Here is a 70,929-nt window from a genome sequence, read left to right as displayed (position 1 = left end):
CTACTACCAATTTTAAAAATAAAACCTAATGCTTTTTTCCCATTCACACCTTCACTAATCTTCACCGGAACAGCCCGTTGTCAAATCTTTTGTCCACTCAATTCCACATACCTCTTCTTAGATTTCTATATGTCACTGAGACAGACAGAGGCAACCGTTTATCAAGGGGTAACTTACCACAGTAACGGTGCAATCCTAGGCGTGTTTAGACAGAAAAAAGTCCTACAGCTCCCAGCATTCCCCAGCCATTTTTTTTTCTGTCTAAACATCCATAGGATAGCATGCTAAATACTTGCTTAACCTGGTCATCTGTACTGTCCTCCCAAAAGCTGAGGAGAATTAAAAGCATGCAATGAGACTGTTGTGCATTTAGTTCAGGGAAAGTACCGTTCAATGAGCTAGCTTTTGAATAATGCAGAATGCTTCCTCAAGGTAGAAGTTAAAAGAAATAAGGATAGGGAGCTGGGGGTGGGGAGAAAAGGATGTTGCTGGTGAATGTCACAGTGGTACATTTCCTAATAACTGTGTGCTCTACGGTGGCCACTTATGCATTGCCAAAAAATAGGAAACGCATAATCCAAAAAGAGGAGACAAGAGGAAACTGATTTGCATACAATTTGCATATGCAAATATATACATATTCATGCAAATTTGGAAATAATAACTATAATTTAAATAGAAATATAAGACATCTCACCATAGTGGAGAAGACTGACCAGGTGACCTGTGTGCCTACTCAGTCTGCTATCTGTGTACTAACTTTTGATGGGCATCTTCAAGGCTTTTCCCTGCTCTCTGTTCTTATTGTCCTTTGACTTCAAGCCAGACGTGGACTTGGCAGCCCACCAAATAGAGGACCCCTTCAAATAGAGGACTGTCCTATGAAAAGTAGGACACCTGGTCATCCTAGTGTGCTCCTGAGGAAGAATAGGGGGCCTTGAGTTGTCTGAAGGCATTTCATCGTCCCCACAATGGTTCTGGAGTGTCCGTGGCACAAAAAGTCCCAGGTTAAACACCCACATTTTCCAGTTAGAAGATCAGTGGTCACTGGCCAGGGAGACAAGAAAGCTGCAGAGTAGTCACAGAAGCTGCAGCAGAGTAGTCAAAACTGAGCTGGCCAAGAAGCCTGACCTGGTCTAAGGCCCCGTCCAATGTCTTTAGTCAAGGCTCCACAGACTCAAGTCCCATAAAGCAGGAAGATTTTCAATCAAGGGCATTGGGAAGGGGATAAGGGAAAGCTTAGGAAAACCCAGGTTCAAATCAGGCACGCTCGAGGCTATCAGGTAAACTTGAGGGCATAGTTAGAAGGACAAAACAAAGGAAGAGAGAAGGTGGTTGGGCTGTCAGAAGGCCTCCCTCCCTCTTGACTTACCATTCAGTGCCTTGATGGAAAGTCAGTCCTACCGCTTCATGCCCCAATGCTGAATGATCTCTAGCCTCAAGAGAAGACCCCTTATGGGAAAGCAGGCATGCTATGTGGTTCACTCTGGAAGGGAGCCCAGACCAGCCCTTGGGGAGCTTATTAAAAAAAACACGTTAGTGGCTAAGTTCACAAGAGCTGGCACCATTGCCTTGGGGATGAAAGCTGGGAGAATGGATCAAGATTCCAATTAGATTGATCATAGAATCATAGAATCATAAAATAGTAGGGTTGGAAGGGGGCTACAAGGCCACTGAGTCCAACCCCCTGCTCAATGCAGGAATCCTCAGTGCTCAATTATCTTTCCTCCTGCTAAGTAGCTTGGCTTGTTTGCTTGAATCATCTGTGATGGGACTAGTCCCCAGAGGCCATCCAGCATGTTCCTGAGCAAGGTGGGATTGGAATACTAGTTTTGACTCCAAAGAGCAGAAACATGCTTCCTTGAGCAGATCCTGAACATATGTGAGACAAGAGAGGAAAAACAACTGTATCAGTCATGCATCCAATGGACGACACTGGCTGTCAATCATAGAATCATAGGGTTGGAAGGGGCCTACAAGGCCATTGAGTCCAGCCCCCTGCTCAGTGCAGGAAGCCTGATTCCCAGGCAGTCTCCCATCCAAGTACTAACCAGGGCTGACCCTGCTTAGCTTCCGAGATCCTATAGCAATGGTTCTGTTGGGGGCTTTATTCCCCCTGAAATAATGCAGATGTTTGCAATAGGGATGATGCAGAGTTTTGCCCTAGGTGGAATGGGAGGGAGACGACAGGGGGCCACTCCACCAGCCCTGCTAAAAGGCCTTCCCCACCCTTGAAGGCTCCCCTACCCTCAGCTGTCACCACTAGCAGGCATTCCAACAGGCTGTATGGGGGAAGATGAGAGGGAGAGCGGAGCCATTCCACCAGCCCAGCAAAAAGAATGAATCTTTTGCCTCTTCCCTCCTCTTTCCCTTTTCCTTGCATGTTGTTCCTGTTTACATTGTACACCTGCTGTGGGCAGGGGCTGTCTTGTTTTACGGAGCCACTCTGGGAGCCATTTTAGCGAGGAGTGGGATAAAAACACATCTCTTTCCAGATTGGCCCTCATATCTGCTCAGTTCTTGTGGGTTTAAGCTCTCTTCTGGAAAGGACACTTCGTTCTGCCAGGCTCTGCTTCCAGGTTGCTCTAAACATCACCTGTATATTCTTGGAAGCCATCCCAGGCTGGCTTGTGGAATCAATTCCAAATCTGCCCATTCCTCACGGAGCTCATTGTTTGATAGGTATCTGACTGCAGTTCACCACTTCTCTGTTGTTTATCTACTATGGTCTGGGGGAATTGGATGTGTTGCTGAGCTCTGAATGTGGATGACCATGGCTTACAGTGAGGCAACCTTTGGGGATCATTGAGCACATTTGGAATATTGAGAGAGCACCATGGGCACTCTCACAAAATGCCTGCCATTGGAGGGGTTGCTCATTCATAAAATGTTTGCCTGGATGGGCATCGCCAGTCACAGAACACCCATTTCCCAGAAGCAAGCGTATCTCTTTGCCAGCCGCCCGGTGCTAAAGCCAGCCTCCCACAACTTGGTGCCCTCCCAGCACAATTCCCAGCATTCCTGACCATTGGTCATGTTGGCCAGGATTGATGGAAACTGAAGTCCAAAACTCTGAGTCCTGCCAGTTTCAATGCGAAAAAGTAAAACAAACACTTAATTCTTTTTCTGCAGCCAATGAGACTCAAAAGTGTTGGATTTTGGCTAGAGGGTTATGCCCTTTGTAAGTGTTGACTGCTTCCACACAGAGAGGCACTGTATATGTGTAAAGGAAGGCAGGACCCCTGGGCTCTACTGGCCCCCCTTGGCCCACTGCCACCACCTCTCTGACCCAGACCTGCCAGACCCAGGAGCACTCCCCCACCTCTTCCCCACCTGGTGATGGAGACAGTAGCCACTGCATTTAGCATTGACCCAGGAAAGAAATAGCAGCAATAGTTTGAGGTAGATATTTATTTACAGATAAGGGGTAAGGGAATGGGAAGAGAAACAAGACAAAATACAATTCAGAATTCCCACAAGTACCAATTCCCTGTTTGGAAACCCAACATAGAATGAAACAATAAAAGACTACCTAACCTCTAGTCTACTCACACCTGAGGTAGGACCCTAGGCCAGCACTCCAACACCTTCCACCCGGACCGAATGAAAACCAAAGGACAAAGAAGGATGGCTGCTTGTCTCTTTTTATCTACTTCCCTACCCAGCTTCTAGTTCTTTCGTCCCCCCCCCTTCCCTCAAGGAGGATGACCTGGGTTTTTCACACCTCTCCAGCTGTGCTGGCCCCTTGGCAGGCCGAGCTGGTTTACGACCTTGAGCTCTGATAAGGCCTCCAGCCTGGCACCTTCAGCCCTGGCATGGCACACATCTCTTCCTCCTTCCAGGTGGCCTGAATGTAAATCTTCTTTCAGGATACTACTCCTTCCTACCATAAAACACTAAAAGCACAACCTAAAATTATATGAAACAAAGTTAACTCTTTCCCACCATATTCTTGGCCCCATAAGGCCGCCTTTTCCTTGACAATATGGGACACTGAAATGCCAGCCCTTGCCCACAGGAAATCCTGCTTAGCCCCCATACACATCCTAGTGTGTTCAATATTTATTAAATAAAGTATTAAATACAGATTTAGATGTTTTACCTGCTCCATGCCACAAACTCGGGATATGGAGAGGACTGCTGTCCTTTTATTATTAATTATCCATTATTAACTTATTAATTATTAATTTCATTTCTATACTGCCCAATAGCCAAAGCTCTCTAGGTGGTTTGCAAGAATTGCAAACCCCAAATACAAGATAATAAAACATACTATACAGTTTTTAACATACAAAATTTAAAACCGTTTCAATAAGATGCTAGACCTGATGAAGACAGCTGGCATAAATGTCTCATATGTCCCATTTATTTCCCTGTGCCGGCTCTTTTCAAGATCAAAATGAAAACTAGGAACCTGCCCTCTTTCTCACACAGCAAAATATGAGGCAGAAGCTAGGTTTGTTACCAGCAGTCATAAATAGCAGTACTGATACTGATATTTATTGCTCCATGCTATCCTGTGTGGTAGGTCAGTATTCCCCATACTGCAGAGAAGTGGCTGAGGCTGAGAGGTGGTGCCTTGCCAAAGGCTACCTGCTGAATTCATAGCAGGAACTATAGAAACTAGTCACTCTGTCTTTAAGAGTTCCTGGCCTTTGAGATTTGATGCTTTTCTACACAAGGCATTTATCATGTGCTTGTCATTATCTCGTTGTTGTTGTTCGGTCGTGTCCGACTCTTCGTGACCCCATGGACCACAGCGCGCCAGGCCTTCCTGTCCTCCGCTCTCTCCTGGAGTGTGCTCAAGTTCATATTCATTGCATTGGTGATGCTATCCAGCCATCTCATCCTCTGCCATCCCCTTCTCCTTTTGCCTTCGATCTTTCCCAGCATCAGGGTCTTTTCCAGGGAGTTTTCTCTTCGCATTAGGTGGCCAAAATATTTGAGCTTCAGCTTCAGTATCTGACCTTCCAATGAGCACTCAGGGTTGATTTCCTTTAGGATGGACTGATTTGACCTCCTTGCAGTCCAGGGGACTTGTAAGAGACTTCTCCAGCACCATGTCATTACTACTCATGGTTATAAACAGGTTCTCTAGACGATGTCATGACCCCCCCCCCCCAAGTTTTGTTCTGTGTCTAACTGGCACATTTGGTGAGGGTTTTTTTAGAACAGCAAAGTGCAGCATTCAAATGTGAAAGCGAAAGAAAGCGCAATTTCCTCGTGTATTTGCACTTTTCTGCTACACCACAGTGCCATCTAGAGTTTTTGTAGTGGAAAAGCAGGAAAGGAAACGCTCCTTGTGCAGTGCTTGGATCTCAATCCTGCATTGAAACTGGAAGTAGATACAGTAGATTAACAGCTGATTAACAGCTTGGTGCAGAAAAGCTCTTGGCTTGCTACCAAAGTGCAGGTGTGGGGATGGGTCAGTGCAGACTAGTGTGCTGCCTCTGCCAGCTACCCCTTATAAAGGGGGTTCGAGGTCCATGTTGGGAGACTGGGGTGGGGTGGGTCTATCAGAAAATGAAAGCTATGTTTCTCTGGACCAGAAGCTGACCAGAAGTGAAGGAGTACAAAGTGTAGAAGATCTTCCTAGGAATTCCAGGCTGTATGTAAGTGACAGACGCACAGGTTAGCTAAGCAGACAGCTTGTAGGTTTTGTTTGTCATTTTAATGTATCCTCTATTTGCTCCCTTATCTTATTTCTTTTGTTGATGTGCTAATACATTTGTCTAGTTAATAATTTGGCTTGGGCCATGTGTTTTGAGGTGTCTGGCCAAGACCTAAAGGAGGGGATTTCTCCCCACATGACCTAACCACTTGGGGATGCTACCCAGAGTTAAGATCTGACCCTAGAAAAGGGGTGTGTGTGTGAAGGTGAATAAAACCCCAGTGGGGTGCAGAAGTGCTACATGGTGACCAGCAGCAGGATTCTGATGGGTCTGTGGTCAGAGAGCTCAAATTCATGGTGAAAAAGGACTAATTGCAAAGGGAAAAGGGAACTCAAATGGCTTCCACAACATTTTCAGGCTGAATACGAAGTGCTGTTTCTGACCTGTCAGTCCCTAAATGGTTTCGGGCCAGGTTACCTGAAGGATCACTTCCTCCCACATGTATCTACCCAGACCCTGAGATCATCCTCAGAGGCCTCTTTCTGTGTGTTCCTGCCACATGTGGTGCAACCAGCAGTTAATCTTTAACTGCTTAGGGATTTTATTATATTTAACAGCATATAAAGATCAGAAATAAACAAACAAAGGGGAAGGGCCTTCTCGGTGGTGGCACCCCAGCTTTTAAAAATTTCCCAGGCCTTTAAAACTTTTAATTTGAAATCCAAAATCTGTCTCATTTATTTCTTACAGTAATACAGCAGTGGCCATACAAGAACCGAGTTTCGATGAGTGTGCTATAAAATTATCATGGGCCTTAGAAGAACTGGAGTGGTATTATGATAATAATCACTTAAAACCAAATCCACGTAAAATGCAAGTATGTGCCTTTCATCTTTGTAATTGAGATGCAGGAGTTGAACTGGATATTATGTGGAGAGGGAATAGATTACAACATTGCCCAACATCTAAATACTTGGGTGTTACGTTGGATAGAATGCTTTCTTTTAAGCAACATTGCCTGAATACTAAGGCTAAAGTATGTGCTAGGATAACATTATCTGACGATTGGCAAACTATACATGGGGACCCCAGCCATCTACGTTACGAGCATCAGCTATGGCTTCGAGTGTCTCTACTGCTGAATATGTGGCACCAGTATGGAATGCATCCGCACATGCGAAGCAAATAGATATTGCTGTGAATGAGGCAATGTGCATAGTGACGGGATGCCTCAAACCGACACCCATTAATAAACTACATTCTCTTGTTGGCATTGCTCCACCTAAGATTAGAAGGGAAGTAGAAGCAGATGCTGAAAGAACTAAACAAGAGACTGACTCTCGTCACCCTTTGAGTGGATATATTCCCCCAATTCCTCGACTTAGATCTAGAAAGAGCTTTATGTCAAGAACTAATATCCTACAGGGGACCAAAGAACAGAATCGGGTAAGTAAATGGAGGAATGAGTTTACCGACTGGAGTATTTTAACGAAGGAAGAAATGGCCGCTGGCGGCTGCTGGCCTGCCAAACAGATGAGCACATTCTCAAGCCCCCAGCCCCCAGCTCCAACTGCCCTGCCCTTCCTCCCAGCGCATGCGCATTGCTCTCCCCCCCCCCGAGCTATGCTCATTGCTTTTTTCCCTCTGAGCTATGCTCATTGCTTTTCTCTCATCCACTGAATTTAGCCGAAGCATCGGCCCCCCTGCCAAGTTCCTGGTCAGCACACAAAATCAGATGGGAAAAGCTAGGTTAACCCCTAAGGTATACAACCTTCTGCGCCCCAAGAAGGGCACACCGGGTATCTCCTGTGGCGGCAGGGTCCACATGTGCACATCCACACACATCGACATCCACCTCTCACTCTCACCCTGACTCTCACTCTCATACACACTTCACTCACTTTCGCTCTCAGACACACACACCACGCACTCACTGGCACGGGTACAGATACATACAGGTTTTTACACACACCCCCGCCACATGCACAATAAACAGGCCCTAGAAGAAACATCAATTTCCAGCATTCCACCCCCACCTCCACTCTGGGACCCGGCAGTACTACAAGTTCCAAGCACAGAATGAAGCGTTACACCCTGAGCATGTGCAGAGTGCATTTTTCCCTCCATGGAGGGGCTTTGTAGCCTCCCCCAAGCCTTTGGCCAGCACACAAATAGATCACATTGAGAAGGCTGAGAAACAATCCATCCATCACTTCTTCCATCACGCCCCCCCCCGCTGCATCCTAGGTTGAAATGGTATGCTGCCATTTTGGGGAAGCAGTAAGACTCTTCAGCTCAGTTCAGTGGAGATTTCAGGCTAAAGTCTGGGAGCGGAAGACATTTCTCCATCACACACACCTGCACACATGTTTAAATAGTCGGTGACTTGGCACTGCTTATGAAGCTCTTGTTGTTCCTTGATGCCTGGCAGGAATGAAAAGATATAGATATGTCTGTCTGTGACTTCTTCTGGATGTTGCTTCGGATGGAAGTTGACATCAGGATCAGAGGAACTGCCATTTCCCCTCTCAAGGTGGCCAGGTTCACACAACGTGACAACCCAGAGTATGGTTTGAGTGTGGGTTGTTGTTAAATCATGGGTTGTTGTGTTGTGTAAACTCAGCCATGCTAACAAACCATGGTTTGTTAACCACAAACAACCCATGAAGAGAACGTGTGGTTTGTTGTTGGGTTGTGAACTGTGGGTTGTTTGTGGTTAACAAACCATGCTTTGTTAGTGCAGCTCAGTTCATACCACACAAAACCCCATGATTCAGCAACAACCCGCACTCAACCTGTACTCTGGCTTGTCATATTGTGTGAACCAGGTCAGTGTCTCCCTTCCAATGACTTGCTTTTCTTCTTTCCCTGTATCTTCCTTGCCCCTCTCCCCAACTAGAGAGGAAAAGCAGCTAGAAGGAGAGTGATTTTGAGCAGCCCCTTCTCTTCCCACCCCGTCCTGTTCCTCTGCTGAAAGTGCCAACCTCCTCAGTTGAAGAAGAACCATTGTGAGGCTGCTGTAACATTCCTCTCTTCTTTAACCTCAAAGTAGACCAACTTCCCTTCCTCAACCAGGTTCCCTTCAGCTGGGTGGGACTACAAGTCCCATAAACTCCAGCCTGCTGGCTGGAGGATTATGGGAATTGTAGTCCAACCCAGCTGGAGAGCTCCATGTTGGGGAAGGCTGAATTAGGCCCATGATTTCTGCCCAGCCACACCATGTAAGCAAGGAAATAAAAAAGATGACCAGCTTCTTCCAAACTCCCGCCTCCTTCCCCACAAAGAAGTAAGGAAGGCTGGGAAAAAGGTAAAGGGTTCTTATCCGCCCCACTCCACACACACATGCACAACTCCATCCTTAAAATAAACTGCTTTCAAATACTTTGAGAATGACGGCTGCATCCTTGTAGGTGATTCTAAGGGCTCCTTCACATGGAACTTTTATCCTGCTGTTGAGATTGCTCACTCATGGAAGTTTGCTGGTCCTTTTCATGACGTCGCTAACCTCCAGGGCACATCCAGAGGTATCTCCTGGTTATTTTGCTCCCCAAAGATCCAAAACTAATGAACCATTTTTTAAAGTTGGAATGCAATGCAATTGAAACAGCCACTAGATGGCGCTGTCTCATTGTGTTCTATGGAACCTTGAAAATTAAAAGTTCCCCCTCTCAGCAATCATGTGATTGCTGTCTGGCAGCCCACAATAAATGCGGAAAAGCTCCAGAATGAGAGGACTGTGGAGGTTTTCTTTAGTGTAAAGGCAGCCTAAGACGATTTAAAGCTAAAAGGTGGAGGATGGCCAGTGGAGGTAGAGATGGCTGCTTATGGATGGAGGAGGGAAACAATTCACCTGGCTGGCTTCTGAGCATGTGCAGTGAGCTCTTCTTGCCACTGGAATTAGGGAGAGGAGGGCTATATTAAGGCCAGATGTTCTGAACACTGGGACTCGTCCCTGACAGCAAAAGCCACCTTCTTTTCAGAGGCAGTGCCCATTCAGTTTTGTCACCCCAGGTATTAATGGAGAAAGTGGTCTCTTAAAGCATCCCATGTTGGGTCACACCAGTGGTGACATATGGGTGTTGTTGTCAGCCAGGGTAGCAAAGATGAGAGTTATCTTCTGGACTGGCTGCCTGACAATAGTTAGGGCCAGTGTTTTTCCAGCATGAAGCACTCTTGAAGGATTGACATAGGTCCAGAATGGGAGGGATCAATGGGATCATCTTGCCAGGTGATCGAGACAGTGCCGTGCAGCCTGGCCAGTGGAGTCAATTTGCCACTGATCTTGTGTGATTTGCTGATCTGATAAGATGCCACGATTCCCAGTGGCAGAAGGGATGGATGCTTTATGAACTTCCTATAATGTAGTGGGTAAAATCCAACATAAATCAACTTAGAGAAGACCCACTGAAATGATTGAGACTTCAGTTAGTCATGACTAATATAAGTCCTACTCATTTCAATGGGTCTACTCTAAATAGGACTTATGTTGGATTTTGCCCATTGTCTTGCTTTCTTAGCCCATCCTTGCTAAATAAATTTCTTTTTGCCTTCATCCATTGGTGTGCTTATTGTATCGGAATATCCTAAAAAGGACCATTGCCTATTGGCAAAAAATTGATCTGTTGACCAAGAAATGGCACAAGTATAAAAATCTTGGAGAATTTATACTGATCCTGGCCAGTATTTACCCAACAACCTTCTCATGGCATGCTTGATCTCCTTGTTCCTCAGTGTGTAGATCATGGGGTTCATCAAGGGGAAGACAGTGCTGTGGAAAATAGCGACCAGCTTGTCAAGGGGCGACTCCTGGAATGGGCGGCAGTACATGAAGATGGCAGGACCAAACATGATGACGACAATGATGATGTGGGTGATGCAGGTGGAGGTGGCTTTGCCCTTCCCCTCGGTGGAGCCTGTCCTCACCTTGACCAGCAGGATCACATAGGAGATGATGAGGAGGGTGAAACTGATGAGAGAGGAGAGGCCACTGTTGATGAACATGAAGAATTCTAAGTCATATGTGTTGGTGCAAGCCAACTTGACGATCTGAGTGATGTCACAGAAGAAGTTGTCCAGTTTGTTGGGGCCACAAAAAGGGAGCGGGACAATGAGGACAACCTGGATGATGGAATGAACAAATCCTAAGCACCAGAATAGTATGACCATGACACTGCAGACTGGCCTGCTCACAATGATAGTGTAATGCAACGGGTGGCAAATGGCCACATAGCGATCGATGGCCATGCCAAGAAGAAGGAAGATTTCTTCCTGAGAAGAAGCCTGAGAGAGACCCAGAAGGATGAATTCTTTCACCATGGTCTGGTTCCCATGTTTCATCTTGTTGTTGCCACCTCCTGCAATATAAAGTTGGGTTATATAAAGCTGGAATCAAGTTTGATGGAGATTTGATGTCATGGGATAATGGGTATTGTCTAAAGACAAAGGGACTTCAGATTAAAAATATCACTGGCTGGGTTCACATGATACTACAACCCATACCAAAGGCTAAGTATGGGTTGAGTGTAGTTTGCCATTGAGCCATGGGTTGTTGGTGAGCCATGGCTTGTTGTGTAGTGTGAACCCAGTGACACTAACAAACCATGGTTTGTTAGCTACCAACAACCCACAAAGAGAACCCATGGTTTGTTGTTAGATTGTGAACCGTGGGTTGTTTGTTGTTAACAAATCATGGTTTGTTAGTGTGGCTAGGTTCACATAACATGAGAACTCACAGTTCAGTGACAACCCATGGTTCAATGACAACCCACACCCAATCTTGAGTATGTGTTTTCATGTTGTGTGAATCCAGCTGAGATGAGTAACTTTTTCTTGCTGTATTTGACTAGCTTGTTTCTCAAACTTGAACAGGTATATTTGAGATTTACTAGATCAAGAGAGAATACAACAGCTTCAGGGACTGACCTTACTCAATGATAGATTTGCAAATCTCTACTAAGTGTTTATTAATTTAAGAATTAAGGTATGAGTAGTGGTCCTTGAAATCTTTCTCAAGCTAGACGAGCCCAAGTTGGTATTAAAGAATATCTATTCATTGCTCAGTCTAAGAGAATAACAAGCTTTAGCTAAGATTAGGCAGATCACAATCATCTCTAAATACACTCAAGTTACAATTACTAGGAGTATAATGAAAGGAATAGCGAGCATATTTTCAACATAGTAAAACTTAGGTTCTTCCTAATCTAACAGTTAATATTAAAGTTTCATATTAACTTAAATGGAAAGTATGTTGGGGGAAACCGGCCTAAGCATGTTCTGGTGGGCTTCTTGCCCTCTCAGGATTTTTCTATACAGCCACTGGGATGGGTAGCTACCTGTGTTGCGGTCTCCTCTTCTAGGGATAAATTGCTCACAGCTTGAGGCTGCTGGTACTTTGCCACCACACCTGTCTTCCTCTAACTCTGGACTGGGAGAACATCAGAGGTATGAGTAATTAATTGTCTGGACTGGGGATGAGGAGGAGCCCCTAGCTATGCTCATCTACACGAGCCCACAACCAGCACCTTGCTTCACCCCCATAGGCCCAACTCCAGAGACTCTGCCAGTGTTGCTAAGTGGTCAGGCTGGGATGGGTCACTGTTCCCACTCCATCCAGCTTGCTTGTTTCTCTTACCTGAGCAGGTGTGTCTGTGACTCACCTGACTCAGAGAGAAAACAGCACTTTTATGGACAGATGCCAGATGTACAAATCCCAGCTGAGTATTCTGGGCTTCAAGAAGTAATTTATATGGATTGTGGTCCTTGAAGCACTGCTCAAGCCAAATGACACAAAGTGGTACTACAAAATACACATTTATTGCTCAAATTAAAGAATAGCAAAACTTTGCACTGATCCAACAAGCAAAACACATTGCTACATACAATACAATTAGGATGATTAGAAGCACAATAGAATCAGTGGCTAACATATTTCTTAGCAAAATTAAACTTCTGCTCCTCTCAACCAGCAACGCAGTCATCATTAAGATCTGATAGTTACCTATTTGGCAGGCATGGTTGGCAGAGTTTAGGTAATCACGTTTGGTAGGACTCTCATTCTCCCTGGAACTCTCTGGTCAACCATGTCAAAATCTTATTACCTATAATATTCTACCTAGCAATACCCCTACTTTCTTTACCTTAAACATACATCTCTGCACCTTGACTGTTTGGACGTAGTCATAGCTTCTACTCATGACCTCAGGACAGCCTCTCTGTAACACAGCGAGACTTACAGCTGACTTCAGAAGCGCCCTTGCAAAGGTCCATCTCCTCATGAAGTAATGCAGTGAAGGCTGGTGGCTCTGGTGTCAGTGGGGCAGTGAATCTGCTTCGAGTTTCAGTCAGAACCAGTCAGAACTCCAAAGGAGCTTCTAGCACCTTGGATAGCTCCTTCACAGTTCGGATTGGTTCTGACTGAAACCAAGAGTGAATTCACTGGCCCCCTGACATTGGAGACACCAGCCTCCACTGAGGTAATGAGCTTTTTCCTTACTTCCAAGAATTAAGCAACCCACCTGTGACAAGCTTCTTTGCCCAGTTCCAAGAGCACATTTTTGCACTTAAAGCTAGTTTATAGCATACATAGCTAAACACTCTATACTTACAGGTGGCACACACAGATTATTATGAATAGCACCCCTTTGAAATACAACAAATTCTTATCAACAATACATATTCCATTCACACTTAGTGACAAGGCAATGTGAGGGGAGAAAACTGTCTCCCTTGGTTCTTCTTCGCCAGTAAAAAACCCACCTTCCAAACTGCCAGTCCAAATGAAGAGAGAATGCTTATTAAAGAGAATATCGAAAGAGGCAAGAAGGGAAGCAGAGAGAGTTAAAAACACCATGAAACCATAAAATGAAATAAAACCATGAAATGAATCTAGCTAACCTATGCCCAATGGTGGCTGGCGACTCCAGTTCTGGAGAGGTTCTGATTCCATTCTGGTTTTTAGTTACAACCAACTAAAGCTCTAAAGGTGCTATTCAAGGTGCTGAACCTATTTTGGGGATAAGATTCAGCACCTTGGACAGTGCCTCGAGAGCTTTGGCTGGTGGTAAGTAAAACCCAGAATGGAATCACAGCCCCTCCAGTCACCAGCCGCCACTGCCTATGCCAAACTCTTGGAAGTAACTTACTCACATGCAGAGGATACTGGGCTTGGAAGAGGTGCCTGGGTTTCTGAGTATCAGCATTTCCAGGAGACACTGGATCCCAGTGACCAAAAAAACAAAGAACCGTTGCCCATTTTGGCTAGATGTGGTTTTGATTGACAGCCACTATTGAATTAGCCAACAGGCATCCAGTCACACAGGCAGGTAGATACTGAAGAAATGAAGCTAGGAAGGTGTGTGTGTGTATGTGTAAGGATAGTTTGCCCAGCTCTGCCAGAAGGGTTATTTCCAAAATGCTTTTCCATTTGTGGCTTTGAGAGCTCGGGGTAGATGTGACAAGATAGTTTGCACCAAAATAGATGCTGTGCTGCCTTAGCCAGTACAGGAAAAGCTAAAAAAAGAGATTTGCCATGTTGCATGGCATCGTAACCATCACTGAAAACCCGAGAGAACTTGGATGTTCACAAGGTTCTGATGGATAAAGGACACCAAGAGAGGAATTAAGAAAAAGGAGGAAGGGATTGGAGAATGAAAATTTCTGGAAAGCAACTTACCATTCACATCCTTCGATGGGATAGGGGAGACCCCCCCCCTGTTCACAGGTATCTCTCATTGCTCACATCTTTATCTTCTCTGGGCCCAGGAGGTGTGCAGGTGATGGAAGAGTAGGTCCTGGTTTCACGATGTCCCTTGAAGTCTGCTTAGTTGGCTTGCACCTGGGGACCTAGTTAAAAAAAAAAATAAAATGGAGAAATTTGCTGGTCAAATTGCAGATGTTCTTTTGTGCCCTCTTCTCTTGGCCCTAGGGAGGGTGGATTCAGGAGGGAATGAATGAGACTAGAGGTTTCCAAGGTTGCCAGAGGACTGCTCTAAATTAAGACATGTTTAGCTGAGGCCACGAGTGGGCTGACCTCTGTTTTATTTAGGTAGGCACAGATTATTCTTCAGGGCATTCATTTGTTATGACACACACTGTTTCCTGTGTTCAAAATTTATATTCGCCCCATGTCCAGGTGAAATGTTTAAAAAGACTGCTACAGCCATGAAAGTAAGTGCGTTTTTATACCGGTGAATTTTCTTGGTGAGTAGTCACTCATCCACAGGAACATATTTTGTGAAAACCCAGGGCACTTTATTAAAAGGAAAGTGACTATTCTGTTGCTTGATTGATCTTATTTACAATTTGAATATACCGCTTCACATCAAAGATTTCAGAGCAGTGAACAGCAAGATGAAAGAATTTGTTGTTGTTGTTCAGTCGTTCAGTCGTGTCCGACTCTTCGTGACCCCATGGACCATAGCACGCCAGGCCTTCCTGTCCTGCGCTCTCTCCCGGAGCGTGCTCAAGTTCATATTCATTGCATCCGTGATGCTATCTAGCCATCTCATCCTCTGCCGTCCCCTTCTCCTTTTGCCTTCAGTCTTTCCCAGCATCAGGGTCTTTTCCAGGGAGTTTTCTCTTCTCATTAGGTGGCCAAAATATTGGAGCTTCAGCTTCATTATCTGTCCTTCCAATGAGCACTCAGGGTTGATTTCCTTTAGGATGGACTGATTTGACCTCCTTGCAGTCCAGGGCACTCGTAAGAGTCTTCTCCAGCACCACAGTTCGAAAGCATCAATTCTTCGGCGCTCAGCCTTCCTTATAGTCCAGCTCTCACAGCCATACATTACTACTGGGAAAACCATAGCTTTGATTAGATGGACCTTTGTCGGCAAGGTGATGTCTCTGCTTCTTACTATGCTGTCTAGGTTTGCCATAGCTTTCCTCCCAAGGAGCAAGCGTCTTTTAATTTCATGGCTACAGTCACCGTCTGCGGTGATCTTGGAGCCCAAGAAAGTAAAATCTGTCACTGCTTCCATTTCTTCCCCTTCTATATGCCAGGAAGTGATAGGGCCAGATGCCATGATCTTAGTTTTTGTAATGTTGAGTTTCAAACCAGCTTTTGCACTCTCCACTTTCACCCTCAACAAGAGGCTCTTGAGATCCTCTTTGCTTTCTGCCATTAGGGTGGTATCGTCTGCATATCGGAGGTTGTTGATAATTCTCCCGGCAATCTTCATAATTAAAACAATTAAAACATTTTAAAATAACAGATTCTGAAATTAATGAATTGCAGCTGGACACTCAGGGAAGGCCTCTCGAAATAACAACATCTTCAGGAGGCACTGAAAGGAACACAATGTTGGTGCCTGCCTGACATCCAAAGGCAGGGAATTCTACAGGAAGGGGGCCACCACACTGAAGGCTCTTTTCCTGGGGGACTTCAACCAGGCCATAGGTCCATGTGGAACCACCAGGAACAAGCCCTCTGATGACCTCAGTGTCCAGGCAGGTTGGTAAACAAGAAGGTGCTCTCTCAGGTATCCTGGTCCCAAGTTGATTAGGGCTTTGTGCACTAGTACTAATACCTTAAAACTGGCCCAGTAGTGAATAGGCAGTCAGTGCAGTTCCCTCAGCAAAAGAGTTACATGCTGAAATAGGACAGCTCTTGACAACAGCCAAGCTGCTGCATTCTGCACTAGTTCTAGCTTCTGGACCAGCCTTAAGGGCAGCCCCACATACAGCATGTTGCAGTAATACAGTCTTGAGGTTACTAATGCCTGTACCACTGTGGCCAAGCTATCCCTGTCCAGGGGAGGCTGTAGCTGGCAAGCCAGTCGAAGCTGGTAAAAGGCATTCCAAGCTGCAGTGCCCACTTGGGCTTCCAGTGGCAGTGATGGATATAGGAGTACCCCCAAACTACAGACCTGATCTTTCAGAGGGAGTGTAACCCCATCCAGAACAGCCAATGAGCCTATCTCCCAGACTCAGGAACTGTTCACCCACAGGGCTTCCGTCTTGCCAGGATTCCACTTCAGTTTATTGGCCCTCATCCAGCCCATTACTAAGTTCAGACACTGGTCCAGGACTTGCACAGCCTCTCCTGATTCAGATGTCACAGGGAGATAGAGCTGTGTCATCAGCATACTGATGGCACTTGGCTCCAAATCCCACCAATGACTGCTCCCAGTGTTTTCCTATAGATGTTAAACAACATTGGGGACAAGATGGTGCCCTATGGGACCCCATAGCTCAATTGCCATGGGGCCGAAGAATAGTCATCCAATGTTACTCTCTGAAATTGGCCCTGTAGGTAGGACTGGAGCCACTGTAACACAGTGCATCCAATACCCATCCCATGGAGTTGATCCAGGAGGATACCATGGTTGATGGTATCAAAAGCTGCTGAGAGGTTGAGCAGAATTAACAGGGTTGCACTCCCCTTGTCCTTCTCTTGATAAAGTTTATCTATCGGGGTGACCAAGGCAGATTTAGTCCCGTAACCAGATCGAAACCCAGACTGGAATGGGCCTAGATAATCAGTATCCTCCAAGAGTGTGTGCAGTTGCTCCGCCACAACGCCCTCAAGTACCTTCCCTAAGAAAGGGGTCTTTGCGATTGGGCAGTAGTTGTCTAATACCATTGCGTCCAGAGTGGGCTTCTTCAGGAGTGGCCACATTATGGCCTCCTTAAGGACAGCAGGGACCACCCCTTCCTGATGGGAAGCATTCATCACTCCCTGAACCCACCCAGTCATATGTCCTTGGCTAGCTTTTATTAGCCAAGAGGGGCAGTGATTGATAGGGCATGTGGTTGGTTGCATCACTGCAAGCACCTTGTCTACATCATCAGACTGCAGGAACTGGGACTGATCCCACAAAATAGGGCAGATAGTGGCATCAGACACCTCAGCTGGAACTGTGATAGCAACAGTGTCACGTTTGCAGCAGAGACACGTGATTTTGTCCCCAAAGTGCGATGTGAAAAAGCCACAGAAGGTCCTCAATGGGGCCAGGGCCCCATTTTCTGGGGAGGGTATTAACAATGCCTGGACCACTCAGATGAATTCCATGGGATGGGTCCTCAAGGATGCAGTGGAGGCAGCAAAGTAAGCCTTCTTTGCTGCCTGCACAACCATGCAATAGGCACGATTATGTGCTCTAGAGTGTGCTCAGTCATCTTCACTTCAAGTTTTATGCCATTTGTGCTCTAGCCATTGTCCAGCCTGTTTCATTTACCACAGCTCCCCAGTATACCAAGGAGTGGAGCAGGCTCTAGAGCGCTGGAGAGGGCACTCAGGTGCAACCAAGTTGATGGCCCTTGACATCTTACTGTTCCACACTGAGGCTAGGGCCTTGTCTGGATCACTAGCTCTCTCCACTGGAAAATCCCCAAGAGCATTCAGAAATCCATTGGATTCTATCAATCTCCTGGGGTGGACCATCCAAATCGGTCCCCCACCCCTGCAGGAGGGAAGTAACCCTGTGAGTTCAAATCTCACCAGAAAATGGTCTGACCATGACAATGGGGTTACTTGGACCCCCATCCCCCAATCTTCAGACCACCCAACTCACAACTTGGAGCAAAAACCAAATCAAGGGTATGCCCTGCTTCATGGGTCGGGCTGATGACAAACTGAGAGAGCCCCATGGTTGTCATGGAGGCCATGAAGTCTCCAGCTGGAACTCCAGAGACAGGATCAGCATGGAAGTTGAAGTCACCCAGAACTACTGTTCCTCCGACACCACACTTGTGACTGCGTCCGCCAGCTCAGTCAGGGAGGATGCTGGGCAGCAGGGTGGGTGGTACACCTGCAGCATCCCCAATCTGTCTCTATGGCCAACATCATGTCCAGCCCCTCAAGGCCTGCTCCAAGGTGGAGTGGTTTCCTGGTGATGGAGATGGAGGTTCTATGAACCACAGTGACTCCCCCCTCCCCCCGGCCCTCCAACCTATAATGGTGCTACACTGAGTACCCAGGTGGGCAGAGCTGAGTCAGGTCAACCCACCCCCCCCCAGCCCACCCACCTCAAGTCTCAGCAATACATGCCAGGTTGGCCTTCTCATCCATGATTAAATCATGAATGAGTGCGGTCTTATTGCAGACCGACATGTTGTTAAATAGCAGCATCGCAAGACAGAAGGATTCATAGAATAGTAGGGTTGGAAGGGGCCTACAAGGCCATCGAGTCCAACCCCCTGCTCAGTGTAGGAATCCAAGTCAGAGCATCAGTGGATGAGCTACCAGGCACATGAGAGCTAGAGGAATGGGGTGGAAGGGGAACAAGTATAAACATCAGCAGCCCAGTCTACTCTGATGTGATGTGGTATTCTGTTGTGGCAATATGTAATGTCCCCATCTCCAATTTTCTCAGAGCTGAAATGTTCAGCTGAGCAATGACACAGACTGGGTTCACACAACACGCTAACCCACACTCAGTGGTTGAATGTGGGTTGTTGTGGAACCATGGGCTGTTGTTGTACTGTAGGTTATTGTGTTGTCTGAATGCAGTGTGTTTTCCACAGAGTGGCTTGTTAACCATGCAGTGTGGCTTATTATTCTCAAACAAGCCACCATGAGAATCCATGGTTTGTTGTTGGGTTGTTCCAGGTGGTTAACAACCCACACTGCATAGTTAAACAAGCCACTCTGCAGAAAACGTGCTGTGTTCAGGCAACATGCTAACCTGCGGTTCAACAACCCCTTATTCAACAGCCACCCTCATTCTACCACTGAGTGTGGTTTAGCATGTTGTGTGAACCCAGCCATAGGTATCAAATTGCTGATTTCAAAACTGATGATGTTGCTTAATATTTGGAAGATCTATCTGTGTGTGTGAGGGGGGTGTGAATATGTAAAGGTACATTGTAAACTCCAGCAACACTCTCAATACACTCTGTTACACTGCTATTTCTGCTCCTCGAACCTGTATCTTTGTCAGCTTTCCTCATTTTGTGTACTGTTTTCCATAACATATCTGATTTCTTCCCTGTTCTGCTCTGGTTGTCAGTGTGTGTGTGTGTGTGTGTGTGTGTGAGTGTGTGTGTGTGTGCACATGAGCATGGCTGTTGAGCCTCAAGCCCATGGGATAAATCCAGCCTCCCTGAAAGGGGTTGAACACCTGTGGTCTACAGCAGAATACCTTGGGCATTCTCTCGTCCTTGCTTCTGCCATTTCCCCGCCTTTTAAAATATATAGTTCTGCTTTCTGGATGGTAGGAACCTTAACTCCCTCACAGTCTATTTGATGAAGTTTCTATATGGTTATCCACCCTTCCTGTCTATATAACAAAACAATTTCATAATCTTCTTCAGGCTCTTTTAGAAACATTCACTTTCCACCCTCAATCCCCCCCCCCATATTTTTATATCAAAGGTGGGCAGATGTCAGGCTTGTGGGATTTATATAGATTTCATCTTGTGTTTTCCCACTCCCTCCACTAGCATTCATGTGTGCATTTATGCAGAAATATTTTTTAGACATGGTAAGTGGCATATATTATATATATATAATAAATGAATAAAATGTCCACACATGTACCACATTAAAAAATAAAAATAAAAAGCGGTTGGGAAAAAGTGCAGGGGAAGGGAAATGGGGTTTTGACTCCTGTTGTCCCATTCTCACCAACACAAGAACCGTTAGACTTGGTCATGGACTTGAGAATGAGATAGAGCAGCTATTCCATTTGGAAGGAAGACTAGCTAGCAGTGGGATTAGGTACTAGGGGTAAAATCCGACATAAGTCCTACCTAGAGTAGACCTATTGAAATGAATGTAGTTTATGTTAGTCCTGACTTGGGACACCATTGTGGAATCAGCAAGAGAATCGCCCACATGATAACTGTTGTTGTTGTTGTTGTTCAGTCGTTCAGCCGTGTCCGACTCTTCGTGACCCCATGGACCATAGCATAGTGATATTTTGTTGTCTTAACAAAGGTAGTGCTCTAATAGAAGTTTATTATACACAATAATTCAGAATGGTAATAAAGCACAGATTTAGCAGCATAACTGAAAAGTCTCTCTCTCTCCAGTCGCCACCTGCCCCATTCCAATAGTAGGGGTACTCAGAGGACAGCCTCTGTAGACAACTCCAGGCTTGTAGGACCCACTTTGGTTTTTTTTTTTTAATTAGAACCCCAAATTTCACCAACTGGTTGTTGTTCAGTCATTCAGTTGTGTCCGACTCTTCATGACCCCATGGACCATAGCACGCCAGGCCTTCCTGTCCTGCGCTCTCTCCCGGAGTGTGCTCAAGTTCATATTCATTGCATCCGTGATGCTATCTAGCCATCTCATCCTCTGCCGTCCCCTTCTCCTTTTGCCTTCAGTCTTTCCCAGCATCAGGGTCTTTTCCAGAGAGTTTTCTCTTCGCATTAGGTGGCCAAAATATTTGATCTTCAGCTTTAGTATCTGTCCTTCCAATGAGCACTCAGAGTTGATTTCCTTTAGGATGGACTGATTTGACCTCCTTGCAGTCCAGGGCACTCGTAAGAGTCTTCTCCAGCACCACAGTTCGAAAGCATCAATTCTTCGGCGCTCAGCCTTCCTTATAGTCCAGCTCTCACAGCCATACATTACTACTGGGAAAACCATAGCTTTGATTAGACGGACCTTTGTCGGCAAGGTGATGTCTCTGCTTCTTACTACGCTGTCTAGGTTTGCCATAGCTTTCCTCCCAAGGAGCAAGCGTCTTTTAATTTCATGGCTACAGTCACCGTCTGCGGGGATCTTGGAGCCCAAGAAAGTAAAATCTGTCACTGCTTCCATTTCTTCCCCTTCTATATGCCAGAAAGTGATGGGGCCAGATGCCATGATCTTAGTTTTTGTAATGTTGAGTTTCAAACCAGCTTTTGCACTCTCCACTTTCACCCTCAACAAGAGGCTCTTGAGATCCTCTTCGCTTTCTGCCATTAGGGTGGTATCGTCTGCATATCGGAGGTTGTTCATAATTCTCCCAGCAATCTTAATTCCGACCTCTGATTCATCCAACCCGGCATTTCTCATGATGTACTCTGCATGGAAGTTAAATAAGCAGGGTGACAATATGCAGCCTTGTCGTACTCCTTTCCCAATTTTGAACCAATCGGTTGTTCCATGTCTGGTTCTTACTGTTGCTTCTTGACCCTCGTACAGGTTTCTCAGGAGACAGGTAAGGTGGTCTGGTACTCCTATCACTTTAAGAATTTGCCACAGTTTGTTGTGATCCACACAATCAAAGGCTTTAGTGTAGTCAATGAAGCAGAAATAGACGTTTTTCTGGAATTCTCTTGCTTTCTCCATGATGCAGCGAATGTTGGCGATTTGATCTCTAGTTCCTCTGCCTCTTCGAAACCCAGCTTGTACTTCCGGTAGTTCTCGGTTCGCATACTGCTGAAGCCTAGCTTGTAGGATTTTGAGCATCACCTTGCTGGCATGTGAAATGAGTGCAATTGTGCGGTAGTTTGAACACTCTTTGGTGTTGCCCTTCTTTGGAATTGGAATGTAAACTGACCTTTTCCAGTCTTGTGGCCGCTGTTGAGTGTTCCAGATTTGTTGGCATATTGAATGCAGCACTTTAACAGCATCATCTTTTAGGATTTTAAATAGCTCGGCTGGAATACTGTCATCTCCGCTAGCTTTGTTGTTACTAATGCTTCCTAAGGCCCACTTGACTTCACTCTCGAGGATGTCCGGCTCAAGTTTAGTGACCGCACTATCATGGCTATCAGGGACATTCAGATCTTTCCTGTATAGTTCTTCTGTGTATTCTTGCCACCTCTTCTTAATCTCATCTGCTTCTGTTAGGTCCCTGCCTTCTTTGTCCTTTATCATGCCCGTCTTTGCACAAAACGTTCCCTTGAGATCTCCAATTTTCTTGAAGAGATCTCTAGTCTTTCCCATTCTGTTGTTTTCCTCGATTTCTTTGCATTGTTCATTTAAGAAGGCCTTCTTGTCTCTCCTTGCTATTCTCTGGAACTCTGCATTCAGTTGGGTATATCTTCCCCTTTCTCCCTTGCTTTTCGCTTCCTTTCTTTCGTGAGCTACTTGTAAAGCCTCATCAGACAGCCACTTTGCTTTCTTGCATTTCTTTTTCTTTGGGATGGATTGAGTTGCTGCCTCCTGAACAATGTTACAGACCTCCGTCCATAGTTCCTCAGGCACTCTGTCTATCAGGTCTAATCCCTGAAATCTATTCCTCACCTCCACTGTATATTCATCAGGGATATGATTTAGGTCATACCTGAACGGTTTAGTGGTTTTCCCGACGTTCTTCAATTTCAGCCGAAATTTTGCAAGAAGCAGCTCATGATCTGAGCCACAGTCAGCTCCAGGTCTTGTTTTTACTGACTGTATGGAGCTTCTCCATCTTTGACTGCAAAGGACATAATCAATCTGATTTCGATATTGACCATCTGGTGATGTCCATGTGTAGAGTCGCCTCTTGTGCAGTTGGAAAAGAGTGTTTGCTATGATCAGCATGTTCTCTTGGCAAAACTCTATTAGCTTTTGTCCTGCTTCATTTTGTACACCAAGGCCATGCCTGCCTGTTATCCCGGTGATTTCTTGACTTCCTACTTTAGCATTCCAATCCCCTATGATGAAGAGGACATCTTTTTTTGGTGTTAGTTCTAGAAGGTGTTGTAGGTCTTCATAGAAACGATCAACCTCAGCTTCTTCGGCCTCAGTGGTTGGGGCATAGACTTGAATTACTGTGATGTTGAATGGTTTGCCTTGGATTCGTACTGAGATCATTCTATCATTTTTAAGATTGTACCCCAGTACTGCTTTTCCCACCCTTTTGTTGACTATGAGTGCTACTCCATTTCTTCTAAGGGATTCTTGCCCACAGTAGTAGATATGATAGTCACCTGAATTAAATTCGCCCATGCCTGTCCATTTTAGTTCGCTGATTCCCAAGATGTCGATGTTCAATCTTGCCATCTCATGTTTGACCACCTCCAGCTTACCTTGATTCATTGATCTGACATTCCAGGTTCCTAAACAATATTGTTCTTTACAGCATCGGATTTTCTTTTCACCACCAGACACATCCACAGCTGAGTGTCCTTTCGGGTTTGGCCCAGCCGCTTCACTCTTTCTGGCGCTACTTGGAAATACCCTCTGCTCTTCCCCAGTAGCATATTGGACACCTTCCGACCTGAGGGCTCATCTTCCGGCGTCATATCTTTTAGCCTTGTGATACATTCCATGGGGTTTTCTTGGCAAGAATCCTGGAGTGGGTTGCCATTTCCTTCTCCAGTGGACCACATTTTGTCAGAACTCTCTGCCATGACCTGTCCGTCTTGGGTGGCCCTGCACGGCATAGCTTATGGCTTCACTGAGTTACGCAAGCCCCTTCGCCACAACAAGGCAGTGATCCATGAAGGGGCATGATAACTGTACATTTTATTTAATTTAAAAACGTTGTTACCATGCTTTGAATGTAACATTCCAAATGTTGTTTACACATTAAAATTGTGATATTTTGTTGTCTTAACAAAGGTAGTGCTCTAATAGAAGTTTATTATACACAATAATTCAGAATGGTAATAAAGCACAGATTTAGCAGCATAACTGAAAAGTCTCTCTCTCTCCAGTCGCCACCTGCCCCATTCCAATAGTAGGGGTACTCAGAGGACAGCCTCTGTAGACAACTCCAGGCTTGTAGGACCCACTTTGGTTTTTTTTTTTAATTAGAACCCCAAATTTCACCAACTGGTTGTTGTTCAGTCGTTCAGTTGTGTCCGACTCTTCATGACCCCATGGACCATAGCACGCCAGGCCTTCCTGTCCTGCGCTCTCTCCCGGAGTGTGCTCAAGTTCATATTCATTGCATCCGTGATGCTATCTAGCCATCTCATCCTCTGCCGTCCCCTTCTCCTTTTGCCTTCAGTCTTTCCCACCATCAGGGTCTTTTCCAGAGAGTTTTCTCTTCGCATTAGGTGGCCAAAATATTTGATCTTCAGCTTTAGTATCTGTCCTTCCAATGAGCACTCAGAGTTGATTTCCTTTAGGATGGACTGATTTGACCTCCTTGCAGTCCAGGGCACTCGTAAGAGTCTTCTCCAGCACCACAGTTCGAAGGCATCAATTCTTTGGTGCTCAGCCTTCCGTATAGTCCAGCTCTCACAGTCATACATTACTACTGGGAAAACCATAGCTTTGATTAGACGGACCTTTGTTGGCAAGGTGATGTCTCTGCTTCTTACTATGCTGTCTAGGTTTGCCATAGCTTTCCTCCCAAGGAGCAAGCGTCTTTTAATTTCAGGGCTACAGTCACCGTCTGCGGTGATCTTGGATCCCAAGAAAGTAAAATCTGTCACTGCTTCCATTTCTTCCCCTTCTATATGCCAGGAAGTGATGGGGCCAGATGCCATGATCTTCGTTTTTGTAATGTTGAGTTTCAAACCAGCTTTTGCACTCTCCTCTTTCACCCTCAACAAGAGGCTCTTGAGATCCTCTTCGCTTTCTGCCATTAGGGTGGTATCGTCTGCGTATCTGAGGTTGTGGATAATTCTCCCAGCAATCTTAATTCCGACCTGTGATTCATCCAACCCAGCGTTTCTCATGATGTACTCTGCATATAAGTTAAATAAGCAGGGTGACAATATGCAGCCTTGTCGTACTCCCTTCCCAATTTTGAACCACTCGGTTGTTACATGTCTGGTTCTTACTGTTGCTTCTTGACCCTCGTACAGGTTTCTCAGGAGACAGATAAAGTGGTCTGGTACTCCCATCACTTTAAGAATTTGCCACATTTTGTTGTGATCCACACAATCAAAGGCTGTAGCGTAGTGAATGAAGCAGAAATAGACGTTTTTCTGGAATTCTCTTGCTTTCTCCATGATGCAGCGAATGTTGGCGATTTGATCTCTAGTTCCTCTGCCTCTTCGGAACCCAGCTTGTACTTCCGGTAGTTCTCGGTTCGCATACTGCTGAAGCCTAGCTTGTAGGATTTTGAGCATCACCTTGCTGGCATGTGAAATGAGCGCAATTGTGCGGTAGTTTGAACACTCTTTGGCATTGCCCTTCTTTGGAATTGGAATGTAAACTGACCTTTTCCAGTCTTGCGGCCATTGTTGAGTGTTCCAAATTTGTTGGCATATTGAATGCAGCACTTTAACAGCATCATCTTTTAGGATTTTAAATAGCTCGGCTGGAATACTGTCATCTCCGCTAGCTTTGTTGTTACTAATGCTTCCTAAGGCCCACTTGACTTCACTCTCGAGGATGTCCGGCTCAAGTTCAGTGACCGCACTATCATGGCTATCAGGGACATTCAGATCTTTCCTGTATAGTTCTTCTGTGTATTCTTGCCACCTCTTCTTAATCTCATCTGCTTCTGTTAGGTCCCTGCCTTCTTTGTCCTTTATCATGCCCGTCTTTGCACAAAACGTTCCCTTGAGATCTCCGATTTTCTTGAAGAGATCTCTAGTCTTTCCCATTCTGTTGTTTTCCTTGATTTCTTTGCATTGTTCATTTAAGAAGGCCTTCTCTCTCCTTGCTATTCTCTGGAACTCTGCATTCAGTTGGATATATCTTCCCCTTTCTGCCTTGCTTTTCACTTCCCTTCTTTCCTCAGCTACTTGTAAAGCCTCATCAGACAGCCACTTTGCTTTCTTGCATTTCTTTTTCTTTGGGATGGATTTTGTTGCTGCCTCCTGAACAATGTTATGGACCCCCGTCCATAGTTCCTCAGGCACTCTGCCTATCAGGTCTAATCCCTGAAATCTATTCCTCACCTCCACTGTATATTCATCAGGGATATGATTTAGGTCATACATGAATGGTTTAGTGGTTTTCCCTACGTTCTTTAATTTAAGCTGAAATTTTGCAACAAGAAGCTCACTATCTGAGCCACAGTCAGCTCCAGGTATTGTTTTTACTGACTGTATAGAGCTTCTCCATCTTTGACTGCAAAGGACATAATCAATCTGATTTCGATATTGACCATCTGGTGATGTCCATGTGTAGAGTCGCCTCTTGTGCAGTTGGAAAAGAGTGTTTGCTATGATCAGCGTGTTCTCTTGGCAAAACTCTATTAGCTTTTGTCCTGCTTCATTTTGTACACCAAGGCCATGCCTGCCTGTTATCCCGGTGATTTCTTGACTTCCTACTTTAGCATTCCAATCCCCTATGATGAAGAGGACATCTTTTTTTGGTGTTAGTTCTAGAAGGTGTTGTAGGTCTTCATAGAACCGATCAACCTCAGCTTCTTCGGCCTCAGTGGTTGGGGCATAGATTTGAATTACTGTGATGTTGAATGGTTTGCCTTGGATTCATACTGAGATCATTCTATCGTTTTTAAGATTGTACCCCAGTACTGCTTTTCCCACCCTTTTGTTGACTATGAGTGCTACTCCATTTCTTCTAAGGGATTCTTGCCCACAGTAGTAGATATGATAGTCACCTGAATTAAATTCGCCCATTCCTGTCCATTTTAGTTCGCTGATTCCCAAAAGACATACACTTAGAATCAAAGAGTTCTCAGCCCAGGGATTTGTACCGGGAATGAACAGAGCTCATAGTCCTTCAACATAAAAATCCACTCCTGGTTACCCCAAGCTTTCTTCATTTCAGTGGTATACTGTATTCATTCATTTTGTTGCTGCTGTTGTGAAATAGCTTGGAGTCAGAAATGTACAAATCACGCTGAGATCTATCAATAGATCCAGATCAGACTTCTGCCCACTACTGTTTGGACTGTTATGAATGCCTGGTCTTAATTTGAAGTGAACCTACAGTTGCTTTTTCCGCACCTGAAGTCTTCCTTTGTTCTACGTTCCCACCTTAAAAAAAAGAAGTATATGTATTTATAATGATAAAAGAGGATGTGTTTCTGTCTGCCTGTACCGTAGCTCCAGGACCTTAAAGTCCAGACACCTGAAACTTGGTATGCATACTAAGGGGCCCCTAGAGGTGACAACTCAGGGTTATTTAGTTTTTAAAGGTTATAAATTAATTTTAATTAATTTTAATATGTCCACACTTTTGAAACCCGCACTATGGTCTTCAGTCAGTAAGTAGCAGACTTCCCATACCAACTCATAGCTTTGCAGTCCATGCAGTCTGAAGCCAGGTGGGATTGCCAGGCTGAGGGACAGAGTTATTTGGCTGTCCTTCCCCCTGCTTTGGGGTAGACCCTGCAGGGGAATGGAGTGGGCAGACCGTTCCCTCAGGGGGCTATAACGGGGCACTGTGGCAGGGGCCATGCCTAGGGGTGCCAGCAGGCAGGCATGGCTTCACTCAGATGGGTCCGGCACAATGCGTCCAACTTTGTCGGCTGGCCCACATTGCTTGAAGGCTTGGCTGTACCAAATCAGGGGCTCTGCCAACCAACGTGAAGCCAGGTTTGTTCACTAATATTGTAAGAAAAGCAACTCTGCTAATTCTTGACCAGACTACTTATAGATCTCTCCCGACTATTTTGTCTGATACATTTATATGCTGCTTCACTTCACTATACCATGTGATTCTATTTTGTCAAACCTACGTCCCAGTGAGATTTCAATGGGTCCACTCTATGTATGCCTAGGTCTGGACCCCAAAAGTGCATTTTTAAGATAAGAGTCCAAAGAATCATTTGTGAACCTGAAATGTGGTATCTCAGCAGTTCACGAGACCTTTTGTAGAGACCTCTGATTTTTTGTTTGTTTTACTAATTCAGGGCAGAAAGTTAAGTCTACTGTACTAAAATAAGGCTAAAAATTAGGACTACTATAATTGCTATTAATAGAAGGAATTGCTTCTCTCTCTCTCTCTCTCTCACACACACACACACACGTTACTTTATATAAAATTCTTTATATAAAATAGCATTTATATTTTTGAAACTTCACACCTTAATCTGGAAACAGGAGGAGTCATGCCTGGCACAAAGGAGGAGGGGGGAACCAAAGGTGCATCAAATAGCAAGGACTTCATTTCACAGCACATCAACAGGAGAGTTAGATTTCGGAAAGTGGAGGAGGTCGTCATTATCCTGAACCTGAAATCCATACTGTGATGGCTGTTTATTTCCCATCAATCCTTCAGCACTACAATTAGAGTGGCCAGGTGTCCTTCACTACAGGAGACAGTCCTTTATTTTGGAGCAGTGGTAGAGGGCAGTCCTCTATTTGAGGGTGTCCTCTGTTTGATGAGCTGCCCAGTCTGAGTCGGGTTTAAAGTCAAAGAACCATAAGAATGGGAGAGCAGAGGCCTTGAAGTTGCCCATCAAGATTTAGCACCTGGAGAGCAGACTGAGCTGGCACAGAGGTCACCTGGCCAGTCTTCTCCACTATGGTGAGCTGTCTTGTACTTTTAGTTAAATAACTGTTATTTCCAAATTTGCACCTATACATATACATTTTCATCTGTAAATTTATGTAAATCTGTCCCTTTTTGTCCTCTTTTTTGGCAATGCATTTCCTCTTTTTGGTGATGGTCACCTTATCTACAATCTCCAAATTATACAACATGTAACAGTGACACAGACTTAAGACCAAGTCTGCATGGAAGGATGTTCCTCTTGTGTCTCCAATTGGCCAGCCTTCCTGCTGTAATGGCAGGGATCTGAGTGGAGAACTGTCCAGAATGTCTTGCCAACAACCTCCCTATGGCAGCCTGAATCTCCCTGTTCTTCAGAGCATAGACAGTTGGATTCAGAAAGGGGGTGACAGTTGTACAGAAGACAGAGAGCTTTTTATCCTCAGAGAAATGAGCATATGGGCACAGGTAAATAAACATACAGGGTCCAAAGTACAGGGTGATCACAATGAAGTGAGAGCTACATGTGGAGAGCGCCTTGGAGCTCTGCTCAGCATTGGCCTGGGAACAGATTGTAGACAGAATGAGTCTGTAGGAGAAAAGCAAGGCAATGAAAGAAACCAGTGACAAGATGCCACTGTTGGTCAACATCATGACCTCCAGGGGGTAAGTGTCCATGCAGGCCAACGTGATGACCAAGGGGATGTCACAGAAGAAGTTGTCCACATGATTGGGACCACAGAAGGGTGCGCTAATGGTAAAACTCAATTGCACACTGGTGTGGAGGAGCCCACCAGCCCATGAGGCTAGCACAAACCCCAAGCAATGATGCCTGCTCATGAGGGAGGCATAGTGGAGAGGATGGCAGATGGTCACGTACCGGTCATAAGCCATAACCATCAGCAGGAGCATCTCGCTACCTCCAAAGAGGTGGAGGAAGAAAATTTGTGTCATGCAGCTCTGGAAAGAGATGGTTTGGTGTTGGGCAAGGCAATCAAAGAGAGCCCTGGGAGTGGCAAAGGAAGACAAGCAGAGGTCCAGGAAAGCCAGGTTGCCCAGCAGAAAGAACATGGGAGAATCAAAAAGGCGTCATTCCCAGGAAATGGCCAAGAGGATGAGAATGTTGCTGAAGAGGGTAGCCATGTAGAGGAGGAGGAAGAAGACAAATCAAAGGAGTTGGACATCCCAGGATTGGGAGAAGCCCAGCAGGACAAACTCAGTCAGCATTGTCTTGTTTCCCCATGCCATTAACTTCTTTCCTATCCATGAGAAAATCGGGAAAGGACAAAGGAGATAGGAATAAGTGACTTCCATCATAGCATCAGATTAATTTAGCAAAGTATATCTCTGTGTCTGCTGCCTTTGCTCCTGTCTGAGTATTGGCAGTGGCAAATGGTGCTCTAGGCCTACTGGTGCATACATACATGCGTGCGTTGTAGCCATGTGGGGAACTGGCTTTAGAAGGGGAAAGAGAAGACTGGCAGATAGAGTGTTAGATCCAGGATCTGGCTTCCGTGGATGGAAGGGCTTTTGGCTCAAAGAAAGTGCCTCTGCCTGATTTGGAGGGATCCCCTTGTCCCCACATCACAGATCACCCCATTCTGCAGGGTCCCCTAACCATCTGTAGAGCATTTTCAAGGGGCTTGGGCTGATGTGAGGAGGAGAGGAAGGAGAAGTCTACTTCTGCCAGTCTATTTCTTCCCATGCTTAAATCTGGATCCAACCCAGAAATTGCTGCTTTGAGGCATCTTCAGTAATACAGAGTGGTGTGTGTGTGTGTGTGTGTGTGTGTGTGTGTGTTGGGGGATGAACCAAATTCAGGCAAACCCTGAACCCTCAGCAGAAGTGGACTGAACTTCTGAACTGTAATCCAGTTCTGTTGGGTTCCAAGTTGAAGCAGGCTGTCCTCCAAATTCAACAGAATTAAGGTCACTGGAGAACAAGCCTTCATTACTGAATCATGTTTCAGATATGGTACATGCCTTGCCCTCCCCCAAGGCACAGTGATTGAAAAGCCCCTGGTAAAATGTGTCCCAAAGATTAGGAGGCCACTCAATAGCCTTCCTCCTCCCTCCCCTCTTCATCAGCTTTTTGGGAAAGAAAGCAAAACATACTACTTTTGGACACACACTCTCTTTCTGAGGCAGAATCACTAATGAAACCTCATGCAAGCTTCATCTTCAGTTTGGTTCTCTTTGGAGGGAAGCCTGCTTTTCCTCTCTAAACACCACAAATAGTCCAAAGGTGCCTTGTTTAGCTTGGGCTGAATCTAGCACACATCCTTAATATATACAAGCTGTCTTGGGGTATGAGACATAAATAGTCTTACATCTGCCTATTGGAAAAAATGCACAGACACTCTCAACTGGTTTAAAGTTCTCACTCACCTGCAAACTCCACTTCCTTGAGGTTTTCTGGAGCAACTTCTTCTGAAGTTGAGCTTAGCATCAGCATGGAACTGTTCAAATCCAGCTACCTCTTCTGCCTGCAAATGGTGTGCAATGATGTAACTGCTCAGAGGACAAGATGAACTAAGGAGCAACAAAACAAGAAGGAATGGAGTTGGGTGATAATTGCTCATTCTTTTGGAGGGGGACTTCATTTGTTGGTGCCTTACCTGCTCCTAGGGAGTTAGTGAGCGGCAGCGGGGCAGTGATACTTTGCTACTACAGCAAGCATTACACAGCTATCTTTAAAGATGCATGGTTGTTGGTTTGCCATGTTGGGTAAATGGCAGGGGATCAAAAAAGATGGAGGAAAACAGTCCCCCCCCCCTCTAATTATGTGTTTCCACATCCTCCACCAATTGAATAACCTGCAACTGTACTAATTTGGATGGGAGGAATAGTGCATGTTAAGTCAATAACAATAAGGGGCCCTTCTCCGTGAGCCTCTGCCAAAGGAAGTGAGGCGGGTGGCTACTAGGAGGAGGGCTTTTTCTCCTGTGGCACCCCGGCTCTGGAATGAGCTCCCTAGTGAGGTTCGCCTGGCATCTACATTGTATTCCTTTTGGCGCCAGGTGAAGACCTTTTTATTTTCCCAGGCATTTTAGCATTTTAGCTTTCTAAATTTTTAGCTTTGCTGTTTTAAATCTGTATTTTAAACTCCTGCATGCTGCTAGGTTTTATTGTGGTTGTATTGTTATATTGTGGTTTTAATGTTGTATATATTTTAAATTGTTTTATTGTGTGCCATTTGGTTTTAATTTTTGTGAACCACCCAGAGAGCTTTGGCTATTGGGCGGTATAGAAATAAATAAATAAATAAATAAATAAAAATAACAAGATTAGTTAGAAGATTTCTGTGCTATGCAATAGGTACAAGGACAGAAGATGGATGGGAAACTAGAGGATGGATGGTGTCATGCTACATCAGGAATTCTGCCGACTGCTCTGGGCGACATCTCAGGCATAGAGGCAGGAGATAGGAGAGGGGGCTTGGTCATGTCTGAGACTAGAGTTAGATCAGGACCTTGGACAGCAGTCTTGGAGCAAGAGAAATAACAAGTTACTCCAGCACTGAGGGCTGATTTATATCGTGCCTGCCATAGCAACGAATTCAGTGTCCTGTCAGTTTAAATGCTCTCGCATTAAAACGTGATTATCCACACTCAGCCATTTTCCCCGCTGCGGTCTTTCATCAAATGCGTGAGCTCAGTTCACACTCGAGTGCTGTGCTATTTTGCTGCTCTTAAAGATGGCGGCTCTCATTGGAGGATCAGAAACTCTTCCTGTTTCTACTGATTCCACACCCACTGTGCAGCAGTGGCATGGGAGAGGCTTGTCGTTTTCCGCATGTTTTCCTGGCCTTGGGGAAAATGATCAGCTTGTCCCTTGCTGCCGCTGCTGCAGCAGGTGTGGGTGGAGGGAAGAAGGAGGCACCCCCACCTGCTGGAGGCCAGGGCAAGTGGCTGGGGTGTGTCTGCCAATGCTCTTTCCCCCGAGCTAGCCCTTGTCAGCCGGTGTGAGGAAGAGGGGCAGTGGCAGCAGCACCCAGTGCTTGCGTTTGGGGAGGGGGCTGCTGGCATCTTTGAAGATCTGAAGCTTCACATCGTCCCCGTCAGTAGTTGGATGGGTGACTGCCTGGGAATCAGGCTTCCTGCATTGAGCAGGGGGTTGTTCTATCCCTTCAAATGAGACTAAGTTTTACCCCCTTCTATCCGCCGCTTCGGCTGTTGTTGTTTTTTAAATTGAGGTGTTATCTTTGAAGAATCATGGCTTCTCCACAATGTTTTTTCTTCTTCTCCTAATTCAGGCATGATCTTTGAAGATTTGAAAATTTGAAGATGTGAAGAAACCAGGAATTGGTTTCTGCTGGGGAGTGAAGGGTGAAGGAGGAAGGAGCTGGTTGGGGCAGTTCTTCAGGGTCTCCCTGGTCACTAGAGGAATGTGAAGTCCACTCCTCAAAGTCAGAGGGCAGTGGCACTTCCTGGGATTACACAAATAGGTCATGGGGTCCAAGGCAGTGGGCCCCAGTTCAGAAGGACTAGGGACTGGGACTGGTGCCTCCTAAGAGTCACTGTGGCTGGAGGCTTCAGTATCTGGGCCCCTAGTGCTGAACCATGGCAGCTGGATGGATGAATGAATGAATGAATGAATGGGTGGATAGGTAGGTAGGTAGATTCACTTGAGCCAGGATTAATTGGAACTCCACCATGAAAGTGAACTTGAATGTCAGGGATTTAGCCCTGGAACACACAAAAAGAATAATTAACCTCTGAGCATGTGCAGGAAAAAAGAAAACAACCCATCATTTGGTCTTTATTTGGGGAAATGTCAGTGCAAGATTTAATAATCTCTTTCCTTTTGTGAAGTCACAGGGGAATCTGCCTTCCGGTACCGCCAAAGGATAAGAAATAATGCTGGGTGGGTCAAAGATTATGGGCAATTAATTTTACAGACATAGGTGGAATGGCTCATGAGCCTGATTGACTATCTACAGTGTTGCTAAAAGTTCTTTTCTTCTCAAAATGTCCTTAGGTAATGGTATCCAAGGCAGCCTCACTAGTAGCTGACTAAAGACATTATCTGGGATTAGTGTCCCCCATTTCAACTTGCGAAGGATTCCCCAATGTTGATCCTGTCCATCCACCCACACTGAGGGCTTTCAGGACTGAGGAATGGGCCCCAACCCCCCGCCCAAGCAAGGCACTGCTTTTGCACATACACAGGAAGCCTTCAAACATATCCTAAATGTCCCAAACTTGGCCACTAGATCATAAACCCATGTGCACAATTTACAACCCCCCAAGCCAAATGCTGCCCATATTGTGGCTTGCCAAGTGCTTGACACACAACACTGTTCCATTTTCATAGTGCCAGACAGGCCACCATGCATAGCTGATGGGATGCGGTCATCTTGGGGTGTCATAGGTTGTAAACAGTTATCATAGTACCAGGCATTCTCTTTTAGGGTTGTGTTGTCCAGAGGCGAGGGTTCATTTTAGGATTCAGAAACAATAAACACACCAATTGTTGAAGGCTAAAGACTTCATTAAGCAGGAGGAAATTAACAAAGCAGAAGAAAGCAAATCGCTACATAGCAAGAAACTTTAAAGGAGGATCATAAACTTAAGTGCCTATGGTTGCTCGGAATCCTACCAAAATGCCTGGAATGTAGTACCTTTCTGGATTGGACTGTGTTGAGATCTCTCCCTGGGATCTTCTCAGGGATTCATATATACTATTATGTTCATACATATTTGGGAGTCAGAAATCCTTGACAATCTACTGGAAATCACCCAGAGATCTACCAGTGGATCCAGATCAAGCCACCGTCCACTCCCGTTTGAACTGCTATGAATCCTGGGTATTCATTTGAAGTGAACCTGCAGTTGTTGCTTTTTTGCACCTGGAGACTTCCTTTGATCTATGTTCCAGAATAAAGGAATAGGAGAAGCACCTATAATAATCAAAGGGGATGTGTGAGTGTCTGTCTGGTCAGAGCCATAGCTGCAACAACACGAAACCTAGACACCTGAAACGTATAAGTCATACTAAGGAGACCATAGCAGTGTGCATCACAGGATTATTCAGTTTTTAAAACTCATTAATCAATTTTAATTAATTTAAATGTGTCAGTGTGGTTGAAACCTGCCATTCCTTCTTCAGTCACAACCTGGCAGACTTCATTAAGCATTCCTGCAGTCCCTACAGTTTGAAGCCGTGGGAGATTGGCTGGCCAACAGACAGAGTTATATGGTGACCCCCTACATAGTTGTGGGGTAGCACCACTTTGGGGAAGGGAGTGAGCATACCCTTTTCTACAGGGGTGCATCATGGCAGTGGCCATTCCTAGGGGTGCCCATGGGTGTGGCTTCTCTCCGATGAAGTGGTACAGTGTGTTCAACTTGGATAGCTGAGCAACATTTCTTGAAGGTTTTGTTGTATCAAACAAAGGCCTCTTCCAACCCGTGAGAAGCCAGGTCTGTTCACTAGCATTTTAGTAAAAGTGCTTTTGCTTATTTGGTGCTGGACTACTTATAGATAGATCCCTCCCATGTCTTTTCAATGATACATTTTTACACTGCTTCCTTCTGGCTTCCCTTCACTATATTGTATGACATTAATTAGTCAAACTTAAGTCCCACTGACTTCAGTGGGCCTACCCTAAGGGTGACAGAGTCTGGATCCAACCCAAAAGTGCACTTCTAAGACATGGTTTCAAACTATCATTTGTAAACCTTAAATGCAGTGCCCCGTTAACGAAGAGTACACAGGGCCTTCTGTGGAGACCTTGGGTTTTTGGTGAGTTCATAGCGGAAAGTTACATCTACTGTACTAATTTAAGGCTAAAAAGTAAGAGCATTATACTGGCTGTTGATGGAAGGAATGGCTACTTTTACACACACAAACACAGACATATTCATAGCATTTATATTTTAAAAACTTAATTCCCTAATTGAGAAAGCGTGAGGAGCCATACCTGGTACAGGGAGGTGGGGGCAACTGAAGGTGACCAGATATCAAGGACTTCATTTCATGTACATAAAAGGATATTTAGATGTAGGAAAATGGAGGAGGTCATCCTTGTCCTTAATGTGAATTCCATATTATTTATTGGCTCAGACTGTTGTCATAGCTGTTTATTTCCCATCAATCCCTCCACAATACAACCCCTGAATTATACAACATATAACAGTGACATTGACATTGACATTGACTTAAGGCCAAGCCTGCCTGGAAGGCTCTTCCTCTTGTGTCTCCAACAGGACATTCCTCGTACTGTAATGGCAGGAATCTCAGCAGAGATCTGTCCAGAATGTCTTGCCAACAACCTCCACATGGCAGCTTTCATTTCCCTGTTCTTCAGAGCATAGACAGTTGGATTCAGAAAGGGGGTGACAGTTGTATAGAAGACAGAGATTATTTTATCCATCCAGAAATGAGTGTATGGGCGAAGGTAAATAAATATGCAAGGTCCGAAGTACATCGTGATCACAATGAAGTGAGAGCTACATGTGGAGAGTGCCTTAGAGCTCCACTCAGCATTGACCCGGGAACAGATTGTAGACAGAATGAGTCTGTAGGAGAAAAGCAAGGCAATAAAACACACCAGTGACAAGATGCCACTGTTGGTCACCATCATCACCTCCAGGGGGTAAGTGTCTACGCAGGCCAACTTGATGATCAAGGGGATGTCACAGAAGAAGCTGTCCAAATGATTGGGACCACAGAAGGGCACACTAATGGTGAAACCCAATTGCACACTGGTGTGGAGGAACCCACCAGTCCAGGAGGCTAGTACAAGCCATATGCAATGACGCCTGCTCATGAGGGAGGCATAGCGGAGAGGATGGCAGATGGCCACATATCGGTCATAAGCCATAACCATCAGCAGGAGCATCTCGCTACCTCCAAAGAGGTGGAGGAAGAAAATTTGTGCCATGCAGCCCTGGAAAGAGATGGTTTGGTGTTGGGCAAGGAAATCAAAGAGAGCCCTGGGAGTGGCAAAGGAAGACAAGCAGAGGTCCAGGAAAGCCAGGTTGCCCAGCAGAAAGAACATGGGAGAATCAAAAAGGCGTCGTTCCTGGGAAATGGCCAAGAGGATGAGAATGTTGCTGAAGAGGGTGGCTGTGTAGAGCAGGAGGAGGAAGACAAATAAGATGAGTTGGGCATCCCAGGATTGGGAGAAGCCCAGTAGGACAAACTTAGTCAGCATCGTCTTGTTTTCCCACGCCATTCACTTTTTTCCTATGCATGAGAAAATTGGGGAGAAAGGAAGAAGACAGTAATGAGCAACATCCATCAGCCTCAGATAAAGTGAAGAAAAGTGTGTCAGCTGTCTCTTCTCCTGTTTGGGTACTAGCAATGTCAGCTCGTCCCCCAAGCTTAGTGGTGCCAACATTATCCATCCTACCTGCCATAACTAAAAAAATGGGTTGGATCCAGGTTTATGCTGGGTGAAGTGCACAGATGGAGGAAGACTTCCCTGCCCCCTCTTTATCACAGCAGTCCCTCCTCCAGCCCCTTGCTGACAGTTGACGTCCCAACCACCTGGAGATCTAGTGTCTGTCCACCCCTGGGCTGCTAATGCCATCAAGGCCTGTTTTTGGAATCCTCTCAAAAGTGTCTGTCCGGTCACTCTCAGGAGACACAATGCTAAGCCAGAAGGCCACTGTCTTTTCCAGAATGGTAGTTTGTAACTCAAATCCTGGTGGTAATCTACTCTGCAAGGAATAAGAGATCTGGATGCTGATTTTGGAAACTGGAGAATAAAGATGTTTCCCAGCTATGTGCGAAGGACCTGTAAAGAGGAGGTCACCATTTCCTTTAGTTTGCATCACAGTGCTCACAGAGAGACAAAGTCACTTCCTTCCAATAAGAAGTGCCCTTCTGCACTCCCCTACAATATACTAATCACATTTCGAGATGGTGGTCAACTGGACAGGAATGTAAGAAGTGTCCTTGTTACATTATTTGTCCATTTAACCCAATATTGTCAACTTTGAGTGGCAGAAGCTCTCCTGGGTTTCCAGCACAGGTTTTTCCCATCACCTATTACCTGATCCTATTAAATGGATTGAACTTGGGATCTCCTGCATGCTATACCACTCAGCTATGATGCTCATGGGCAGTCAGGGATGGACAATTACAGAATAAGCCTGTGTAGGATGCCACACACTACCCTTGATTTTGTTCATCAGCAGTCTAGCCACTGAAAAGCAGGTGGGGTAGTCATGCAGGCAATGTATTTAGGAGGAGAAAGGGCAGATGGGCAGATGGAGCATTGAATCCAGGATCTGCTTTCTGTGGATGGAAGAGCTCTAGGTTCAAGGAAAGTGGCTCTACATGATTTTTGGGCATTCCCTTTCCCCACACCACAGTTCAGTCCATTCAGCAGGGTCCACCAACCATTTGTGTAGCATTTTCAGGGGGCTGGAGGGGGCAGGTGTGTTGGGGAGGGGTGGGGAAGTCCATTTCTGCTAGTCCAGTTGCACTTATGTAAGTCTGGATTCAACCAAGAAATTGGTACTTGGGGGAGGGGTCTGTATTATCGCAGAGAGAGGAGAAGAATGGGCATAGGTTTTATACACACCCTGAACCTCGAGCAGAATTGGGTAGCTTCAGTCCGATTCTGTTGGGTCCTTAGTTGAAGCAGGTTTTTCTCTGAAGGTGGCAGAGTCAAAGCCACTTCAGAATAAGGCTTCGTTACTAATTCATATTTTGGATATGATACACCGCTGGCTTTTCCCCAAGGCACGGAGATTGGAGAGCCTCTGATAAAATGTGCCCTATGATCAGAAGGCTGACCTGTCAGTCTTTCAACCATCCCCCTTTCATCAGCATTTAGGGAAAGAAAGCAAAATATGCGATTACTGGAGACACACTGCCTGCGTTTTTGAAGTGGAATACTGAATGAAGCCTTGTGCGTGGTCCAACTTCCCTCATCGGAGGGAAGCCTGTGTCGCCTCAGGAAGCACCCGAAATTGTCCAAATGGATCCGATTCAGTGAGGGCCAAATCCAAGGCACATCCCTAATATAGACATACATGAGCTTTTTTGGGGTATGAGACATAAATAGTCTTATACTTGCCATTTGGAAGAAAAATAATAATACACCCTCAACTGATTTCAAATTCTCACCCACCTGCAAAAGTCCAGCAGAAGTTCCTTGAGTTTTTCTGGAGCAACGTCTTTTGGCATTTAGCTTAGCATCTGCATGGAACTGTTCAGTTCAGCTATGCCTTCTGCTTGTGAATTGTGTAGGATGATATAACTGCTCAGAGGAGAACCTGAACTGAGGAGCAAGAAATCAAGAGGGAATGAAGCTGGCTGATAACTGCTCATTCTGCATTCGTTGGTGCTTTACCTGCTCCTAGGGAGTTATTGAGGGGGTGGGAAACAGGGATACTTTGCTACTACAGCAAGTATTACATAGCTATCTCCAAATTTGTACTGTAGTTTGTTTGCCTTGCTGAGTGGATGACAGGGGATAAAATGATGGGAAAACAGTGGTGTTTCTAACTCTCAGATCATATGGCTCTTTCTTCTCCATGAATCAAACAAACTGCAACTGTATTAACTTGGAAGGAAGGAATTGCATGTCTTAACTGGATAACAAGATTAGCTAGACAATTTCTAGGCTGGATATACAACAGATCCAAAGTCAGACAGAAGATGGGTGGAAAACTCAAGGCTGGATGATGTCCTGCTGCATCAGGAAATCTGCCCCCTGCTCTAGGCCATGTCTCAGGCAAGGAGACACAACATGGAAGAGGGGTCTTGGTTACATCTGAGACTAGAGTTAGATCCAGACCTTGGGCAGCAATCTGAAACTAAAGAACTAACAAGTTACTTCAGCACTGACTGAGAGCACCTGGCAGGATTTTATAGGCAGGCTGGGAGAGTCTTTAAGAAAGCTCCATCCCCTCAGGTGCTGCATCTGACTGTTCAAGGGCCAGCAACCTTTTCTCTGAAGTCCTTAGTTTCTCCTGGGGACAGATGGCTGGAGGAGAAAGGAGCTGGTTGGGGACAGCTCCTCAGGGTCTCTCTAGTCATTAGAGGGGTCTGAAGTCCTCTCCTCAGAGTCAGGGGCATTGGCACCTCCTGGGGTCACAGAGATAGGACATGGGGTACAAGGCAGTGGGTCCCAGTTTAGAAGGACCAGTGAGTGGTTCTAGTGCCTCCTCAGAGTCATTGTTGCTGGAGTTACAGTCTCTGAGGGCTCCTGTACATGGACCATGAAAGATGGATGGATGCATAATAGATCCGCAACTTTGGGTGATGAAGGTCCCAGTAGAAACACTCAGTTGATAAGATCATGCCCATCTAGAAGTAATTTTTCCTCTGTTTGTCCATGACACAAGGTGCACAACAGGATTTAGTCGTTAATTTATCATCCTGGGAAATATCCCAGGATGAAATTAGACTTTTGAATTTGGGATTGAGTTTTGTTCCCACACCTGGATATAATGCCTTTCATACTGGTGTTGATTTTTTTTTTACTTATTCGACAACTAAAATTGAGGGAGTTCTTTGGTGAAAGTGAACAGTCAAGATCTTCTCCATTCCAACGCAGTTCGAGATTTATACCAACTGTTCAAACACCCATATTCAGGTGTTTGAACAGATGGTCCTTGGTGATATAGAATGTATTGAACATAGGCCCATGAAAGGGTAGTACAATCTATCAAGGAAGGATCAGAACATTTTGAAAGAATTAGCTAAAGATCAGTCTACAGCGATTAAGGACGCAGACAAGGGTGGTGCCATTGTGGTACTTGACAAGGAAGATTACATGCAAGAAGTTCATAGACAATTACAAGATTCTTCTTGTTATAAACCTATTCCCTATGACCCTACTAAACATATTTCATCTATTTATTACCACGGTAACTGAAGCGATGCTTTTGGGCCTGATTAATGAAAAAAACTCAAAATTCCTTCAGAACCCATATCCACGAGTTCCTGTAATCTATATGCTTCCTAAAATACACAAACCTGGTTTTCCACCTCCTGGTCGCCCAATTGTCTCGGGTTCTAATTCCATTTTGGAACCTGTATCGCAGTATCTGGACTATTTTCTCCTTCCTCTAGTCATCAGGATTCCTTCATATTTGAAAGACACTAGTGACTTCATTAATAAGGTGGAGGGCATGAAAATTCCTCCAGAGGCTGTCTTGGTAACTATGGATGTTAATTCCTTATATACCAATATTCCACGCATGGAGGCACATATGATAGTTGAATCTTTCCTTGATACTAGGGATGCTCTTTCTCCCCCCACATATTTCCTTATGGAATTAGTGGATATCATTCTTTGAGAAAAATTATTTCGGATTCTCTCAACAATTTTATTTTCAAGTTAGAGGAGTAGCAATGGGGAGTCCTTTTGCCCAAGTGTAGCTAATTTATTCATGGCATCCCTAGAGGACACTGCAATATGCAACGCTAACTTCAATCCATTCTATAAGTATGTTCTTTTCTATAAACGTTATATTGATGATATCTTTCTAATATGTTTGAAACAAGACATTTTACATCAATTTTTGACCTGGGTCAATACCATGTTGTTGTTCAGTCGTTAAGTTCTTCTCATTTTGATGCACTCTGTGTTTCATTTTCAGATACAGAGGTAGACTGCAGACAAAATCATCTATCTATTAGAGGATTCAGAAAACCGACTGACAGAAATTCTCTTTTGCATTTTGAATCTTTCCACCCAGTGCATCTGCGTAGGAATATACCATATGGACAATATTTACATCTCAAGAGGAGCTCCTCACAATATCATGAGTATGTTACTCAAAAAATACTATTTAGGCAACAGATGGTAGATAGGGGCTACCCAAGGAATATAATAAGGGGCACTGAAACACGAGCAGATGCAGTGTCTAGAAATATATTATTAAATCCACCTGATAAGGGATCTAATAATAAGATTACAATCTCTCTGGGGTATTCTAATTTGTCCTTCTCTATCAGAAAAGCAATATATAAATATTGGCATATAGTAAGCCATATACCTGGATGCGGCAATGTTCCATGTATTTAGATGGAACATTTAGATTTAGATGGATTTAGATGGACAAAAAGCCTTAGAGACTATCTAGTACACTCGGATATTGATCCATCCGCACAACATGCAACTTCACATTATGGGCATTACAAATGTGGGGGCTGCTCTGTATGTGATCTTTCCTTACCAGTCAAAATCTTTGAACATCCCATGGATCATCGACGGTTTGAATTACACCATTTTTCCAATTGTGCAACCAAGTGAGTTATCTATATTATCATTTGCCCATGTAGGTTATTGTATGTAGGCAAAACCTCTCGTACCATTTGAACTAGGATTATTGTACATTGGTCCAAATTAAGAAACCACATTTTGGATGCTCCCTCGGTGCAACATTTTGTAGAACTGGCTCATACATGTGAGGACTTTAAGTTCCTAGTTACTGACAGAATTTATTCTCATAAATACAATTGGACAGATTACAATAACTTACTTCTATGTAAGGAGGCGGAGTGGATTTTCTAACTACAGTTTATGATCCCTAATGGTTTGAATGTTTCTCTGGATCTGGCACCTTATGTGTAATATATAAAGGCATTTGTATTGGGGATATTTATCTGATTGCATATGAAGCCAAACACTATACCTTTAACAGCAATGTGGAAGACTTAGCCTTTCTTCAACACTGGGTATTTAAAACCTGCTCCAAATTGGTGTGCTCACAGCTGCCGACTCAACTTATTGACTTTAGAGCAGAAGAAATTATCAGCCTGTGGTTTGAGGTTTGTTTGGTTACTTTGTGTCTCATTTCAAATAAACTTTTTGGTAGTGTACTGATACTATATGCTTTAAGTGTTGTTTTTTCTTAGCTCTGTGAAGCTCTATGAGATAAAATGCAAGCTATGCCAGCAGATTAAGCAGCCTCATTCGAAAAACTAATCAGATTACACAGCATTTTTTGTTGAGTCTAAGGATGGTGAGTTGAACCATTTCCTTGCTTATAAAGTACAGCCCTGCTTTCATGCAAATAATTTTTGGTAAGATTATGGTAATAAGAATAATAATTCTCAATAAGAATGTTTGTTTATTTGAAGTAATGTTTTTATACATGTACATGTTATGATAATAACTGACAACTAATGTAAATATAAAATAAATGTGTGTGTGCACTTGTGCATATGCATGCACACAGATGTGTATATGTGTGCATATATATGTGACTATAGATCTTAATATAATTACAGTTATTATTTATCTGAAGAAGCAACTCATATGTGAAACAGGATTACACCGGATTCTTGTAAAGGCTTTTTGGATGGACTTTAAGATCCTTTGAACAAACTATAATATTAATATGTATATACCTGTGATACAGATGCTTCTGTTATCTTCCAATATATGTACAATTGTATTCACATTGTTTTCATATGTATAATATTGTTCCAACAACAATCCTGTTTTAAATAGATCACTAACACCCACTGTGTTCATTGTGTGCTTTCATATTACTACAACATTATACTAGTATTACCTGACCCATTTACAGTTGTGTACTTGTTCACTAATTTCTTATCAATTCTGTAGTGGAATCATAAACATGAAGTGAAATCTAAAGGGTGCTTCTAGGAAGAGCAGAATACGAGCCTTACACCAGGTACAGGAATTCAAGACAACTGACACCTGCAAGCCTCATGGGGACTGGATTGATCCCCATATGGATAGTTGGTAGTCCAGACAGGTCCAGAATGGGATGGTGGCCCAATCTCCTGTGCTAGTCAAAGCTTAAAGAAATACTTCTGCCGTGAGGTAACTTCCAGTTCAATATAGCAAGCCTAAATCAGCCATGGGGGAAGCTGGCTTCCAGTATGGCCAAAGAAGAAGGAATAATGCTGGGTGGGTTAAACATTCTGGGCAATTAGGTTTTTTTTTTTTTTACAGATATAGGTGGATAGACCAACCACAGTATTGCCAGAAGTTCTCTTTCTTCAATAAGTCTTCTATATACTGGTTTCCAAACCTGTTTTAGTAGCATCTGTATAAAAGATATTATTTGGGATAAGTGGTTCCCATTTCAAGTTGCAAAGGATTCCTAGACATTGCTCCCACGCATCCACCCACCACAATGAGGGCTTTCAGGACTAAGGAATGCCCCCCCCCCGGCACTGTTTTGTACATACACAGGAAGCCTTTGACCATATCTGGGTGTCCCAAACCTGGCCACAAAATCATAGGACATTTTGGACCAGTGAAAATCCCCCAGCCAAATGCTACCCATAGTGCAGCTTGCCAAGTGCTTGACACACAATAGTGTTCCATTTTTATAGTGATGGTAGACAGCTTGTGGGCTGCAGTCAGCCTGGTGGGCCATAGGTTGTGGACAGTTGTCATAGTGCCAAGCATTCTCTTTTGGGGTTGTGTTCCCAATAGGAAATGGTTCTTTTTAGGAGTCAGAAAAACTAAACACACCAGTGGGCAAAGGCTAAAGATTTTATTGAGCATGAGCAAATTAATAAAGGAGAAGAAAGCAAAACACTACAGAGCAAGACATTTTAAAGCAAAACCATAAGCTTATATCCCTGCAGTTGCTGGGAATCCCACAAAAATATGGCAATGGATATGACTCCAATAATGTCCTGGAATGCAGCAAATTTTCCAAATTGGGCCATGTCAAGAACCCACCATGGAGTGTCTCAGGAATTCATATATCCTATTATGGTCAGAAATATTTGGGAGTCAGAAATCCTTAACAATCTACTGGAAATCACCCAGAGTTCTACAGGTAGATCCAGGCACAAGTAAAATTTGTTTTTTTCCACAAAACTCTCAAAGCAACGAGCTATAACTTTTCACTCTTTCCACAGAGGTGCTTGAAGTCTGGGCCCCTGTCAGCCTCCCTGGGGGGCATCCCACCTGACAAATCTCAGACAGTTTGGCCCAGGAGTTTTGTGCAAGGTGCAGGTAAAATGTGGTGTTCTCAGAAACTCAAACCAAAGTTCATAAAGGGATAATGAAGTTAGGTGCTGAAGTGGTGAGGAGGTCACTATCCCTAAACTCTGCTGTAGGTTTCTTTGAAGTGGAAATAGTAGTACTTTCCTATTCACTGTCAAGAACCTCAGGGCCTCTTTGGCTGAATTGCCTGGGAAAACACTGGCTGGTAGGGAGGAAGCAAACAAAGACAGCAACCCTGCCAGGTGGGCACATTGACTTGAATGAAGAGCAACAACCAACCGTTGCCTGCTGGACTGACAGAGGCAGGAAGCCACACAGCAACCCTGCCAGGAGAGCACAGCAGCACCTTGCCCACCTCTGCCAGGACCCCGAGGATGCCTCGTATTGGGCTTGCTTGCTTTGCAACATACAGTGTAGTATTACATTATTTAAATAATAGCTGTTGACGTGTGTAGTGCTTTGCCCACTGTTTTTGGAAATGTGGACTGTGTGTACTCCTTTGACACACACTGTTCGCTTGTCCGCACAGCACAAGCGCGCACGCGCACACACACACACATGAGCAAAAGAAAAGCAAACACTAAACCACAAGCAAGCAGGGCAGGGTGGACTAAATACAATCCTAACCCGAGAGGGTTTTTAATTTTGGGCTTTTGGGCTTTTGTGTTGCTTTAGGAAAAAGAGATCAAAAATGGGAAGGGAAGGAAGTGGAGGGGAGCCAAGAACAAAGTGCGCACTCTCTCCCCCCTCCCTCCTCCCCCCTCCCCCCCAAAAAAAAATCAAAGTAAGGACAAATTAATGGTTGAAAGTGAACTGAAAGGGTCTGTGTGGGGGGAAGATAAGCAACTACAGTGAAATGTTTGGGATTTTTAAATGAACAAACCCCAAGAATGGTCAGGAAACCTATCACAGAGTGGGGTGGGGAGACCCTAACATTGCTGCTACAGCATGCACTTCCTTCTCAGCTTTGTTCTCCCAAAGGAGAGTGGGAAGTGGGAAGGCTTCTAGGCCACAGCAGAGACAGGATAGGACTGGAGTGGAGAAGAGAAATGCCATGGAGCGTCTCTCTTCCTCCCGTCCCATCCTCCTGCTACCACTGCCGCCATAACCACCATCATTGCACACAATGGCTCACTGTATCATCTTGTGCCTCCCCACTTTGTAGACCCTTGCTCTAGCCAATAATGTTCAGGCCATGCTCTGCTCTCCAGGAATACCACCTCTCTCACAATAAGCAAATGGAGGCTGACTCACAGCAAAGCTCCCTCCTTCCTCCTCCTCTGCCTCCTCTCTCCTTCCCCCTCCAGTGGCTAGATCTCTCTCAGATTGATACAGTTGGTGCCTCTGTGTCCTCTTGCCTTCCCCACTCCCTCCCCCCCTGCAGCATTTGACAGTCTTCAGTCAAGCCCACATAGAGCACATTATAGTAATCTATCTCGGAAGTTACCAGAGCATAGACAACTGAAGCCAGGTTATCCCTGTCCAGATACAAGTGTAACTGGGCTAGCAGCCAAAGCCAGTAGAAAGCACTCTGTGCCACTGAGGCCACCTGAACCTCACGTGACAGAGATAGCTCCAGGAGAACCCCCGAGTGATGAACCTGCTCCTTCCGGGAGAGTGCAACCCCATCCGTGGCAGGATGAACACCCTCCATCCGGTCAGAAGAACCTCCCACTAATAGCATATCAGTTGTGTCTGGATTGAACTTCAGTGTTTTAGCCCTCATCCAGTCCATTGTTGAAGCCAAGCACTGAATTAGCAAATCCACAGCCTCACCTGGACAGGATGAAAAGGAGAAGTAGAGTTGTGTGTCATCAGTATACTGATGATAGCACACTCCCAAACTCTGGATGACCTCACTCAATGTTTTCATGTAGATGTTAAATAGCATGAGGGACAAAACCAACACCCAAGGAACCACATGCCTGGAAAAGCCACAGGGCTGAGCAAAAACCCCTGAGGAACACTGTCTGGAACCATCCATCCAAATATGAGCAGAACCACTGTAACACAGTACCCCCCCACTCCCAGCTCAGACAACTGCTCCAGAAGGATACCATGGTAAATGGTATCAAATACTTCTGGGACATCAAAGAGAATCAAAAGAGTCAAACTCCCCCTGTCTCTTTCCCAACAAAACTCATCATACAAGGTGACCAAGGCTGTGTGTCCATGCCAAACTCAGACCTGAACCCCAGCTGAAAGGTATCCAGATGACTGGTTCATCCAAGAATGTCTGGAACTGGTTGGCCATCACCCACTCCAGGGAATTGCCCAGGAAAGGAACATTTGTCCTGGCCTAAAGCTGTTAAAATCTTATAGGCCCAGAAGGGATTCCTTCTCCTTCTCCTCCTTCTCCTTCTAATTCTATTGGAGTGTTACAAATATTTTGGTTCTATACTGTGATTTATTGTGTGTTTACCTTTTATGGTTTTATATCTTGTTATGTGATCCACCTGGAGCAGTCCAGCTCATGAGCAGTACAGAAATGTAAATAAATGATGAATAACAATCATAATGTATTCAGTAAATACAAAACTTGCTGTGAATAAAAATACAGTAATATATATATTTTAATTCAGACCTGAGAGTTCATCTTGTAACTCCTAATTACTGAGAACATCATACTTACTCTGTGAGGGAATATCTCTGTATTCCAAGGAATACTTCAACACTTATGACATACATTAACTGAGCAGGCAGAACTGAAAAAGCCTACGGATCTATTACAATGTTGAGATTAATAGGCAGTGTGAGGCAAATTGCATGTAAATATACTATATTAATTTGCATTAACTAGGACATTAATTAAATCTACTGTTTCCACAAACTTTCAGCTCTAAAAACTGAATAAATTCCAAAGCAGAAAACAATTCCAATCTGTCATGATACCAAATTCCAGAAATAGTGACTGTTTTAAATACCATAGCATATAATGAGACATAGTCATGCCTTTAACTAGATCGGGGCGATATAGTTTTAAATGCATTAATTCTTTCTTCTCATTAGCTGCTTCCTGTTGTTCAGCTCAGGTCTTATCACAATGATATAGCATTTGGGAGGGAAAATGCAGCTGAGTAATCCAGCACTGGAAGCCAAGATGGAGAAGATTTCCACAGCCACCATGTATTTTCCTTTTGTGCTCTGGTAGGTTGGAACAAAGGTCAGCCAAACACTGCAGAAGACCAACATGCTGAGGGTAATAAATTTAGCTTCATTAAAACTGTCAGGTAACTTCCTGCCTAGGAAAGCTATAGTGAAGCTAATAATGGCAAGGAAACCCATAAAGCCCAGGACACAGTAGAACATCATAGCTGAACATTCATTGCATTCTAGGATAATCTCTTTAGCCATTGAATGCAAGTCAAGATCTGGAAATGGAGGAGAGGTTGCCAGCCACACAGTACAAATACTGGCTTGAATAAGGGAACTCAAAACAACTATGGAATTTGCGAGTTTTTTCCCCACCCATCTCCTTATTCTGGACCCCGGCTTGGTGGCCATGAAAGCAAGAACCACAGTGATGGTTTTGGCCAACACGCATGAAACCGCCACTGAGAAGATGATGCCAAAAGCCGTTTGTCGAAGGAGGCAAGTCACCTTTTTAGGTCGGCCAATGAATAGTAAAGCACAAAGGAAGGAGAGCAGAAGGGAAATGAGGAGAGTGAAGGTGAGGTTTCGGTTGTTGGCTTTGACTATGGCAGTGTCCTTGTGCTTAATGAAGATCCAAAGCACCCAAACTGTGATTGAAGAAAAGGAAAGAGCAACAATAGCCAAACTAATCCCCAAAGGTTCTTCATAAGTCAGAAAGCTGATATCTTTGGGAATGCATAAATTCTGGTGCTGGTTTGGATAATGATCTTCAGGACACTGATAACAGTTATCCATGTCTGAAAAAGACAAGTCATCTTACCTGACACAGCAGTGTGGCATACAGTGCAATACAGTTATCAATATTACAAAGCCTTAAGGACAGCTAGCTCCAAACCAGTATGCAACATTCCCAAGTAATTAGTTTTGCAGGAATCTCGTACAATGGAATTTTGCAGAAAAATGCAGACCTTAGTTCCCTGTGATGAGGGGAAAGTTATTCTCATCACTGAAGGTGTCCCTCTCCCTGGTGTTCAGAAACCAGGACTTATCATAACCTCCATCTCTACCTTGTCTGGATAGGCTGAAATAATTTAGTTTAGTTTAGTTTAGTTTCTGTGAAGTTGGGTGCTGTGCAGAAGAGCCCAAAGACATCATATGGGTATATTAAATTGCATCAACAAACACCACTGAATTGTGAATAATTTGTCTAATGCATGAGAGAAATGGGTGCCTACACATGATGAATTAATGGCAAAAAAAATTTGTTCTTGATGCATGACACTTCTTACCCTTCTGGCTTGAAATCTTCCCTTCTGGGCATGGAAGGCAAATGTAACAGCAAAATGGCTTCCCTTCAGTCTTTGTTCTACTGTATCCCAATTGGCAGACGTCGTTACACAGAGAAAGTGGCTGAACCTGTGTGAAAGTGGTGGATGTTTTAACATTTAGAAAATATATTCATGGAATGTATATCTCAGTGGTTGCCCTATGGTTGCAGAATGGAAAGGTGTCTAATTAGCAGATTTAGAATATGTATGGGTTTAGTCAATTATGTTCACCTTGCCATGCCTAAGTAGCATTTGGTATGCCAAATCTCTGTGGAAACCCTGCCCATGGCTTCCTGGAAGCTTTTAAGAATATGAAAATGCAAATATTTCCACTCCTTACAAGTGTTGGCCAATGTTTGTCTCACTGAAACACTCTACAATGCCATTTGCAAAGCATTTCTACCCCTGGGTGTAATTTCTTGGTGTTGTTTGATTATATTTTATTTACTTATGGTGCTATACCTAACTTTAACAAAATTCATTCATGCCTTTCAGGTTTGCAATTCCCACACATGTTTCCTTGAAAGTAAATTGTACAGTATTCAATGGGACTTACTCCTAGGGATGTTTCAACAGAATTACAACCTTAGAGGCCAAAAAGCGTTACAGTGATTCAGCTTCTGGATTGTGCCAGCTAACCATTTGCGATATAAAATCATGGATGGAACATGCCTAGGCTAAATGGCAAAACACACAGCGTGAACTATTTCAGTGCCTGAACACTGATTTACTTCCTGTATCATGAGCAAATGGATTAGATGTGCCCTAAAATGTGTATTGACCATACCTGATTAAAGATACTGGGCCATTCAATGGCATCCACAGCAATGCTGAACATTTTGTCTTTCAGGGTGACAGGGTCAACCTTTCCTATGTTGACTCTAAGAAAGGTCTGGTTTGAGAATGTGACCCAGTTGATAATATCAAATCCAGCTACCAATTCCCCATTTTCATCAAAGGAAACCTTTTCTCCAGCACTGTTGTTAAATGAGACCCTTCTGAGAAAGTGGTGAAGCTAAATAGAAATAGAAAAGGCAAGTCATCTCATTGGGCTCCAGTTGCAGCCCTATACTGGGAGTGTGTCAGATGAATCACATCCCACTATTATGCCCAAGTGTGCTCCAACCCCATGATTCAGTGTAGACCCTGCTAACAGTTTGGATACAAAAGCCAAGGACAAGTGGTGAAGATCTCTATTCTAATTAATCATATTCTTATTTGTTATTTTGATTGTGCTGACACTCAATTGTTTGTTTTAATTTTCTTTAAGGATACTGATGAAAACTATGTGTCAAAATGTGTTTTCTAAATGTATCACAGTTTTTACATATTTTTTGAGATGGTTGTGTTGTTATACTTGTTGATGTTAAATTTCGTATAAAAGAACCACAGCAGTTCTGAAAGGGGAGCTTTAACAACTTGTACTAGTTGTTTGGTTATGTGAGCCAGGGTCCACATGAAAGCAATGGACTTTGATGATGAACTATTTTACTTGAGCCAGGATCCAGGCAAAGGCATCATGGAAAGCAGTGGTACCATAAAGCAGTGACGATGAGAACAAGGCAATGGTCATCTCTAGCTTGGTGGCCAGCAGGCACCAGCAGAGGCAGGATGTTGCTGGCCATGGAAGGAACAAGCATACTCAGAGGCATGCTGGCAGCTTTCCAGAGCTCTGGCCCACCCTTGCCAAGTGGGCGCGGTCTCCCTAATAGTGAGCAGGAGCCCCACACTCTGATTGCAAAGGGCCAGCTATATGCTCAGATCTCTGCACCAAGCGAGAAGCTAGGTGGGCAGAAAGTGGAGACAGGCCAGTAGCGGTCTTGGGGGATGCAGGCAGAGTACGAACAGGCATGTGGCCTTGGAGGAAATTGTAAGTAAGACACACCTCTGCCAGGTGGGTAAAATACCTGATGGTGCTTGGGAGTACCATGATCAGTGGAATGACGTTAGCTAGGTGTTCTGGATGGTGGTTGTAACAAGAAAGCAGCTAGTTGGGCAGCAGAAGGCAGAGGAGGAAGGGCATCAGAGGCAGCTGGTGCTGGAGGCAGGCAAGCCAAGGCAGCTGGTGATGAAGGCTGGGAGAATGAGGAGGCTGGTGCTGGAACCTCTCAGGGAGGCAGAGTGAAGGGGGAATTGGGAGTGCCAGGTTCAAGTAGCATTAAGCCCATGAGTTGACACCTCCAGTGTGACACTTCCCACGTCCTGCTACTTTGTCCTAACACGAGGTGAGTGCTGGTAGGCAGAGGGAGGGAGGGAGGGAGGGAGAGAGGGAGGGATGGGTGGAGCATTATTCTGCTTCTGTGAGAAGGAGTGGACCCTCTTCCTCCTCCAGTGTTTCCCACCTGCCTTTTGTCCTATGTCTCCCTCACTGTCTCCACCAACAGAGCCTGCCATCGCATGCTGCTGTTGAGGCTGCAGAAGAAGGTGCCCTTCAACCTAAGGTTGCACGTGGAGCACAACATCCACACCCTCAAACAGTCCATCGTGTCACTTCTCAGTTGCTGGACCATATCTTGCACCTCTGGTTTGAAGCATTGGCTGCCTGTCCCGGGATCCCCCTTGATGTGGATACCTCATCAGAGGAGGGCAGTTCCAGGGCTGAACGTTTCAATGGCATCCAGAAAGGGCTTTAGGAACACCACCAACTCTGAGATGACATCACTCAGATGCCCCGACGGTGGCCTTTGCGCACCGATATCCTTGCGAACTCATGCACCGCTCTCTCCTGTTCTGCCATGTGCTGCACCTTCAGGAATGTCAAGTTCCACTGTGTTCCCACACCCCAAGTCAGATGATACTCAGGGTGCCCAACTAGGCTGAATTCTCCAGCATCATCCCACTGCCCTGACGCTGTGATGGAAGGAGCATGCAGTCTTCTGTCGCACATTGCCAGGCCTAGCGGTGGCTGTGGGCCCTATGGCTTTGAACCCAGAGTCTGATGCAGATTCTTGCTATTGCTGCCTGCCTGATGGGTGCTGCTTCTTCAGATATTGGAGCAGACTTGTGCTGGTGCGGTGCCCTGGGGGGAATACCCACGGCAACAGGTTTAGTTCATTCTCCACTTTGCTCCAGTTTTTACTGGAGTCAAATCTGCTCCGTCAGGGGACACACGGGGGTCGAAAACCCAGATCATCCCAAAGCTAGCCTGGGGCTCCCGGCAGGTCACCTGCAGTTTACTGCAAATTGTTTGAGTGGCTACTAGGTGGCGTCTGGTCCACGTCATCATTTGGAGAGTTCCCTCCCTCCCACTCTCGCCTTGTTCCACGCCTTCTGCTTTCTTTGGCCAGTGTGTGTGCTAGCGCCCCCACCCTCCCCAACCTATGTCCTACCCTCCCCACCCATTTTATTTTTCGAAAAATATTTCCCCTCTAAAACCACAATAGTGCGTTAGCGACAGGACTAAATGTGAAGCAGTGACTTCTCACATTACTGCATTAGTGGAGACACTCAGTCACTCAGTCACTTTCCATAGCCTGCTTTCATTTCAGCCTTTAACATTTCCCCCCTTCTGTGCATGTTTACTCAGAAGTAAGAAATAAATCTTTCTCCCCTGCAGGGAAAGGGTTAAAGGATATCAGTAGTAACCTGAAGCACTCTTTCCCTTCTCCGCTGCTCTCTTAGATGGCAATTGTGACCTTGTGCTTCTTTGATGTTCTGTAGTTTCTCTGTTATGTAAAATCACGCCTCTGCTTGATCCTGGTAACAGTCTTCCCTTCTCATTGCAAGCATTGCCTAATTTGGAAGGGATTCTCCTTCTCATCATCATCATCATCATTTGTAGTAGTAGCAGTTTTAGTAGCTCTTTTTGTTTCTCAGAACACCTCTAGAAGGTGTTGGCTGCAGTTCTAAACCCACTTACAGGGGAGGAAGCCCCATTGAACCCAAAGGGGCTCACTTCTGAATAGAGATGCACAGGATTGGAATGTTCCCCACTTCTCCCTCCCCCCTCAGCCCAATTTTGCTGCATCACAGCAATCTGCTCCGGAGTTGCTGCTCCCCACCCAGCTTTTCCCCATGTGTGCACTTTTGCCTACCGCTTCCACACACACCTCTTCTAGCTTTCTCCTTCCCCCTGCTCACAGTAAGAAGGCGAGGCCATTACTGTGATCAAGCGACCAAGCAGAGACGTGATTTTACGTAACAGAGAAACTGCAGAACATCAAAGAAGCGCAGCGTCACAACTGCGATCTCAGAGAGCTGCGGCGATGCGAAAGAGCGTGAGTTACTACAGTTAGCTTTTAACCCTTTCACTGCAGGGGAAGCGAGATTTATTTCTTACATCTGAGTAAACATGTACAGAAAGGGGGGGGGGATGTTAAAGATTAAAAGAAGGCTACCGAAAGTGAGTGAGTGTTTGAGTGTCTCCATTAATGTGGTAATATGAGGGGTTCTTTGATGTTCTCTGGTTTCTCAGTTATTATGTAAAATCCCATCTCTGCTTTATTGTTTTATTGCAGTAACATTATTTCTGGTTTACAGGAGCATTCCTAATGTAGTAGCAGCGGGGAGCTTGGACAGGAGCCGGAAACAAGCCTCACTCATTGGTCTCCTCACCGTTTTTTACTCTATGTTCACCCACTCCATACCCCACTTGTAAATAACTCCACCCCATCCACCACCCCACCCTGCCCCCAGGTGGCTGTGGTTGGTGGAACTGGAATGCTTATTTTAGGTTCAGGATGGAGTGGCAATGCGCTATTTTGATGTTGCACTTTTAAGGGGCCTTATTTTAAAGGCAGAGGCTGCCAAGCAGACAACACCTATGGTTTCAGGGGGAAGGCAGACAGAAGTTAGTGGTAGGCAAGGCAAAGTAAATACCATGAGGTAGCTCAGAACTCCTGAACAGCCAGCTGCAAAATGGCGGAAAAAATAGGGGAAACACAGGGAGGGGAAACATTGGGGGAACACCCCTTGACCAGGGTCAGTGAGGTCATGGCCAGGTGAAAGACACACCCCTGGGCAGAGCTATCATACCGATGCGGATGTGGAAGGTTGGTACACGCTGCAACAGACGCGCAGAAAAGCCAAATGAAGGAAAACAATCTGACTACTACTACTACTACTAGTAGTAGTAAAAAACCTAAAGGGATACCAGCATCAGTCCATGCTGGCTACTTACACTGGGCCTGTATGAGCTCTCCTGTGTTTGTGTGCTCAGGACATTATTATTTTATTCTCATAATTTAATAGATTGATATACTGCTTACCATATTTTAAAAAATATATTTCTCTAAGCAGTTTAGAAAAGAATTTAAATACATTGAGATATATGGTAATATACATAAATATACATAATAATTATAAACATTTTTATAAAACTATCTATCTATCTATCGATCTATCTATCTAAACACTGCAACATCACAGTTAACAAACTGGGTAGCACACTCACTCAGGGAAAACCTAGATGAAGAGATGGGTCTTTAACTGGTACCTAAAGCATGCTACAGTTGGCAGCTCCCAAAGACCAAGAGGGAGGTCATTCCATAAGGTGGATGCCACCACCGAGGCCTGCTTCTGCATTGCTGAAGATGGCAATCTTCAGCTCTTGGTACAACAAGCAAGACCTCCTCCAATTATCTTAACAATCTCACAGGACTGTATTGGTGATCTGTCATTATTTATTTATTTATTTATTTATTTATTAAATTTATTAATCGCCCATCTGGCTGGTCACCCAGCCACTCTGGGCAATGTACAACCCACCATAAAACAATTTAAAACAATAAAATTTTACCATAATTTTTTTTTTTTAAATACCCTAACCCACCCCAAATGCCTGCCTGAACAACCACGTTTTTAATGCACGACGGAAGCTCATTAAAGAGGGGGCATGACGGAGTTCCCTAGGGAGGGTGTTCCACAGAGTGGGGGCCACCACAGAGAAGGCCCTCTCCCTCGTCCCCACCAGTCTAGCTGTCCTGGCTGATGGGACAGAGAGAAGGCCATCTGAGGCTGATCTTGTTAAGCGGCCTGTCTGGTGTTGCTGGAGGGGCTCCTTAAGATAGGCTGGGCCAGAACCATATAGGGTTTTAAAGGTCAAAACCAACACCTTGAATTTGGCCCGGAAAACAACTGGTAACCAGTGAAACTCCTTCAGCACTGGAGTGATGTGATCTCGCCGGCGGCTGCCTTTAATCAGGCGAGCCGCCGCGTTCTGTACCAGCTGCAGCTTCCGAACCATCTTCAAGGGTAACCCCACATAGAGCTCATTACAGTAGTCTAAATGAGAGGAGACCAGGGCATGTACTACCGATGGGAGCAGATGGTCGGGAAGGAAGGGGCACAGCCGCCATATCAGATGGAGTTGATACAGCGCTGTCCGGCTCACAGCTGACACCTGAGCCTCCATGGACAGTTGGGAGTCCAAAATGACCCCCAGGCTGCGGACCTGGTCTTTCAAGGGTAGCCGTACCCCATTCAACACCAGGTCAACATCCCCCAGCCTCCTCTTGTCTCCCACCAAAAGTACCTTGGTCTTGTCAGGGTTCCGCTTCAGCTTATTCCTCCCCATCCAGCCACTCACCGTCTCCAGACATTTGGACAGGGATTCTACGGCCAACCTTGGTGAAGATTTGAACGAGAGGTAGAGCTGCGTGTCATCCGCATATTGATGACACTGCACCCCAAACCTCCTGATGATAGCCCCCAGTGGCTTCACATAGATGTTAAATAGCATCGGGGAGAGGATGGAACCCTGTGGCACCCCACAAGTAAGTGGCCACGGGTCCGAAACCTCCTCTCCCAGTGCTACCCTCTGGTACCTGCCGGAGAGGAAGGACCGGAACCACTGCAATACAGTGTCTCCAATGCCCAACCCCTCCAGGCGGTCCAGGAGGATACCGTGGTCAATTTACCTGCCATGGCTGTTGATTTGGAGGCTCCCATCTCACTCCACCCGCCATCAATCTGTGTTTGGATGCCGATGAATGCATCGTTTGCAAAGCATGTGCCACAGCGTGGACAGCATTGTAGACACTGTAGCTCTGGCTGCTCATGCTCATTTCAAAAACAGGTGCAGGAAGACTGTCCAGCTTCTCTTCCCCAGTGCAGATTTTCTCCTTCTCCTTTTCTTCCTCATTGTTTTGGAACAAACAGTTAAATGCCTGTTGCCAGAAGTCCCTGATAAAGCCGTCTTCTTCGTCTGAGGTGGGGTTTCTCATCTGAAGAAAATTCTGGAATCCCATCACATCCTTTGAGTGAATTGCAAGGGATAGAGCGCCATGGATGAAGTCAATGGCTGAAAATCTTTGAAAGGGAACTGATGTGAATTCCATCTGGGCTGTCATTATCCAGACTTTTCCTTTTGTCTTCACTGGTATGTCAAAAGCTTCTGCAACCTCCGGAAACATGCTCAAAAATATCATAGTATGAATTTCACCATGTACAATCACAACATTGGCTGTACTACCCATAATAACTTGGTATGTCTTCATCCACTCTGCTGCCATTTCAGCAATATCAGTGTTAAAATACACTGTTGGCAATGTTTCTATAAAGTCAAAGCAGATACCTCTCTGAGAAAACGTGGGAAGCACGTTCTGTACAAACTCCTCTCCACTGATGTGTACAGAAATTACCCCAATCCAGGTCCACCTAAAAAGCAGCAGCAACTGGAGAATCCCCATGTACTGGTGGTTTCCATTAGGAAACATACCCTGGAAGAAAACTGCCTGGCTTTGGTCATTCATCACTGGAACAGAGCCATATCCGAGCTATAAGCAGGATAAAGAAAACAAAGAACTAAGGATTTTCCAGAACTCTTTTAGATATCTCCCTCTTTAATGAAATCCCATAGGCAAAGGAAGGGTGAAATGATGCTCTGCATTCATAACTCCAAACAAACTGAAACTCCAAATAAACCAAAAAGGATTTTTAGAACTTACCATGATAGATTCATTTTCTGCAGAGGATGGAGGATATCCTTGGGTGGGTTGCTTCTCTCACATGCTCCAATTGGCAGAAATATGCATATTAGGCTTGAAATTCACTCCTTAGTCCTTAATGGAGAAGCAACCTACTTCCAGTTTCAGAAGGTGTCACAATAAAAGAGAGAATACAAAGAGAAAAATCACTCACCCCCCCAATCCCCAGAATACTGGGAGTAAAAGTTACGACAGGCAGAAATAGTAAGAGAGTAATAACATGGACATCTTCTGCCAGGCAGTTGGCAGCATATGATAATTTTTAATCGTTCCTGGATTGTCTTATGGTTATGGTTGTTTGCTTGAGATTGCTTGCTTGAAGTAATTTTAGATATATGTTCCTTTGTGTATCTTGTCTGTTCGTGACTTTTATATGTAAATGGCTTTTGATCTCTGTATACAGTATTTTTTAATGTTTTTAATCTTTGTAAAATGCCCAGAGAGCTTTGGCTTTGGGCTAGTTTAGAAATGTAGATGATGATGATGATGAAAGGAAGACCGAAAAGTTCCTTTTATCTGCAGAGGAAAAGGATAGCCTTAGTTAGGATGGGATATAGAATAGTGGTACCCACAAAGATCCCCTCACTGCTGACATCCCTGAAATTTACACCACCGGGTAGAGTTCCCACCATCTGAAGGAGGCTGAGGCTGAGGGAAATGTATCCAATTTACTCTGTGGCACAACCAATGATGCTATTTTTCATGTGGGGGCTCTGCAGATTGACAACTATAGGGAGATTGGTGGTGAAGGTGGATGAGATGGCAGCACCCCTCATGGATCTAGAAGATACCCCCCAAGCATAGCAGTAGCAAAGGCCTTATAACACAGAGAAATGTAGGCTTTGACCCATTCTTCCAGGGTCATCTTGGAGACCCTCTGCCCCATGATGTAGGGTGAAAAGACATAAATTGTCAGACCCCCCCCCCCCCAAAAAAAAACCCTTAGTGCATTTGAGGTACATTTGGAAGGCATGTTTGACATCTATTTTGTCTGCCCTATGAAACACAGAACTGATCTTAGAAACAAAAGTTCCCCTGATGCGTATGCAACACCACCAAGGCTGGGTGAAAAATATACATCTCCATGGCCAGTAACACTAGCTTTTGATACCTTGTGTACCAAAGTGATGGCTACTGGGAAAGAACTTTCCAGATAGGAAATTGAGAGAACTCTTCAGTTTCCTCACCAGATAGCACACTCTGGCTGGGGTCTAATGCTCTCCTCAGAAATAAAGTACCGGAACTCCCTGGGTTCCTCACCAGAAGGTGTCCCACCGCTTCTGTTTCTGAGGGGAAGGAAGTCTGGCAAAGTAAACTTTGCAATCGTCGGAGTGGACCAGCCTAATGGAGGGAATGCTGTCAGTATGAACCCCATCCGACATTGTGCATGTGCGTGAGAAACTCATTTTCTGGTTCAAAAAAAATTCTCCTTGGAATTGTTTTTCAATAAAGATCTTAGGATCTTGTCTAAAAACATCTGTCTCAGAGTTATCCAGGAAAAATAAAAACTGGAAGTAAGTTGCTCATCTACTAGTGAGTGAACTTCAAGCATAATTTGCATATTTCTGCTTTTTAGAGCAAGTGGGAGGAGCAACCCATCTATGGATATCCACCTCCACTGCAGGATGACTAATCTTTTTCTGGGCCAGGATTTCTCCTTTAAGCAGCAGAACAGTGTGACAATACTATGCTATTTTCTGTCTCCAAAATAAAAACCCTCATCAGAAAGGCCAGAAAAACATAATAAAGCAAACAAACAAACATAGAATCATAGAATAGTAAGGTTGGAAGGGACCTACAAGACCATCGAGTCCAACCCCCTGCTCAATGCAGGAATCCAAGTCAGAGCATCCCTGACAGGTGGCTGTCCAGCCTCGTCTTGAATGCCTCCAGTGTGGGAGAGCCCTCCACCTCCTATGCTCCTGTGTTTACATCTTACCTGTGGAAATTGGTAAACAAATAGGATGTTTGCCATGAAGAGACACACATCTGAGTCAGGTCCCTACTGCATTATCCTGGATGTCACACTTGTAATTAGGGATGAATCTGCCCCATGTGGAGAGAAGTTCCATTGAGGCAAGATAGATCCAAGTAGCAATGAAATGGCTATGATAGATGTGGAAGCCCAGGGTGAGGTTGGGTAAGATCTGGTGATTTTCATTGATCTCCTCTACAGCAGATACAAAGGCCAGGGTGTTCTGGTACATCTGAGTCACAAATCTGTAATGTGATTTACATGTTGCACCAGAGTGCCTCTGCTTCAAAATATGGAGGGTGCTACATTTCCATTGAATTAATGTTTAGCAAATATACTATAAAAAAAAGAAATGTTATGGCTCCAGTCTAGGGCAGTGTGATGAAACACTGTCACACTGACCTGGACTTCTCATGTTTCTGACCAATACCACCACATCCTTAGGCACCATGCATACATTCACACATGTACAATGTTCAAAATCCACATGAAGATGTTTAGGGCTCCTTCACATGGAGCTTTTATCCTGCACTTGCTGTTACTGATATTATTATTAAATCTATATGTTGCATCCCACTGTAAAAGGCTATTTCAAAGTGACTCACACACATAAATATAGATATTCATAATTAAAAGAAAAGAAAAAAACCCAAAACTAATACTCATCATAATTAGTACAATAATATCCAAAAAACAAAACCACAAATCATAAAAACATAATCTAAAAACAGTTCAATGACAAAAATCCTGCCAGTTTAAAACCAGAGTTAAGGCTATTTCATATTGGCTCACACTCCACAAAGCCAGGAAACTGGAAGCTAAGGCTGATGCCTTAACTGACGTGCCCCATGATCAGTGACAATGTTGTGCAATGTCACAAATTGTGCTTGCTTGCAATCTATCCTCCATGCGCACATAATTTTACTTGGTCATCCAGGCCCAAATCCAGATGGGATGGACAGAGTCTCTGGGACCAACGAAGATGCCTCACATTGTTCTGGTCCTATATGGGCTTATGAAGCATCTGTGTTACTGCGTTGCTACAGCAATCCCCTGAGGAATTGACCCATGCCAGTTTATTGTGTGCCTTAGTAACTGGCAGGTCAAATTAAGCAGTGAGAGGGAGCCCTCTCCTAGCACTGAGCCTATTGAGATGATGATGATGATGACAATGATTGAGGAGGAGAAGGTGGAGGGAATGCTGTCAGTATGAACCCCATCTGACATTGTGCATGTGAATGAGAAACTCATTTCTGGTTCAAAAAAATTCTCCTTGGAATTGTTTTTCAATAAAGATCTTAGGATCTTGTCTAAAAACGTCTGTCTCAGAGTTATCCAGGAAAAAATAAAAATAAAAACTGGAAGTAAGTTGCTCACCTACTAGTGAGTGAACTTCAAGCATAATTTGCATATTTCTGCTTACTAGAGCAAGTGGGAGGAGCAACCCATCTATGGATATCTATCTCCACTGCAGGAGGACTAACCCCCTGCTCAATGCAGGAATCCAAGTAAGAGCATCCCTGCCAGGTGGCTGTCCAGCCTCATCGTAAATGCCTCCAGTGTGGGAGAGCCCACTACCTCCTATGCTCTGTGTGTACATCTTACCTGTGGAAACTTGTAAATGAATAGGATGTTTGCCATGAAGAGACACACATCTGAGTCAGGTCCCCCGATGACAGCAACTGCATTATCCTGGATGTCACACTTGTAGTTAGGGATGAATCTGCCCCATGTGGAGAGAAGTTCCATTGAGGCAAGATAGATCCAAGTAGCAATGAAATGGCTGTTATAGATGTGGAAGCCCAGGGTGAGGTTGGGTAAGATCTGGTGATTTTCATTGATCTCTTTCACAGCAAATACAAAGGCCAGGGTGTTCTGGTACATCTGAGTCACGAATCTGCAATGTGATTGGCTTGATGTATCAGAGTGTCTCTACTTCAGAATATGGAGCTTGCTACATTTCCATTCAACTGGTGTTTAGCAAATATATTGTACAAAAAGAAATGTTATGGCTCCAGTCTAGGGCACTGTGATGAAACACTGTCACATTGACCTGGACTTTTCATGTTAGTGTCCAGTACCACACCATCTTTAGAAGTCTTGAATACATTCACACATGTACAATGTTCAAAATCCATTTGAAGATGTTTGGTCTCTTATTGTTATCAGCCCACATCTATCATTTTTATAACCTCTATGGGGCCTGTGCATTGCTGTTATTGACCTTATTATTAAATCTATGTGTTGCATCCCACTGTAAACGCTATTTCAGAGCAACTCACAAACATACAGATATTCATAATTAATATAAAATAAAAACCCCAAAGTAATATACCTCATAATAATAGCAAAACAACAACAACCCTGCACACCATAAAAAAAGATGATCTAAGAACAATCCAATGATAAAAATCCTGCCAGTTTAAGACCAGAGTTAAGGCTATCTCATATTGGATCAAGCCAGGAAACTGACGTACACCAGTAACTGGCAGGTCAAATGGAACAGTGAGAGGGAGACCTCTCCTAGGACTGAGCCTGTTGAGATGATGACAATGTTGATGATAGAGGAGGAGGAGGAGGAAGTCGCACAGGGAGAGTTATGCTGCCTTTATACAATGAATGAAAAAGACGTGCAGCCCTTCATTCTCACCCCCCTGAAATTAAAGGCAAATGGTCACCCTGCCTGAGAATAATATATAGATAGAAAAAAACTGTGATTAAAACAGTTCAAATCTACTGATTTGGTTAAGAAATCTTACATGAGGTCATCACGGAGTTCATGAGAGGGGTGAGATCTGAAGCTAGCAGGGTTGGAAAATGTGAAGATCTGAGAAATAATGCCAGCAATGATGACGTCTCCTGACTGATAATACTTGTGGTCTATTGGAAGAGGCTCACTGATATTACACTTAGCAACTGGAACATCAGACACCATCTGAGGCTGTTGCACTAATATCTGGAGCATGAGTAATAGCATCCTGTATGAACTTTTTCTTTCCTGGTCCCAGTTCACCTGTTCCTTCATTGTCATCCAAGTGCTTCTATGTAGCCCAGCCTGGCTTGAATGACAACTCAAGCAGCTTATTCAGAGTTACGCTTGTGCAGTGTAATGGATCAGCAATCAGCCTGATGGAGCTCTTTCTGTCTTCATCCCCTGCTCTGAATGGAAAGAGTTCCTTCCGTATTTGTCAGTTGTTTCGCTTCTGGCAACCTTGGGACTGGAGAAAAAGGAGAAGTGATAATTGCCAATGAGGTAATTACAGGGAAGATAATCACTTATGCAGAAGTATAGGTTCTTTGCAACATTGCTGAAGAAAGCAAGTTGATCACACATTTGAACCAAAGTTTCCTCTGGTCCTCCTCACTGAGGAGGGTCAGCAAGAGACCTGGAATATCTACAGACTTGGGAGAAGGGCTGTCGCTTGGTAAGGGCCCCACCTTTTATTAAGTTTTTACACAGAAATGCAAAATACTTCACTCTTCAGTTCCCAGCTTCACAACTGAAGTGTGCGTCAGCATGTTGATTCAAACAAAAATTAAATACGGTTCCCACCACAAGTTCTACATACAAATGCTGTGCCAAAATCTGTTCTCCAGTGTCCTAAATGTTTAATTCCTCCATTTATTTATTTATTTATTTATTACATTTATATCCCGCCTTTTTTCCTCCAAGGAACTCAAGGTGGCGTACATAATCCTCCTCCTCCTCCATTTTATCCTCACAACAACAACCCTGTGAGGTAGGCTGGGCTGAGAGTATGTGACTGGCCCAAAGTCACCCAGTGAGCTTCCATGGCCGAGTGGGGACTAGAACCTGGATCTTCCAACTCCCAGTCCAGCACTCTAGCCACTACACCATGCTGGAAAATAGTTTCCATTTTGTTGCACCATTAGAATGTATATTGGTGGTGTTTGGTGGCAGTATGGGCATCCTCTGCAGCTGCTCACACTTCCAGATCTGAAAAAGTGCCATGGGAGGGAGGAGGAACCACATGTCATCCTTCTCTGGGCTCACATTTGGATGTGGAGCAGTATACAAATACTGTAAATAATCTGAAGGGTGGGAACTGGAGACCATTTGCGTGATGACTGTATAATGAAAGGTGGTGTACAATCTAGGAATTACTGTTATGGATTGCACAATCCTATGGGGTTTCCCCTATCCAATGCAGGGCAGGCAGAGCATGGAGCAGATCCTTTCTTCTGTGCTCCAGCCACCCTGCATTTGTGGCTAGATGGCTGACTTCGGCTGTCTAGCTGGGGCACATTGGAGCTGGGCAGGTGGGTGAAGCCAGACAGTGTATAGGAAGAATCACAATGGCACTTCTGCAGTCTCCTTCCCTCCTTGCCCCCAGGAATGCCCCCCCTTTTGTCAGCTACATGCTGTTCTTATGACCACAGAGCTGGGGGTGAAAAGCACTGCCTACGAGGAAGTGGGGAGGAGTGGGGAGTCTGGATTCTGGGAAATGAGCTCACAGCCCTGGCTCTAAGTTCAGTTCCCAGAACCCCCCAAATCCTATGGCCATTTAGACACTGCCTAGCAGCCATAGGATTGCACCCTTCTTTATTTAAAATATGTATTGCCTCCCTTTCAGGGCAAAAGCCCTCCCAAGCTGGCATTTAGCAGTAAAAAGCCTGTGGCAAACCAGTTTTGTGGGATCGGTTCCCGCTTCTTCCTCTTGATGAAGTGGACAAGGTGCTTTAATCTGTAAGGCTGACCACCTGCTTACTTGATCCTTGCCCACCTTGGCTCATTATGGGCTGCAGAGAGAGACTGGGTGAGGGGATCAGGGCGGTGGTGAATGCCTCCCTTGAGGAGGGAGTGATGCCATCAGCCCTCAAGGAGGCAGTGATAAGACCGCTCTTAAAGAAGCCCTCCTTGGATCCTCAAGTTCTGAACAACTTTTGCCCAGTCTCGAATCTGCCATTTTTGGGCAAGGTGGTTGAGCGGGTGGTGGCGGTGCAGTTGAAGGCACACTTGGAAGAAACCGATTATCTAGACCCATTTCAGTCGGGCTTCAGGCCTGGGCATGGGACAGAAACGGCCTTGGTTGCCTTGGTGGATGATATGAGGAGGGCTCTGGATAGGGGTGAATGCTGCTTCCTTGTTCTCCTCGACCTCTCAGCGGCTTTTGATACCATTGATCACGGTATCCTCCTGGACCGCCTGGAGGGGTTGGGCATTGGAGACACCGTATTGTGGTGGTTCCAGTCCTTCCTCTCTGGCAGGTACCAGAGGGTAGCACTGGGAGAGGAGGTTTCGGACCCATGGCCACTCACTTGTGGGGTGCCACAGGGTTCCATTCTCTCCCCGATGCTATTTAACATCTATGTGAAGCCGCTGGGGGCTATCATTAGGAGGTTTGGGGTGTGGTGTCATCAATATGCGGATGACATGCAGCTCTGCCTCTCATTCAAATTTTCAACAAGGTTGGCTGTAGAATCCCTGTCCAAATGTCTGGAGACGGTGAGTGGCTGGATGGGGAGGAATAAGCTGAAGCTGAACACTGACAAGACCAAGGTACTTTTGGTGGGAGACAAGAGGAGGCTGGGGGATGTTGACCTGGTGTTGAATGGGGTACGGCTACCCTTGAAAGACCAGGTCAGCAGCCTGGGGGTCATTTTGGACTCCCAACTGTCCATGGAGGCTCAGGTGTCAGCTGTGAGCCGGACAGCGCTGTATCAACTCCATCTGATACGGCGGCTGAGCCCCTTCCTTCCCGACCATCTGCTCCCATCGGTAGTACATGCCCTGGTCTCCTCTCATTTAGACTACTGTAATGAGCTCTACGTGAGGTTACCCTTGAAGATGGTTCGGAAGCTGCAGCTGGTACAGAACACGGTGGCTCGCCTGATTAAAGGCAGCTGCCAGCAAGATCACATCACTCCAGTGCTGAAGGAGTTGCAATGGTTACCAGTTTTTTTCCAGGCCAAATTCAAGGTGTTGGTTTTGACCTTTAAAACCCTATATGGTTCTGGCCAAGCCTATCTCAAGGAGTGCCTCCAGCAACACCAGACAGGCCACTCAACAAGATCAGCCTCGGATGGCCTTCTCTCTGTCCCATCAGCCAGGACAGCTAGACTGGTGGGGACGAGGGAGAGGGCCTTCTCTGTGGTGGCCCCCACTCTGTGGAACTCCCTCCCTAGGGATCTCCACCATGCCCCCTCTTTAATGAGCTTCCGTCGTGCATTAAAAACGTGGTTGTTCAGGCAGGCATTTGAGGTGGGTTAGGGTATTTTAGAAAACGTTTTTATTGTAGAATTTTATTGTTTTAAACTGTTTTATTATATGCTTTGTGCATTGCCTGGAGTGGCTGGGTGACCAGCCAGATGGGCGATTAATAAATTTAATTAAATAAATAAATAAAACACATAAAACTCACATGATATTTATTTAGAGTGATATTAACACAATGAGTAGTAACACAATAAAAAACAGCAGCAACACTATCAATAAAAATAGCAATCCCTTTAGCAGAAGGCCAGAGTAAAATAATGTGTTTTCAAGGCCTTCTTAAAAGCCTGCAGTGTTCGAGCATGGTGAAAGTCATGAAGATATTTATATGGAACACCTACCTGGGGGGCATCTACCTGGCACTGCTTTCACATCCACTTCATCATCACAGAGCACCATTTCAGCTGTGAATTTTCAAATGGTTTGCAAATAGGGATGTCAGACAAATCCGCAATGAACCCCAATGAGGCCAGATTCAATAGAATCCGGCCTCCAGAGACCTTGGCGGAAAGGATCCCTTACCTTTGCCTCCACACAGAATCCTCCCTGGCCGGATCCTCCCTGCTGGCAGCTCCAGAGCACCAGTGATATGGCTGCCATTGCCATGCCGTATCACTGGCTGAGGGCTCACTCCAGATGCAAATGGCGTCCACTACACCATTTGCAGCCGTAAAGCTCTTAGATTAAGTCAAATGCAGCAGTAAATGGCTGCATTTAGCTTAATCTAAGAGCTTTACAGCTGCAAATGGCATTGTGGATGCCATTTGCATCTGGAGTCAGCCTCAGCCAGCAACATGGCACACCAATGGCGGCCATATCGCTGGCACTCAGGAGCCAGCTGGTGGCTCCATGGAATTGCTGCAGAGCAGAGCTGGCCGGCAAGGATTCTGGGGGGAGGGACAGATTGCCTCCCCCTGCAGGTGGATTCCCCCCTGGAGCAGCAGGTAGGGAATCTGCCCATCCCTATTTGCAAACCTCAACAAAATGTTCATGCATCCCTACGTGGACTGGGAGCCATGCCAAAGGCAATGCAGTACAAAGTGGTATAAAGCTTTACTACATTACAGGAGCCAGGATTCAGGCACAGCATTGTGGAAAGCGATGCTAGCGGAGAGCAGTGAGGAGAACAACAGTGAAATGTGCAGCACTGCCTTGTGGGCCGGCAGGGACAGGAAGAGGCAGGCAGGTAGGCAGGTGCTGGGACTGAATGAAACAGGCGGTCGCGGATGGAGAGCCAGGCTGGCAGCTATCCAGAGTGGAGAGACGGCACTTCTGAGGTGGGCACGGTCCGCCTAATGGCTAGTGGGAGCCCCGCATGTGGGTGGCAAATCCGAGCTCTCTGCTGAGGCTAGAAGGGTGTCGGCACCAGGAGAGCAGCTAGGTGGGCAGACAGTGGCGGCTGTGCTGGAAGACTCACTGGCTAGCAGAGTGCAGAGGCAGGCAGTTTGGTAGCAACACCCCCACCAGGCTGTGACAGTCACTCATGGCAGCTGGAGCACCACGCAAAGTGGCAAACACATAGCTTGATGTTTTGGAGGGTTGCTGAGAGTTGTTGACACCTGGCTGGGCAGAAAGAGGCAAAGGAGACAAGGAGGCAGAGGCAGCTGGTGGCTGCAGTTGGCAGAGTGAGGAGGCAGAGGGGAGGAGCAGTGCAAGTAAGCCTTAAGCCCATGATTCACACCTCCATGATGCCCCTCACTTGGTGCTGGCGCGAAGTGGGCAGGCAGAGATGCAGGCAGGCAGGGAGGCAGGCAACTAACCGTGAGTGATTACCAATTATTAGGCAACTCCCTCTCCAGGGGTGCACAGCCCCCCTGACGGTGGGCAGGACGTGGAAGGTGTGCTAGGAGTTCTGGACTGGGCTGTACGGATGGCGTAACGTCCATTCCGCCTGTGTTTCACATATTATCAGGCGCCTTTCATTCTGCAGTCCGCCCCTCACCAGAATTTGATTCTTTTTCGTTCCCAAATTTGTGCAACTTTGCATGTGCAAAGAGGCACAGATTCCCACAAAGTGGGCAAAACCCCCCCCAAATGTGCATCGTCACACTTTAGCCTATGGGGGAATGTGCACTTGGGACCATTGTATTCTTTCTTCCTTGCGCATTCTTCGATGATGAAAGCTGTGCAAATTTGGGAAAGTTGGAAACTGGTCCGCAGGTCACAGACTCCAAACCCACAGGGGAGAAGCTGGTCCGCTGCGGAATCTGCCGGTCAGATTCATCAAAAACTGAATTCATCCTGTTGAGGATTTCTCCGACACCCCTAGTTCTGGATAGTGACTGCACCAAGATGGCAGCTAGCTGGGCTGCAGAAAGCAAAGGAGGCAGGGAAGAAGAGGCAGCTGGAAGAGGGGGCAGGGAAGCGGAGGCAGCTGTGGAGGACGCAGGGAAGCGGAGGCAGCTGGCGGAGGAGGGAAGGAAGCAGAGGCAGCTGGAGGAGGAGGGAAGGAAGCAGAGGCAGCTGGCGGAGGAGGGAAGGAAGCAGAGGCAGCTGGAGGAGGAGGGAAGGAAGCAGAGGCAGCTGGCGGAGGAGGGAAGGAAGCAGAGGCAGCTGGAGGAGGAGGGAAGGAAGCAGAGGCAGCTGGCGGAGGAGGGAAGGAAGCAGAGGCAGCTGGCGGAGGAGGGAAGGAAGCAGAGGCAGCTGGAGGAGGAGGGAAGGAAGCAGAGGCAGCTGGCGGAGGAGGGAAGGAAGCAGAGGCAGCTGGCGGAGGAGGGAAGGAAGCAGAGGCAGCTGGCGGAGGAGGGAAGGAAGCAGAGGCAGCTGGAGGAGGAGGGAAGGAAGCAGAGGCAGCTGGCGGAGGAGGGAAGGAAGCAGAGGCAGCTGGAGGAGGAGGGAAGGAAGCAGAGGCAGCTGGAGGAGGAGGGAAGGAAGCAGAGGCAGCTGGAGGAGGAGGGAAGGAAGCAGAGGCAGCTGGCGGAGGAGGGAAGGAAGCAGAGGCAGCTGGAGGAGGAGGGAAGGAAGCAGAGGCAGCTGGCGGAGGAGGGAAGGAAGCAGAGGCAGCTGGAGGAGGAGGGAAGGAAGCAGAGGCAGCTGGCGGAGGAGGGAAGGAAGCAGAGGCAGCTGGCGGAGGAGGGAAGGAAGCAGAGGCAGCTGGAGGAGGAGGGAAGGAAGCAGAGGCAGCTGGCGGAGGAGGGAAGGAAGCAGAGGCAGCTGGCGGAGGAGGGAAGGAAGCAGAGGCAGCTGGCGGAGGAGGGAAGGAAGCAGAGGCAGCTGGAGGAGGAGGGAAGGAAGCAGAGGCAGCTGGCGGAGGAGGGAAGGAAGCAGAGGCAGCTGGAGGAGGAGGGAAGGAAGCAGAGGCAGCTGGAGGAGGAGGGAAGGAAGCAGAGGCAGCTGGAGGAGGAGGGAAGGAAGCAGAGGCAGCTGGCGGAGGAGGGAAGGAAGCAGAGGCAGCTGGAGGAGGAGGGAAGGAAGCAGAGGCAGCTGGCGGAGGAGGGAAGGAAGCAGAGGCAGCTGGCGGAGGAGGGAAGGAAGCAGAGGCAGCTGGCGGAGGAGGGAAGGAAGCAGAGGCAGCTGGAGGAGGAGGGAAGGAAGCAGAGGCAGCTGGCGGAGGAGGGAAGGAAGCAGAGGCAGCTGGAGGAGGAGGGAAGGAAGCAGAGGCAGCTGGAGGAGGAGGGAAGGAAGCAGAGGCAGCTGGAGGAGGAGGGAAGGAAGCAGAGGCAGCTGGCGGAGGAGGGAAGGAAGCAGAGGCAGCTGGAGGAGGAGGGAAGGAAGCAGAGGCAGCTGGCGGAGGAGGGAAGGAAGCAGAGGCAGCTGGCAGAGGAGGGAAGGAAGCAGAGGCAGCTGGCGGAGGAGGGAAGGAAGCAGAGGCAGCTGGAGGAGGAGGGAAGGAAGCAGAGGCAGCTGGAGGAGGAGGGAAGGAAGCAGAGGCAGCTGGAGGAGGAGGGAAGGAAGCAGAGGCAGCTGGCGGAGGAGGGAAGGAAGCAGAGGCAGCTGGAGGAGGAGGGAAGGAAGCAGAGGCAGCTGGCGGAGGAGGGAAGGAAGCAGAGGCAGCTGGAGGAGGAGGGAAGGAAGCAGAGGCAGCTGGAGGAGGAGGGAAGGAAGCAGAGGCAGCTGGCAGAGGAGGGAAGGAAGCAGAGGCAGCTGGAGGAGGAGGGAAGGAAGCAGCGGCAGCTGGCGGAGGAGGGAAGGAAGCAGAGGCAGCTGGAGGAGGAGGGAAGGAAGCAGAGGCAGCTGGCGGAGGAGGGAAGGAAGCAGAGGCAGCTGGAGGAGGAGGGAAGGAAGCAGAGGCAGCTGGAGGAGGAGGGAAGGAAGCAGAGGCAGCTGGAGGAGGAGGGAAGGAAGCAGAGGCAGCTGGAGGAGGAGGCAGGCAAAGTGCGGAAGAGACAGGTGGTGCAGCCTGGCAGCCTGGCAGAGTGAGGAAGCAGCTGCTGGAACCTGGCAGGCCTGGGAAATTTCTTTTATGGAAATTCTAGAAAGAAATTTTATTGTCCAAGGATGATATGTGGGGCGGTGATAAGACCAACAAATAATGCAGAAGTGTGGCAAAACAAAAACCAACAGATGAGAGCTACAATGAACCTTCTAGAGGAGGAGGATCAATTAATTCACATGGTAAATGAGAGTACAGCAAAAGGAATGTGGAGTGCACTTGAAAGCCTGCAGAAACATGCTAATCCATGTCAATAGCATGGTCCTTCTTCTGAGAATGCTGAACCAAATGAAGCCAGAGAAAGGCTCTGAAAAAATCCTATGGTTCCAACATCACTCCCCCAGGGACTATGGCACTGATCTGTGAGAGTGTTATATGTTAAAACTATGTTGTTTATTTTGCATGGTGAAATTAATGAAGTTGTTTATATGGAACAACTACCTGGTTTTGTAAAACTAGAGTGATGACCAGCACCTTCCAAACTTGGAGGTTTATGGTCTTCCTAGCAGGGAAGGAGCAGTGGCAGATTTTCACCTCCACTGGTCGTCCCATCTTGCATTTTTGCTAGAAGGGCTTTTTTGCCCGTTTAATGGACATGTTTGAGGTCCGTTTAACGGACATGTCTGACCTCGAAGAGCAGTCAGCATGGTTCTTTCTGCACTGGCTGTGATGGGGAGGGGGGCTCTGAGCACCAGTTCTCAGCTCCAATGTCAGAGCACTGTCTCCGACCTCGGATCTAGGAATCCTGACTATCCTATGGCCCCGCCGATGCTTTCTAGGGGCCATAGGATGGTTCCCTTAATAAATAAACTTCAAATTCTATCTATAAATATGAAGTGTGTCTGGAACTCACAACAATTCATATGTTACTCATTTCAGTATTAACCCCCATTTATTCCAAATCACTTAAAGCAAAACATAGAGAGAATACAGCTGCTATTCTCCCTCATCCATGCAAGACAATGCAAAAAGAGGTCCTCCTGCCCCTTCACTGGATCTTTCAGAAGTTGATACATTTTGGAGACAGCCTCTCTGGGCTGCTCAGAAGGCATAAGAGGAGCTCTGAATGTATGAGGCGGACTGAGGCACCTCATAGGTGACCCACTTCGGTTCATGGTGCCTTGGTGTTGTTTTGATCTGATTCATAGCAAGACAAAAAGCGCCTCTGAATCATCCCTTTTTGCCTCATTATTTGGGCTTTGGACCGAAGTGGTGCACAGCCCTAATAATCAATCTCTGAACATGGGCAGAAAACAACAACAGCCCCTCATTATTCTGGGCAAAGTGTCAATGAAAAAAAAATCCTTTCC

At 45.7% G+C, this 70,929-nt stretch overlaps 4 protein-coding genes and 1 pseudogene across 4 annotated transcripts; all 5 read right to left on the bottom strand.

The window, feature by feature from the left end:
* Window positions 1-10,274: 10,274 nt before the first annotated feature.
* Window positions 10,275-17,193, bottom strand: LOC146342446 (olfactory receptor 4N5-like). Its single transcript, XM_084807845.1, has 4 exons — window positions 17,143-17,193; window positions 14,350-14,453; window positions 11,945-12,036; window positions 10,275-10,966 (listed from the first exon to the last, which is right to left on the bottom strand). The coding sequence occupies exons 1-4, from the start codon at window positions 17,191-17,193 to the stop codon at window positions 10,275-10,277; spliced, it is 939 nt and encodes a 312-aa protein (XP_084663971.1).
* An 11,790-nt stretch (window positions 17,194-28,983) lies between these two features.
* On the bottom strand, window positions 28,984-30,030 carry LOC146342445 (olfactory receptor 4K3-like; annotated as a pseudogene).
* Window positions 30,031-34,931: 4,901 nt separating this feature from the next.
* LOC146342444 (olfactory receptor 4K3-like) lies at window positions 34,932-36,963 on the bottom strand. Its single transcript, XM_084807843.1, has 2 exons — window positions 36,007-36,963; window positions 34,932-34,958 (listed from the first exon to the last, which is right to left on the bottom strand). Exons 1-2 carry the CDS (start codon window positions 36,961-36,963, stop codon window positions 34,932-34,934), a joined length of 984 nt encoding a protein of 327 aa, XP_084663969.1.
* Window positions 36,964-47,679: 10,716 nt separating this feature from the next.
* On the bottom strand, window positions 47,680-48,582 carry LOC146342443 (vomeronasal type-2 receptor 26-like). The gene has a single exon (XM_084808552.1). It carries the CDS (start codon window positions 48,577-48,579, stop codon window positions 47,680-47,682), a length of 900 nt encoding a protein of 299 aa, XP_084664678.1. The 5' UTR covers window positions 48,580-48,582.
* Window positions 48,583-51,774: 3,192 nt separating this feature from the next.
* On the bottom strand, window positions 51,775-65,646 carry LOC146342442 (vomeronasal type-2 receptor 26-like). Its single transcript, XM_084807842.1, has 6 exons — window positions 65,589-65,646; window positions 61,772-61,892; window positions 60,618-60,909; window positions 55,970-56,827; window positions 54,087-54,114; window positions 51,775-51,962 (listed from the first exon to the last, which is right to left on the bottom strand). Exons 1-6 carry the CDS (start codon window positions 65,644-65,646, stop codon window positions 51,775-51,777), a joined length of 1,545 nt encoding a protein of 514 aa, XP_084663968.1.
* Between the last annotated feature and the right edge of the window lie 5,283 nt (window positions 65,647-70,929).

Source organism: Heloderma suspectum, chromosome 6 (assembly GCF_057233095.1).
Source record: "Heloderma suspectum isolate Gila_16-S chromosome 6, 16-S_ref, whole genome shotgun sequence".
Lineage (NCBI taxonomy): Eukaryota > Metazoa > Chordata > Lepidosauria > Squamata > Helodermatidae > Heloderma > Heloderma suspectum.
This window is presented reverse-complemented; position numbering and strand designations above follow the sequence as displayed.

Coding starts and splice junctions, on each gene's coding strand:
- LOC146342446 (XM_084807845.1), bottom strand. CDS start 17,193: ATGGTATTAGACAACTACTGCCCAATCGCAAAGACCCCTTTCTTAGGG. Junction 14,454..17,142: donor AGACCCCTTTCTTAGGGAAG/GTACTTGAGGGC, acceptor TTTTTTAACTAG/GTCCCCAGGTGCAAGCCAAC. Junction 10,967..11,944: donor AAGAGGAGACCGCAACACAG/GTAGCTACCCAT, acceptor TTTATATTGCAG/GAGGTGGCAACAACAAGATG.
- LOC146342443 (XM_084808552.1), bottom strand. CDS start 48,579: ATGGATAACTGTTATCAGTGTCCTGAAGATCATTATCCAAACCAGCAC.
- LOC146342442 (XM_084807842.1), bottom strand. CDS start 65,646: ATGGTGCTCTGTGATGATGAAGTGGATGTGAAAGCAGTGCCAGGTAGA. Junction 60,910..61,771: donor GAACTCCGTGATGACCTCAT/GTAAGATTTCTT, acceptor ATCACATTGCAG/ATTCGTGACTCAGATGTACC. Junction 56,828..60,617: donor TCATTTACAAGTTTCCACAG/GTAAGATGTACA, acceptor TCCTGCTTATAG/CTCGGATATGGCTCTGTTCC.
- LOC146342444 (XM_084807843.1), bottom strand. CDS start 36,963: ATGGCGTGGGAAAACAAGACGATGCTGACTAAGTTTGTCCTACTGGGC. Junction 34,959..36,006: donor CTGAGATTCCTGCCATTACA/GTACGAGGAATG, acceptor TCTGTTGGCCAG/CCAATCTCCCACGGCTTCAA.